Source organism: Sceloporus occidentalis, unplaced genomic scaffold (assembly GCF_023333645.1).
Source record: "Sceloporus occidentalis isolate IW3139 unplaced genomic scaffold, rSceOcc1.0.p SCAF_113, whole genome shotgun sequence".
NCBI lineage: Eukaryota > Metazoa > Chordata > Lepidosauria > Squamata > Phrynosomatidae > Sceloporus > Sceloporus occidentalis.
The window spans coordinates 1,039,485-1,111,573 of record NW_028317093.1 but is presented as its reverse complement, the minus strand read 5'-3'; the positions used below and the strand labels follow the sequence as shown (position 1 = coordinate 1,111,573).

The 72,089-nt window shown below is 38.2% G+C and overlaps 2 protein-coding genes across 2 annotated transcripts; one reads left to right on the top strand and one right to left on the bottom strand.

The window, feature by feature from the left end:
* The first annotated feature begins 3,645 nt into the window (after nucleotides 1–3,645).
* LOC149282524 (general transcription factor II-I repeat domain-containing protein 2-like) lies at nucleotides 3,646–4,560 on the top strand. The gene has a single exon (XM_089498100.1). It carries the CDS (start codon nucleotides 3,646–3,648, stop codon nucleotides 4,558–4,560), a length of 915 nt encoding a protein of 304 aa, XP_089354226.1.
* A 29,294-nt stretch (nucleotides 4,561–33,854) lies between these two features.
* Nucleotides 33,855–48,909, bottom strand: LOC149282523 (succinate dehydrogenase assembly factor 3, mitochondrial-like). Its single transcript, XM_089498136.1, has 2 exons — nucleotides 48,730–48,909; nucleotides 33,855–34,052 (listed from the first exon to the last, which is right to left on the bottom strand). Exons 1-2 carry the CDS (start codon nucleotides 48,907–48,909, stop codon nucleotides 33,855–33,857), a joined length of 378 nt encoding a protein of 125 aa, XP_089354262.1.
* Between the last annotated feature and the right edge of the window lie 23,180 nt (nucleotides 48,910–72,089).

Below are 72,089 nucleotides of genomic sequence, written 5' to 3'. Positions count from 1 at the left end.
CCTGACTAAAAGCAGATAAACGAGTGTCCTCAGCCTAAATGCATGTAAGCAGTAAATGACCGTTTCACATAATCACTCCACAATGCACACTGCAACAACAGCAAACCATTTAACCACCAATTAGGGGTTATGCATATTAGACTGGTGTAAATGGACCATAATTATTTTGTTGAATTTGTTGTCATTTACTCATTGACTCTTAAATTTCACACTCTTTCACACTCTTTCATGCTGTCAGAGAGAACGTAAGAGAGTGCATGAGAGTGTGAGAGAGTGAAAGTTTAACCTCTTTGCCACACAACACCACTTCTTGTCTTGCATCCTCTTGATCATCTGTCTTCTTTCTTCTTCCACTGCTCCTTGTATCTTCTTTCTTCATCTGCTGCTCCATGGACATGGCCTCCTGATGAATTTCCATAAAAAAGGCAGTCTCCAGGGAAACACTCTCTCCCTATTTGTGGAACGAGGGAGAGGCTGTCACGTAGAGACCAGAATAATGCAGATAGATAAGCTGAGAAAAAGAGGTACAGAAACGCTTCTCTTTCTCAGGGAATCTGTTTTCATTATTCTGGCCTGCCCGTGAACTTTTGCAAAATGGCAGAGCCTACGGGGACAACCTCTCCCCGTTCCTCCAATCGGATGGGCTAAATGGTTCTTAGCTGCCGTTTGATTCTATGTTTCTACATTTCTATGAGAAAATCCAGATTTTCTTCAGTTCGTATGGAATGGAAAGTCAGATTTGTTTGTCTTTCTTTCAGTCTCTCATCAGCCCCCTTCACAAAATTTATAATTTTTTGGATAAAATTCTCATAATGCCTTACATATGAAATGAGCAATAAACCTTTTGACAGATCGAGGTTTCCTGATAAATTGGAACAAATCAAAAGTGTATTCTCAACAATAAATGGAATTTCTAGGTTTTAAAATAAATTCCTTAGAAGTGTCACTGACTTTACCAAGTTCTAAACTGAAAAATATAAAGAAGGACAATTGGTGTGTCCTTATCCAAATACAAATTTTGCTGAAACAACTAGCACAGATAGTTGATATACTATTTGAATCTATCCAAGCCATGTTTCCATTATAGAGCTAAATAAGTGGAGTACCTACTGGGTCTTTATAACACAATAGCTCTAGAGGACGATCTGCCCCCCCACCCCAGATCCAGGCCTGAACTGACCATATGGCACACTTGAGCAGCAGACTGGGTGCCTTAGTGTGTAGCCACCGCCTGGATATGTCTGGCTGTGAGCTTCATGGGCATAAAAATGTAAAGTGCAGCCTGACATATCTAGCTATTGGCCATTGGCTTTAAAGTACCAGGGCTGTCTCATTATCCCCAGTCCAGCCCTGTCTGGACCTGCTGCCCTACGCAGACAGAATGAATTGCTGCATTTACAGTTATAGGATGTATACTAGTGAGTTTTAATATAAAATCCAAAATACGAAATGGTCCTACTCTGGTGGTGCTTGCTGATGAACACCTTGTTAAACGCTACACTTTTCAGCCTCTTAGAACAAAGTTATAAAATTTTACAACTCAACTATAATAGAGGGATTGGAATTATGGTATAGATTTACATAAACTACAACTGAAATAGTTATAGTTGATAAAAAAGTAATTCCATTTCAAGAAAACTTCTGGCATATTACCAACCTCTAAACCTGGGGTCCTCAAACTATGGCCCGTGGGCCACATGCGGCCCGCGGAGCGCATTTACCCGGCCCGCCGGGTGTTTTTGCCTCAGGACATCCATGTGTTCCGAAAGATGCTTTCGGAACACAAGGATGCCTCTGTGAAGTCCCTGCGGCACGCGTTTACTTTAAAAACGCAGGGACTGCCGGGAGCAGGCGCACGCAGCGACGTCACTGACGTCCCATGCGTGCACCCATGGCAACCGAGCGCGGAGGAGCGGAGAAGCGGAGAAGAAGAGGAGAAGAAGAGAAGAGAAGAAGAGAAGAAGAGAAGAAGCAAGGACGCGCGCTGGAGGTAAGTGTTTACCAGCGGCGTGTCCCTTCGGTGTTCTGACCACCGATCCTCCGGTCCTGCTATGGCCGGAGCGGTGGTCGGAATACTTAAATGGGGCAGTACACAGGCATACAGCCTCCAGCCATGCTGTATGGCTGGAGGCTGTATGCCTGTGGGGGAACATACTGCCAGCCTAATGTGGGGGGAACTATACTGCCAACGTAATGTGGGGGACTATACTGCCAGCCTAATGTGGGGGGAACTATACTGCCAACCTAATGTGGGGAACTATACTGCACCTAATGTGGGGAGTTATACTGCACCTAATGTGGGGGACTATACTGCCAGCCTAATGTGGGGGGAACTATACTGCCAACGTAATGTGGGGGACTATACTGCCAGCCTAATGTGGGGGAACTATACTTCCAACGTAATGTGGGGGACTATACTGCCAGCCTAATGTGGGGGGAACTATACTTCCAATGTAATGTGGGGGACTATACTGCCAGCCTAATGTGGGGGACTATATTGCACCTAATGTGGGGGAACTATACTGCCAGCCTAATGTGGGGGACTATATTGCTCCTAATGTGGGGGAACATACTGCCAGCCTAATGTGGGGGACTATACTGCACCTAATGTGGGGGGGAACTACAACCTAATGTAGGGGAACTACAAACTAATGTGGGGGAACTATACTGCACCTAATGTGAGGGAATGTTGCTGGTATATTGTTTTTGTAGCGCTGTATATATTTATTGGTATTTTACTAATAGCAATTTGGAATCCCTAGGAAACAATTGTGTCAAGAAAGAGAAAAATTGACTCGGAGTGTAGGATATTCAAAGAGCAGTGGACTTATGATTACTTTTTCATACAGTACAAGGAAAGAGCTGTGTGTCTGATATGCCAGAATATAGTGTCTGTGTTCAAAGAATACAATTTGCGTCGACACTATGAAACTCAACATAAAGATAAATATGATTGTTTGGTCGGAGAAGTGAGAAAAGATAAAATATTAAAACTGAAAAAATACTTTTGTGAAGCAGAAGCAGAAGCAGCTAAATATTTCATCACTGAGAGCAAGTTTTCAAGTTGCCAAGCTAATAGCGTGCACTGGCAGACCATTCGTGGAGGGAGAATTTGTTAAAGAATGCCTTATTTCTGTTGCCAAAGAGATGTGTCCAGAGAAGGCCGATTTATTTAGTACAGTGAGTCTTTCAGGACCTACAATTACACGGAGGATTGAAGAAATAGGAGACAATCTGTATCAGCATTTTCAAAACCTGACAAAAAAACTTTCCTATTTTTCCTTGGCACTTGACGAAAGCAATGATGTTCGTGATTCTGCACAACTTTTAATTTTTATTCGTGGGACGAATGACAATCTCGAAGTCACAGAAGAGCTTGCTGCACTGCAAAGCATCAAAGGAACAACTACAGGAGAGGATATCTATGAAAAGGTTTGCCAAACTGTGAATGGTTTGGAGCTGGACTGGGCTAAACTAGCCAGTGTGACAACTGATGGTTCTCCTAGCATGGTGGGGTCTAAGAAAGGAGTAATTGCTCGCATTAACCAAGAGATGGACAAACATAATTATTCTCATCCAATAGCCATACACTGCCTCATCCACCAACAAGCGCTGTGTAGTAAATCACTGAAGTAGGACTCTGTTATGACAATTGTGGTATCTTGTGTTAACTTCATTAGAGCTCATGCACTAAACCACAGACAATTTCAGGAATTTCTGTCTGAGCTAAATGCTGACTATGGAGATGTTCTGTACCACACAGAAGTCCGTCGGCTGAGTCGAGGGAGAGTTTTGAAACGTTTCTATGACTTACTTCCACAGAATACAGCTTTTCTGCTTTCAAAAAACAAAGAAGTACAAGAGCTCAATGATGCAGAATGGAAATGGCACCTTGCCTTTCTAACAGATGTAACAGAGCTACTCAACAGTTTCAATGTGCAACTTCAAGGAAAAGGGAAGCTCATCTGTGATATGCAATCACATGTCAAAGCATTTGAAGTAAAATTAGGCCTCCTCATCAAACAAGTGAAGGAGGAAAACTTCTGCCATCTACCCACAACTCAAAATCTGTTAGCGGAAAAACCATTGGGTGCATTCCCAAACAAAACATGTGTGGATTCACTGGAAAAATTGCAAAAGGAGTTCCAATTTAGATTTAAAGAGCTTCATCTCCATGAACAGGACATACAGCTTTTCCGTAACCCATTTTCTATTGACATTGAAAATGTGGATACAATTTACCAAATGGAACTGGCTGAACTGCAGAATTGTGACTCTCTGAAAGACGCATTCAAGTCAAGCAGCCTTCATAGTTTCTATGCATCTCTCCCCTCTGAGACATATCCTCGTCTCAGGAACCATGCACTCAAAATGGCAACCATCTTTGGCAGCACTTATATCTGTGAACAGACTTTTTCCAGAATGAAACATCTGAAATCTCCAACCAGATCTAGACTAACGGATGAACACTTGCATCACTTGTTACGACTAGCAGTGACAAATATGGAACAGGACATTGACCATCTCATTAGCCAAAAGCAGGCCCATAGTTCCCATTGAAATACTGGTAAGTTTGTTGATTTAACTTTACTTGTTCTTCATTTTAAATATTGTATTTATTCCCGTTTTGTTTCTTCACTTCAAAATAAGATATATGCAGTGTGCATAGGTATTTGTTCATAGTTTTTTTTTTTACTATAGTCCGGCCCTCCAACGTTCTGAGGGACCGTGAACTGGCCCCCTGTTTAAAAAGTTTGAGGACCCCTGCTCTAAACACTTGAAATGGCTAAAGTGATGTACAATTAGAAGTCTAGCTAGGGATAATGCGTCACAAAAGGACAGAAGAGGACAGGACAGAAAGAGGACATTTGGTTCCCAAAGAGATACTGAAGAGGGGCGTTTGAAAGATCTGTATTACATAACCAGGTTGCGTTGTATATATTGTATAAATATATTATATAAAAAAACAGGTTAACATAAGTCTTCTATGTCTTTGGTTAACATAAATCTTCTATTCTTCTTCATCTGAGCTACACAACAGCATTTCATATTTTTTTCAATATAGCAGGAATTAATATTTATATGGATTAAGGTTTGTGTCCTGTTAAATGTTAGCAGCTGGGTTTGCTTTTCTATAGTAAAACAAGTGAACAGATGCTCCCTTCTGAAACCCTTGATCTCTGTTCTTGAAAACTCATAAAGTATTTTATTCCTTTGTTTTTAATAAATGCCCATGCAGCTTGTTGTTAAGGTAAAACTAGTTCTTAGGACTTTGGGGGGGGAATAAACAAATCTGTTCTGCTGACAGCAGACATACAATATAATGATTGTGTGTTGAGCATTTTGTAGTTCTTATTATAACAAAAGAACAAACTATAACATGCTAAAATTAACATACATTACATTTACTTATAGAGTACCAGCAGATTCTGTACTGCTTTATAGAGTCAGCAGGATAAACTTCAAAATCACACACAATAAAAAACTGGTACAAAAGGAGAAGAGGGCCCTGTTCTTGTGAGTTTACAATCTGGCTGATTTTATTTTATTTGTTGTCAGTTTCGTATACCATGCTGAAATTCCCTTCACATATTTAATCCACATAAAATGGCCCAGAAAATAATAACTGACTTATTTAGTTTGCTTCTTTTGCAACCTCTGTTAAACGTATAACCATTCAACACGTCTATGTTTCTAATGTTGTATTTACTTTCAAAGTCTTACGTTTGGCAGATTAGGTATAGAAGCACCTTGAAGTTCTCGAGAATAGCTGAAACAGAACCTTTAATTAGAGCCTATAACACCTTAAGCCATTAGTTTATACACTGCTAAGTTCAAGCATTGTGCTGCTGTGCGAGTGTGGCCCACTTGTGTATTATTATGTAATGCATGGGCCATCGGACATCATTCTATAGAAACTTTTAATCATGGATATTTTGTCCATGGTTAGTGAATCTGACTTCATCCGTAGTCTTTATCGTAATGCATCATGCAAATTATTTGCAATTTGAATATACAGTAGACAGCGTGGTACTTGACAGCATTTTACAGAACTTATCCCAGTTAAGTGAAAAATTTTCTTGACAGACTGATTTTTTACAAAGTAAACTTTGATTGAAGGGTTGAAAAATGCTTAATGGAGGATTATTAGGGACAAGTGAGGTCTCTACAATCACAACTACAATTATGTCCTATTTTTGAAGTAAATGGCTGAACCCTACAAGATATGAGTTACTAAAACTAGTGTAATAGTTGAACTGCATCTAAATCATGCTATAACCTTCCTGTTAATTATTATAATATACAACATTGAAAGTTTTTCTTTGAAAGAATCTTTCCAAATATTTGGTGTATAAAGTCAGTTGAATATATGTTTTAAGAAAAATGAAATACTCATCTGACTATATAGGAAATATTAACACACAAAGTATACTTGGGACAGCCAGACGTGTGCTTGGAGCCCCTCTTGCAGGTTCTACTGAGATGCTCAACATTATAGTGTTTTTATTTTTGGTGGGTGGGCTTTGATTTTTGGCTACCTGTCCGTCTAAAGAATTCAATTCCCTCTTTCACAGAGAAACCTAGAAGATTCAGCCCTCCATTTAAAGTGAGGGAAAGGGCTGCATTCTACTGTGTTCCAAAGTCACCGGATTATTAGACAACAAGGAGAAGCACAAAACTTGGGCTTCTGGAAGAGAAAACAAAAATGATCTCACCATTGTCAACAAAAGACCTGCTTGCCACTTGGTGTGTTCTTATTTGAGGGAGTGCTACAAAATTTTGCCTTATCGTGTCACAGAGGAAAAGTCATAAAAGCCATAAAAGCTATCCAGACCCATAATGACATCTCCAGATGTATGTTTTAGCCTTTTCAGGATACGACAAGCATGGGGTCCATGTATAGATTAATTAGATATAAATACTCAAAACCAGTTGAAGTGAGTCAAAGATTAGCAACAATGACTATCTTTCCAATGGGAATATTCAACTGTAGAGTGTCCCATGTTTTCTGATTGGGTTATTATAAAGAAAATGTCTATGTGTATATAAGATCAATTGCACCCATTTAGGCATGATACAAATTCCCTCATTTTGGGGGGGAGGGGCTGGTGGTTCTGACTTATAGACTCTAGGGGCTTTCTTTATACAGGCACAGAATGTCTGCAATTTGTTACTGTTCCAAAAAAAGGGTGATAGATGTATGGTATGGTACCCTAAACTACAAATGCTATAGTAAAGTGTTGTCAACAAAGGCTCTTCTTGTAGGTTGAGGGAGTAGAATGGCTTTTGGCTGTCATCTTCACTAAAAGATACCAGGACTTCCCTTCTTATCACTATTACCCACGGGGCCACTATCAGAAAGTTTGGGGCCCCATAAAGAACAAAAATTCTGCCCCCACCCTTCCATTGATGACTTCCTGGCACCCCACCAGGATTTACTTTCCTATTCATTTTTTTTTTTTTGTTGAAAGATCTAAAATTATACTTGAGATGTCACTTAATCATTTTATCCAGGTCTGGTTTCAAATATGGTCTTTCTTGATAGAAATGAGTCTATTCATCTACAGTTTAGGTTAAATGTCAAAGTACACCGTCAAGGTGGACTTTTTGATCAGGACTTTACTCTAACCCAACCTAACAAATTAGCAGTTTTAGAACAATAGGTTAACTAGAGCATGTTTTCCAGTTCATCTATGTTGGCCTAGAGCAAATCTATTAAAAATTCTCTGTTTAGTGAATATATTTTTGAACTACAGGATAATGCTCATGGAATCTAGCTTTGCATCAGTGCACTAAGGCACTAAAACGTAGTAACCTATATAAGTAGGAAAATTAAATTATTGACCACAATATTTCAAACTATATGGTGTCACTAAATTATAGAGTAGGAAAGCTAAATTTCTCCTTTTAAATAGTATATTTTTGTGTATTTGGTGCAAATGGTGTAAATATTAATGTCTCTATAAACATGTACTGACCTGTATTTTTACTTAACTTGACCTAAAATTAAGCAAGAGGTCCAACTCAGTACTAGCAAGGTGTACTTAATAAAGTGGCCAGTGAGTGTATATACTATTTTATGTATTATAAATGATTTATTCAGATTTAAATAATTATCAGTAGACTTGTGCATTCGTCTTCGGGCGAACATGAAAACGAACACGAAGAGTGCGTTTTCGTGTTCGTTCCGAAGACATGAAGAAGAGAAGACAGTGCCGGTAAAACGTAAGCGAAGACGAAGACTCACACACGAAGAATCTTCGCCTTCGTCTACTATTCTCCCCGGTCCCTTCCCCATCTAACTTACCTTATCTTCACAGCATCGCGGGAGTTGACTGAAGTGGAAATCCGCAGGTCCGTCGTCAGGGGTTACAGGGCAGTGTGAGTGAGCCTATTGGTCACCTGCAGGGTCTTCCTCTGGCATCAACCAATTGGTTGATGCCAGAGGAAGACCCTGCAGGTGACCAATAGGGCTCACTCGCACGGCCTTTTTAACTCCTGATTTCCGCTCCCGTTAACCCCTGCGATGCTGCGTTGGATAACGGGAGCAGAAATCCGTAGGGTAAAGGGCTGTGCAAGCGACCAATAGGCTCACTCGCACGGCCCTTTACCACTAGTTGCTAGGCAGAAAAAAAAATCAACCTGGGACCCTGCTGCAACAGTTAAAAGTCCGTGCCAGCGACCAACAAAGTCGCCGGTACGGACATTTAACTGACACAGCAGGGACACCAGTGGTCTCCCCGCTGTGTCAGTTAAATGTCAGTGCCAGCGACCAACAAAGTCGCCGGTATGGACATTTAACTTAGCATAAATAACTTACTATAACTTCGGACACAATGCTGCCCTCTGTTGGTTTTACATTAAGTAGCATATGCTTGAAATCCAAAGTTATTATGCTACTCAGTGTAAAACCAACAGAGGGCAGCATTCTGTCCGAAGATATATTAGCCATATGTCGCAGTGTGTTCATTTTCATTTATTAATTATTTAAATAAAATATATCCCCATGATCCGCTGGTCTCCCCGCTGCAACAGTTAAATGTCCGCACTCGCGGACATTAATTCTGTCGAACTTGAAAACTCTTTTTTTCTATTTATTTTGGGGTTTTTTTGTATTAAACTGTTAGACGAAAGCATCATGGGAATGTATTTTATTTGAATAAATGCAAATGAGCTCACTGCCACAGATGGCTAATATATGTTCGGACAGAATGCTGCCCTCTGTTGGTTTTACATTAAGTTGCATAATAACTTTGGATTTCTTTCAAGCATATGGAACAATGCTACTTAATGTAAAACCAACAGAGGGCAGCATTCTGTCCCAACATATATTAGCCATATATGTTCGGACAGAATGCTGCCCTCTGTTGGTTTTACATTAAGTAGCATTGTTCCATATGCTTGAAATCCAGTTATTTATTATGCTACTTAATGTAAAACCAACAGAGGGCAGCATTCTGTCCGAAGACATATGGCTAATATATGTTCGGACAGAATGCTGCCCTCTGTTGGTTTTACATTAAGTAGCATTGTTCCATATGCTTGAAAGAAATCCAGTTATTATGCTACTTAATGTAAAACCAACAGAGGGCAGCATTCTGTCCGAACATATATTAGCCATATGTGGCAGTGTGCTCATTTGCATTTATTCAAATAAAATTTATTCCCATGATCCTTTCGTGTAATGGTTTAATACAAAAAAAACACCAAAATAAATAGAAAAAAAGAGTTTGCAAGTTCGACAGAATTAATGTCTGCGAGTGCGGACATTTAACTGTTGCAGCGGTGAGACCAGCGGATCATGGGGATATATTTTATTTAAATAATTAATAGATGAAAATGAACACAATGCCACATATGGCTAATATATCTTCGGACAGAATGCTGCCCTCTGTTGGTTTTACTCTGAGTAGAATAATATTCTGCCCGAGAATAGATTAGCTACATATGGTAGTGAGCTCATTGGTCCCCAGCAGGAGGCCCCCTGCTGGCGACAAAATAGAGTTGCAGCAGAGCTGCTGCGGTACGCGTTAACCCCGTATTAACCCCTTAACCGGAAAAAACGAAGAAAAAACGAATATTCGCCCGAAGAGAAGACAGGAACGGGCGAATATTCGCGGAATACGAAGATTTTTTTTTTTTACGAAGACGAGCACGAAGACGAACACGAAGAGCCCCCTGGTGCCCAAGTCTAATTATCAGCACATCAAGTTACATACTTCCATGCTCGTTGTATGTCAATAATTTGCACCATGGACCAGAATCATAAAACCTGCAATATAAGTCTCAGCCTGTTAGTTACAATGGAAACGTGTCTCACTTATGAGATCTGGAATGCACATGTTATTCCTACGTTATAGTAAAAGCGTGCAAACAATCACAGATACTGGTGAGCATAAACATCACATGGGGAAAACTATCAGAGCAGAATTACTGTATAGGCAAATTGGGTGGCTACCTAGGAGATCGTCATGAGTTTATTTTCTTCGTTAGCTAAAAAGTGCATGCAGGATGTGACAAAAGAAACATAGTTCACCTAGAAATCTGAGGACTGGCCATGCAAGCTATTAATGTTTTCCCATTCTCATAAGAGCAAGCTTCATGCTCATTTGCCTTTTTAGACTATATAGTCTGTGCGTAATGGTAAAGGGTACTCTATATATTGACCTACTTGCTTTCTGGCCCTGGCCGGATATAAATTACTGATCATCCTGATCATACTGATGTCTGTGAAGGAACGCTAACAACCTTATCAGAGCACAGAGCTAGCTAACAAAACTGTTTAGACTCATCTGGCATGAAGACTGACCGCAAAAGACAGAAGGACTTGGTATGGAAGGCCATTCAGGGTGGTCTCCCCCTAATGATATCCGTCTGTGCTAGGGGGCTGTGCTGATACAGACACCATCAGCAAGGAATCAGGGCACATATACAATGCAAAACCACCTAATTCATTTCAGGAGCGCCTGATCCTGAGTAGGTAATAGGCCACTGTTGCAGACAGATCCTGAGCTTGCTTAATGACTGCTCCATCATGGACACTACAATCTAGTTCTCTTCGTTAGGCATAATGTGATTAAAGAAGGTATCATCTTTAAGCTTTTTCTTTATATGACAAACATTCTACATGTTTGCCAACTATATATTGTTGGTTGTTTCTCTATTTTTATGTTTGTCTACATTTCAAATATTTCATGTAATAATTGTTGTGAATTACTGTGTTTTCAACACAACCTAAATGGCAAAAAAACACTAAAGGAGATGATCAGAATGTATTTCTGCATCACATTTGTAGTAGAAAGCCCACACTTTACTGAAGATGGAATAAACAGTTAAACGTTTGATTAGGAAGTCAAACAGCGCAGTTGCAGTAATCAATGTTTATGAGGACCGTATCCATAATAATGTGACTCTTCATAGAAAAGAACATTTAAAAGACCCTTTTAATTTCACAGCTGAATGAAATATAGTAGAAAATTGAGCTCCCATTAATAATTGATGCAACATATTAAAAATAAAATGGTTTTTGAAAACCAGGAAAAAAACAACAGTTGCATTTTGACAAAACGAAATAGAAAAAAGAAAAAAAAAAATCAAAGAAACATCCCATTAAATTGACCATGAATCCATTGTATTTATTACAGTTTACTATAGTATATTAAGATTTGAACAATTTGCTATTAGCAAACCTAATAAAGAGGGGGGTGTTGTGGTTACATCTCTCTGCGTTATGTGAAGTGCATTTTCTGGCAACATTTTGCCTGGAATTAAGACTAAACTGGCCTTGCAGAATGCATACCTCTTTTTATATTAGAATTTCCATAGGCTCCAAATATAACAAGTCCAACCCTATAGTCAACAAAATTTAAAATGTGAAATTTGTACTTATTTTGGACTAAATATTTCTCCCTTCACTATTTCATGTGGTTACTGATATTACTAATAATCTTGAATATGAAAACTGTTTCATTGATTGTGAAGCAGCTGTGTTCTGTAATTGGCGGGTTCTGTAATTGGGTTTGTATGTAATGTTATTGTTAACTGTTACGTGGTTTTAAATTCACTTTCTACCATTAGTTGTGTTAATAACTATTGGTCGGTGCCACTGCCGAGCCATGTATACATAAACAGATTATATTTAATTATATTAGATCTTGTAACTTCCGTTAAATTAGTTTAATTTGATGTTGATTACAACATTCTATAACTGTGTCTTTATATTATTATTTATTGTTTTATATAGTGCTGTACAATGGGTTTCACTTCATCTTGTTCTGTACCTAGTATGACAGCTGTAAACTCATTGTTGTCAATTTGTGCAGATGTCCGCTTCACACTTAACATGTAAATGGCCAGCTAGGTTTTATTTACCTTACATTTCTTGTTATACATTTGTTTTTATACTCTATTTAAACGTCACATTAACTTTTTATTGTATTAAATTCTCCTTTTATTTCTTTATTATGGTATAGACTAGAGGCGTTTGGCATTTTGCATATGTAAGACCTAAGAACATTGAATCTAGCAATCCAATTAATGACTTTGGAACACATGTGCAAGCTGTCCTTTAATTTAAACCCAAGTCTTTTTCAGTCATTGCTGCCTATGATTAAGAGTTGTTTAGCAGCTTGAAACACGTTAAGTATTTTTGGTATCTTTCTGCCTCTGCATCCCAATTCCTGTCCTGTTTTTGGACTCTGCACTTTATATGAAGATTGCTTATAAGGTCAACAAGTCCTGGCTCAGTTACACAGCCCTTTCCAGGAGTTCCCCTTAAACACAGCCGTTATGGAACTTTTTCTACCCCTGTATCAGTATGTCTTATGTGTGCTCATATTATTGCTAATTTTAAATGTTTAGCACTGCTGTGACTCGTGTATTCTCCTTTGTAAACATTGATGTGGTTTATTCAGCTGTAAAATAGGGTATCCAGATGTCCATGTTTTCAGAAAAAATCCCCTTATTAAGTACATAATTCAGTACCAACGACGATTGTCCCTAGGAACGTCCTCTGAACTAAATGTCAAGGCAAAAAATTACACTATATTTCAAAAGTAACTCTTTTTTTTTGTTTTTTTTTTGCTATAAATGCTTTCGAGTGTATTCATACAAGCTATACCAGAGATTTTAAGTAATATGTCAGTGATCCCAAATTTTTACAAATTACACAATTAAGCTTAGTTGCCAACTCTCCTAGTTGAGTTGTACAAAATGGCCAGAGGGTGAATTAAAATTTCACTGGATTGACCTATCCACATTCTGACCTAAGAGATCAGGACAAAACTGCTTAGAAATCAGTTCCGTTTATGATAGAAGTCATTTAAATATAAACGGTTTTTAATTTAACTTTAATAAGAGAAAGGTTTTCCTACCTCCAGACCCACAGAATTGATGAAGCACATAATGAGATCAAAGAGCAATTAAAGGCCCATTAAAGTGCCTTGGCTAGGAACCAAATGTCATATACATATGGCACAAAATAAATTAAAAATTATTTGAAAGGGCTCGACAGACCTCCTATGCAATGAAATGGTATTACTACATTAGTTTTCCCCTACCTATTCTGATTTGGTAGCATTAACATCAAACAAGTGAAAAATTTGACAGTGGGTCCATTGTTGAAGGTGCTCAAACATTATAATATAAATATGATTCGAAATTGTTGATTTGGGGCTCCATGGGTAGGTATCAAAAATGAAGGTCACCAGCAGAGTAAGTGCTGTGTAATTCCTGGGCTTGCTGTCACATGACAGCTAGGAGCTATAGGATGGACTGAATCTGCTAGGAGTCAGTAGGATCAAGCTACAGTAAGCTGAGAGGTGTGAGGCGTACACGTGAGAGGGACCTACACAGAGATCAGACCATGTGAAACCAACATCATCCATTTGATCTGTTGTCCCAGTGCTCGTTCTGGAGCCGGTTGAATCGAGTAATAGATCCACCATGTGTGTGGCAAGCAACAACCTGAGCCAATGAGAAAGCTATGAAGCTCTCCAGAGCTGGATCCAGATACAGCCATTAGCTTAAAGAGGTTGGAGCTCCCCTGGGGTGGATAAATACTCCATAGTGATGAGGAGTATCATCTCCCCTGTCATGCTGATGATGTCACGCTGCCATGTACATGAACCCCCAACTCCTCCATAGTGGAAGCTCGGGATCTTGCTGCAGGAGGCCAGAAGTTGGTCATTGCAGTGACCGGTAGGGGCAATGGCACCCCTGATCAGAACAGGGCTACGGTCAATCTCTGAGATTACTAGGGGTTGATAAAGATATCTTGTCGGGTGAAAGATTTTCTACATTTCTACCAAGTGCTTTATAGGCTACTAGTTTTAAAAAAGACGATTCCAATTATCCAGTGAGTAAATATAATATAAAAACTTGCAATTAACCAATCAATTGTCCTTAAAATACCATAGAGTTCAATTGTGACATATTGAGGCAATGGTAAGAACAAGATATTACATACACTACAAACTATATTTTACTTTGTTACTTTACTAAGAGGATGGTAGAAAAATAAAACAACCTCCTAATAGATGAGGTAGAGGCTATTACAGTGAGGAAATTTAACCTTTTCAGGGTAGACTAGATGGGCCAAATTGTTCTTACCTGCTGTTAAATTCTATGTTTCCATGATTGGGGAGAATATCTTTTTCTTTTACAAAAAACCTTGTATTGTATTTATTGTGATCAGTGCAAAGAGAATTTAATTTGTGCGGCTTTACCATGAACAATAGTACCACTGTTAGAGCTAACAGGAACACTTTTGGGGATTTTGTTTTTGCATCATAAAAGAAACACACTGTAAAAGAAAGTGTTATCTGCAAGCAAATATTTTTTTATCTTTACAGAGTAATTTAGCTACAAAGGGAATAGCTGTAATTAATAAAAATGCTACATTCACTGGCAGCTTTGAGTCACAAACATATGAAAATTGCTCTGTAAAACAAAAATGCTGAAAGACTAAGATTGCATTTGTTTTGGTTTGTAAGGGGGAGCCCCTGACAAATATGAAGATTTTCAGCAGAATAAAAAGGATAGACATGCATTGGCCTACTGGGCCACTTTGGATAAGGTAGGATGAATGATTTCATGTATGTGTATCTTAGACAAAAATGACCTGTACAAATTTGGTTCGAACGAAAATCACAAGGCATTTTTAATCTGGGACTGAATATTGTGGCCACATTCACTCTCTCATTCTTCATTCTTGTTCACTCTCTATCTTGCACTCTCTAAGTGTTTCCCTACCTGCTCTGCCAACCACTTCTGCATATTCTAACTTCTGTCTTTCATCTTCTCTCTATTTTATCTTCTATCTTAATCCACATCTCCGCTGACATAACCAACCTCTGCCCAAATGCCATGAGCATGAATGGTTTGTTGAAGGAGGGGGTAGTCAACTGTGTCAAAAGCTGCAGAGAGGTACATAAACACATGGTTGGATGAGTTTGGTGTTGAAGAACTTGACTTGCCTGCACCAAACCCTGACCTCAACCCCTTTGGTATGAACTAGAATAGAAATTGTGGGCCAGGCCTTCTCATCCAACAATAGTGCCTGACCACACAAATGCTCTACTGGATGAATGGGCAAACAGCCCCACATAAACAGTCCAAAGTCTTGTGGAAAGCCTTCTCAGAAGATTGGATAAGAGGCAAAGGGGGGGGGGGGCAACTACATATTAATGTCCCTGTTGGTGTAATGGCCAGGTGTCCCAATACTTTTATCCATATACAAATAAAAAGAGTAATAATAACAATAAATACTGCCCAATTTGCTATTTGGAAAGGAGGTGGACCTCAGTATATTGCCTATGGTCATACACTTAAGTAATTGAATACAATTTCCAACATTCTATAAGAGAACCCAAAGGCCAAGCTATGGAATGGAATATAGCTTCCCAAGATATACAGAATCTTGTAACATTTACCCTTAAGCAACTAATCAAAGAACCAGCTGAACCAGGGAAACACAATGTTATCATTCTTGAATATTGACTTAAACATTATCAGCTTCATCGCTGTGTTTTTTTTTCATTTATTGCCTTTGCATTTGCAATAAACAGTGAATATGGTAATCTGTATTTAGAGAAATAAACCTAGATAAGATCATTTGATTTGCCTCAATAAATTTAGTGTTATTTTTAATCAAGGAAGTTTTTTTTTTTGCATGTTCTCTGTTCAAATGAAAAGGCCTGGAATGTAACAGAGCTAAATATCTACTCATTCTACAATGACAAATTATGTGTCATGTAACGAGACATTAAAATCAAATGTCTATTATAAACTATATATATATATATTATATGACCATACACAATATACCATTTTCAACTGTGAATGTTGGAACACATACACTCCATACATGCAATTATATGCAAGCTATTTTGACACACACACAACATATGGTGCATTAAAAAAGCAAATAGGCACCGGCCTTTTTTACCTATGTTTACTGTAAAATTTAAATATTTTCCTATTTGGTTATTGAAGATTGAGTGCATATTATACATATGTCACAAAATATAAGAAATACTTTTTTCAGAGAGAAATGTTAATAGAATAGAACATTTTGGCTGCAGATAAGAACCACTCCGCCCGTGTAATCTGTCCATTTTTCTTGCCACTGTAAGTAAAGTACTTCCAATAAAATCAATGGGAAGACTTTATGCATGCACACTGGGGTTTAAATACACCCCTGCATGCAGCGTTCACCAGAGGGAGTGCTGGAGCTGACTGGAGGTGAGTAGATCACATGCAGGGAGTTGCATTTGGCTGAATGCATCTTCTGCGGTGCATTTAGCTGGGGGGTGGGAAAAGGTCCTGTGGGACTGTTAAAATAAGAGCCAGTGAAATAATTTGAAATCACACACATGAACACATACTGGTTCAAAAAGAAAAGAGGACCCTGCTCAGGTGAGCTTACAACCAAAGCGCTGGTTAAGGGGGAAGAGAAACGGTAGGAGAGGACTGCTTGGATAGGGATGAGTTGATTGAATCGTGGATGATCTGTAGGCGTTTTTGGTGGCTTAATTAGGATGCTGGCTAAGTGTTAGAAATAAAGGTTGTACACTTCTGGGAACAGGTGAGTTTTCAGAGACCTTTGGAAATTTGCGTAAGAAGGAGAAAGTCTTGTCGGAACCGGGTAGGGAATTCCAGAGGAGGAGTGCAGCACATGTGAAATCCTGACTATGGAAATGGGAAGAGGTAATGACGGTAGAAAAGAGAGACCAGTTAGTTATTATGGAGTTTCAATAATCCATACGGGCTATTACAAGGCAGTGGATATTTTTGGTTGTTTCTTGAGTGAGGAATGGGTGGATTTTGGAGATGTTTTTCAGGGGAAAGAGGGATGATTTAGTGAGGAACGAAGGAGAGAGCAGAGTCAAGTGGGACATCAAGGCAGCGAACTTGGTCTGTTTCTTGGATAGTGGAGTTGTCAACAATATGTCAGGAATTGTGGAATGGCGGAACAACCATGAAAGCTTAGTCTTAGATGTTGAGTTTAAGGTAATGCGACACCATCCATGATGTAATTCCTGAATGACAGCCGGTGAATAAGAAGAGAGGATGAAAGGTCAGGAGAAGAAATGTAGATTAGGGTATCGTTGGCATACAGATGGCATTGGATGCCATTAGACAGTATAGAAGGACTGTGTCAACGGCTGCAGAGAAGGTCAAGAGCAGTAACCTTTAGCAGCTTTTACCACTTCTGATAATAAGCTATTCCATTTATATACCTGCCTTCTTAGTACCACGGTGAACAGTCGTAAAACATATTATGATAATAGGGTTTTATCGTGCTGAAGGCACCACACATGATCGGAGATGTAGTGCATTTTGGAAATATAAACAATGTTACAGCAATTATTATCTTTTTGTGTCTGCTACAGTTTGGATGTGTTGAACAATGCCCCATAGGCTGTAGTATTTCACCCCTTTTCCTGGTACCCCGGTGCTTTTCCACTGGGTTTTTCCTGTTCCCATCCTCCTCTGCTTCCTAACATTTGACTCTACTCTAGCTAGAAAACAAACATATACCAACCTCACCCAGCTTTACATCCTATATACATAGAGGTTATTCACTAAAGCAGGAATTTCTATGGAGTTTCTATGAACGTTATGGTTTCAACTCCTTCACTTCATTGAACATTGTGAAAGTCCAAACCCAGTTTCTGCTGCAGGAAGAACTTGGCTGCCCTTTATAATGTATAATTTAATCAGTGAGATTTCTGCTGTAGGAAGTGCTTGCTTGGCCCTGTATAATGTACTGTACATACAAAAAGGGAGGACCACAACCCTCCTGTTAACTCTTGTATTAGTGAATAAAGCCCAGGGTATCATGATTATATCGGATGGCGCAACAATTTTAGCAACAATAAAATATTCTTTGATGCAGAATGAAAGGGCTATAGGTTATTTATTGCATGGAACATTACTTCTGTGTGGGATAGGGGTTTTGACGTGGTTGAAAATATTGTCAGTTGCAAGTAAGACATTTCATGGGATTTCTCTCCCTGGAGGGTCTTCAGAATTCTGGACTAAAAGCTTCACAAGAACAGAAAATTAATAAAAGGGCTGCTATGTGTAAAGTCAAACACTTGCTTGTATTATTAAAAAAAACACATACATTCAGGCTTATTGCTTTTGTGTACTAAACACATTATATCATGTATCATATTCGATATATTGATCTAAAATGTCATACCTATATCGTTCTAGGGTGGTATCAGTTGCCAAATTACTGTGAATCACATATACATTGTTTAAGGTTTTAGGATTTGTCTCCGAGGAGTAATAATCTGATATAAATTTTAAATCGTCTGTGAAACCTTAACTTAGAAGCACTTCATTAAATTCTAACTACATGCTCTGTTTCTGCTGCATAAATTATCTAAATGTTATTTAAATTATTTACATAATATATCATTATGTGTATGAGCACAAATTATATATATATATATATATATATAATGTCTCAGTGGGTTAAAAGGTAGTGTAGTCCTACTGATTCAGTTCCTTGGTAGGCATTATAGTAAATTAGACTCACCAAAATTGGGTAAACAATATATGGGCATATGGTGTGACAATATATTTGAATTTTTGCTTTCAAATGGTATTAGTTGGGTTATGCTGATTCTTTGTTTTGTTGTATGAACACGTTGGTTCATTTTAGCAGTTTTGAGGCCAGTGTGAGAAGACTCCAGGTTGGGACTGGATGCTGCCTGAGGGATTCCCAATAGAACACTTATGGAAGTGAGGAGTATTCCATCCAATAAATGAAGATAATTGTTTTCTTTTATTTGCTGTTAATTATAATAACAAAAACCAAAATACCACGTGTGAATGTGAATCACAAAAATATAAATACTTCCCACAATGAGAGCAGCTACCAACAAACACTCTTCCTCAAAGTGTGTACAACAGCAAACCAGAGATAATGGAGCGCATATACATGTGGGAAGGAAAACAACAAATCCAATAGTGTAATATTGTTAATAAAAATAATATTAATAGTGTGTAAGTTACACTCACAAAAGGACTGGATAAAGCAGGCTCATCGGAATGTCAGACTTCCAGAAATTGAATGTAGTATTCTATAAAACAAGCATAAACCAGGATGGTGCAGTATCTTCAATCAACTGATCTTAAAAGATCAAAATGCACTTACAATTGAGATGTGGCACAACTCAGCGAGTATTGTGCAAAAGCAAGTAAAAATCAAACATCCGGTATAAGATAAAAGTATTTCCAATTTATTCCCTCTTAAGAACATCAAATGCAGTCAACCACTGGAAAAACCACAACGCTGGTGGGAATCGAACCCACAACCTCTGAATCCCTTGCCAAGTGCTAGAAGTCCAATGCGCTAGCAATTGCGCCACAGAGCCTACATATAAGAACATCAAATGCAGTCAACCACTGGAAAAACCACGACGCTGGTGGGAATCGAATAAATTGGAAATACTTTTATCTTGATTTTTACTTGCTTTTGCACAATACTCGCTGAGTTGTGCATTTTGATCTTTTAAGATCAGTTGATTGAAGATACTGCACCATCCTGGTTTATGCTTGTTTTATAGAATACTACATTCAATTTCTGGAAGTCTGACATTTCGATGAGCCTGCTTTATCCAGTCCCTTTGTGAGTGTAACTTACACACTATTAATATTATTTTTATTAACAATATTACACTATTGGATTTGTTTTTTTCCTTCCCACATGTATATGCGCTCCATTATCTCTGGTTTGCATTTGCTGTTAATTAACAAGCTGTGGGTCTCTGCTGTTTATTAGGCTGCAGAGTGGAATAAAACATACTTTGAACCTTCTGCGTCCTGCTGCTGTGAAAGTACCCTGCCGATGCTCACACTACCATATTATATATATTTCTTAAATTAAACATTTAAACAGATAGGAAGAAGCAGAATATCATCCTACCATAATATGAGATATAGAGGATGTCAGAAGAAAGAATGGTGCTCTGTGCCAAAAAAAGGTAACAGTTGATGGAGACATGAGGGGTTCTTCACAAGGTTGATATCCTATAATGTAAACCATGGATGAAACCATGGATGAAATGTCTCCATTATCTCAGCCAAAGATAACAAAATAACCCATATGAAAATAATCTTACTTTTAATAGTAAGAGGGATTCTTATAGGATGGAGGGGAACATACCTACACAGATTCCTAATAATGGTATATCATCACTATGTGGTTTTCTTTAAGCAGATTAGTGCACATACATTTTGTGCTGCCTATTTTATGCAAAATCATTGTTTTCACCACTTGCGTTACAGATGGGTGACCATAAAACCAAGAGCTGCACCTGATTGGGGCTTAACTCATAGGTCACAAGACCTGAGATGCTTAACACTTTCAATTCAGTTCCATTCTTTTGTAGTAAACCCTTTGGAGTCCAACTGGTGGTACTGGGGATAATGAGGCGACCTTGGCTACTTTATGGTCAGTGGCCACCAAGCTGTATGCTTGTTAGGTTTGTATGCTGACATAGCTTGCGGCTGGGCACATTTAGGCGGAGGCTACACGCTACACCACCGATCTCCCACCAGAATACCAGATTGTATGCAATTCTAAAACACTCCTGATTAACCTTCTAAACCTCCAAAAACGTTGACACCTCTTTACAGTTAATAATGTTTTTATAACTTGCTTATCGTATACCGGAAAGATCCACAAGAGTTAATAATTTGTTAAGAAGGATAAAAAAATATATATATCAAAGCAAATGAGTTAAGTTTTTGTTTCTTAGAAATAGTTTTCAAGTAGTAATTCACTGACAGCTAACCCAAGAGCCAATTCACCATACAAACTCCCATCAACAGTTGGCTGACTCCAAGTACATTATTCCTATATACTGTATATTGATTAAGTCAGACATTATGCCTTGAGCACCAGAAGACTTAATGTTAGTGATTCAACCAAGCTTTGGTTACAGAAAAACATGGTGCGTGATGCTCCCTGACAAACATGTCTACAAAATGATCCATTTACCCCCACTGGCTTGATGCAAAAATGACAAAAGCTGTAATCAGATTGTATTAAGTGTAGCAAACTGAGCTATGGAGCAATTATTCTCAAACTAGAATTATTCTTGTCTAGGATGGCACAAAGAAAGAAAACAACAAAAAAATGATCTGCTTCACTTGCTAGACAAAAATACATTTGCATCCATTAAAAAAAGGAATGGGTTTGCCTTAAGAATACTGAAGAAGAGACCTCTGAGGTCCTGATCCTAATCATATTTTTCTACGTTAGTCAAACAAAAGGTATCACCTTCGACTAAGCTTTCCGTTAAGAATACTCTCATTGTAGAATCCATTGACGTGTAAATCAAATGCTTTTCAAAAGTTCGCTTTACGTCCCTTTGCTTTTTGGGAAAGACTTACAATAGCGTCTGTTTTCGGCAACCGAAAATCTTGTTCGGATTTCTTTTGCTTTTATGAAAAAAGTAGTAAAACTAAAATAGCGTTTATTGCTTACAAAACGTTTCATAGGGACACTCCGCTTTTGGATAGTGGGGTAAGCCTGTATATAAAAACATGCTTCACAATATTTTTTATACTTAAAAGCATAAGAGGGATTGTCCAGCAATAATGATTCCTATCCTGAACTTATCAGTGAAATCTCTATAGGAATTTAGGATCTAGGCTGTCCTTTTTTTCCTTCTTTAAAGACTGAAACCTGAATCAGTTCTTGAGCTCATCTTAGATTCCGAATAGCCATATTGTGTTAACCCCGACCACATCTGCTGAGGAGCGCTTTAACTTATCTACCACCCTCTCAGTAAAGTACTAATAGCTCCTTACATTAAATCTAATAACATTTATAATAAAATTTTAACTTTATGACCACATACAAATATCAGTGACATCACCAAGAACCCAATACATGATTTTTGATGTCTAATTATTTTGTGATATGGGACTGCCCATAGGTTTGGTTGCCTTTTTACAGTATTCTGCATTCATCATGTTGGGACACAATCAGTAATACCTTATCCAGAGAGTGGAGTGTTGGAGTTACAGAATTAGTTTGTTTTTCTCTTTCCTGGCTTTCAAATATTTTTATGAACTTATTAATGATGTTTGATTTTGCAATCTGAATGAAAATGAATATTCACATCCCTTGACTTTCCCAGCCCTTGGACTGGGTTTTTTTTTTGTATTTCAATGTATTCTTGTAGCATTTGTAGAGAAAAACAAAGCACATATCAAACATGCAATTCTGTAACAAGCTTTTATGATTAAAAGATATGTATTCTGTCTATTTTCCAAGCAGTGTTCAAAGTTCAAATCACTTTAATACAAGGCATTCAATAAATAATCCACCTTAGCTTTATAATACTCATGTAATAAAATATTTAAGAGCTCTAACCTTTAACTCCAAGGCTTGAAAGAATTGTTCTATTGCAATTGATGTTTTAATGGGAGACGCCAAGTACACACGGGAACATATTTCTGTGGCTATCTCCTTGGACTTCACCTCAATATTAGACCTGTCTTGAAGGTTTTAGTCAACTAATTAAACAAAAGGAAAATAATGTTTAAAGTTGTAACGTGTATACGATTTCACCGGCAGGTTATCTGTTCGCTGGGTTTTTAAAGTCCTCCCTAAAGCCACATCAAGAGTCTAAGCTCTACAAGACACCTGCTTGCATGATCAAAGGTCGCTTTTTATTAGAGGGTATGTATAAAAGACAAAATTGGCTAATAGTCCAACTAACGTGTGGGGCTTCTTTACTGTCCATTAGACAGTGAACATATAGGTCTTCAAATATTTGGACATAGTATAAAAATGGGTAAACAGCAGCTAGCATGCTAGAGGAATGCGCCTGATAAAGTAATTTTATATAACGAGAAAGGATGGCTATTCTGCAGTTCATAACACAAAATAAACCTATGTAACAAAAAACAACGAAGCAATGGGGATAATGGGCCAGTTGGGGAGATTATTTGATGACATATCCTGGAGCTCCACTTTACCAATGGGTAAGGTATGTGTCTCTAGCCCTGCCTGCCTATAACCACTATCCCCAATTAAGGTTAACCCTCCACTGGCTCCCCATCCATAGCAGAATTAAATTCAAAATACTAACTCTATTCTACAAAGCTCTCACTAACGCCGCTCCCCCCCTACCTATCCTCCCTCATCAGCAAATATACTCCAGCCTGCCCTCTAAGATCCAACAATGACCTCCTCCCACGCCCGCCTACAGGACTTCTCTTGCGCAGCACCAACCATCTGGAACTCTCTTCCCCGTGCTGTCCGACTCTGACCAACTCTACCCTCCTTCAAACGCTCCCTAAAAACTTCTCTCTTTAGGGAAGCCTACCACTGACATAAACATCAAAACTTCTCTCTCACCCACTTACAACCCTTTTTTTCGCCCCACATTAACGTAATTCACTACCATGCAGTCCTCACTGTTTCTCACCCCTTATCCACCTAGATTGTAAATTCCTGCAGGAACAGGGCCCTTCATTCCTCTTGTATCTGTATGTCAATTGCTGTATTGTACTTGTCATTATCTGTAACATTTTCTTCTTTGTACAGCGCTGTGGAATCTGTCGGCGCTTTATAAATAAAGTATAATAACAATAATAATAATAAGGTGTCCCACATCACATTAATTCAAACTTCATTGGTACTTGTCTTACCTCTCTGTGCAACCAGGGACGCCATCTGGGAAGTGCTCAGTGGGGTCATATAACACGCATTACGTGACCGCACGGTCGTGGATGGACTACCAGTGACCACCAGCTCACTTAACCCCCCACCCCGGGACATACCGCTAGGCTCGCACTGCGGCCAACGGTTCCTCAAGCCTAACATGCTAAGTCTGTGCGCCAGAATATCACATCATTTCTCGATATTCAGACATAGCGTGAGGACCTTGAGGAAGCAGAAGAACTTGCACCGGCCTACCCCCTCCTGGGCCAACAAAGGTAGGTTGTGAGTGTAAGTGTAAATATGGTAGTCGTGTAAGTATGTTCCTATTTGCTAGTATGTGTGTGTAAGTAGGTATGTAAATATGACACTATGTGTTTAGGTATGTTAGTCTGTGCATGTTAGAATGTGTAAGCATGTTAGTATGTTACTGTGTGTGTATGTATATTAATGCAGAGTGTGAGCTGCATTGGAGACAGGACTTAGTAAGATAAGAGGGGGAGTAGTGTGTGTGTATGTGTTTGTATGTGTACTGTACTGTTGTGTTAGAGTCAGTATGTATCTAAATGTCAAGCACTATAGATAGTCTGTGGGTGTGCGTGCATATGGTTTTGTATGTGTCAAACCATATTTGATGTACTAATTGTACTTTAATGTAAGATTGGAGTTTATTATTTGTGTTTCAGTACTTACAAATTTATGTAAATATTATGTAATAATGATATTATGATTTCTTATATATATTTTTTTTATTTAATAACCGTCTTTACCCCCTGGGCAATCTAAAAAATATCTGCCAGTCCGATTAAACAACTTAAAAATATTTTGTTAGTGTGAAAATATTTTTTTAATATTGGGTTACTTAAATACCTAGAGACATATGCAACTGGGAATAACCCTCTCATACAACATTAATATTACCTTATTAATAACACATATATATGTATCCCTTGGTTCTCGATAACAAGTGATGATTCATTATTAATTGTAACCTCTGAGTATAACTTCAGATTTTATTTATCATATACCTTAGCAAAAATGCTTCATGGTACAAAGTATGTAATAAAAAAAAAAAAAAAGTATACTCTAGAAAGAAAAAAAACTTCTTAGATGCTGTAAAACACTTTTTCCTTTGCAACAGTGAACCTATAATTTTTTGACAACTGTATGAAAACTGCTGCTCTGTTTTCAGCTGTTAAAAAATGTTGATTTCTACGACCATGATGCCGTTTTATCATCCCGGAGTTCGGTAACCTATAATTTACAGCAATACAGAATCAACGTGTTGTTGTCCAGTTCAGAGGTGCTCAAAGAATAAATTGATTTTTAAAAACCTATTGTGTTATCATACCTTGAACACGGGCAGGTAAATTAATCCTGCTGGGTAAGGAAAAATGATAGAGGAATTAAGAGGGGGTAAAGAAAAAAAAACAAGAACAACATACACCAGAAAAGTAAAAGGTAGATTTTCTTCAGAAAGAAATATAAATTATATATAGACATTAAAACGTGTAACAAAATCGCTATGTGTCACTTCAAAAGTGTCACTTGGCATTTGTGTTACTTATGACACTCAAAAATAGATTTAAAAATTAGCCTTCTTATAGTTACATGCTTTGTTGTGTCTTGAAGGGCATAGGACTTTAATACACAAAATGCTATGTTTATTAAAGGTTTTATATATACAGTATATATATATATATATATATATCCCATGAGTATTTCATTAAGTCCCAAATATACTATTTTCTTCATAATAGTCTATTCATGATTAAATGGCTCTGATGTACAAATATTAACGTGCAAAGATCAAAGATGATGAGGGTGGAAAGGTTATACATACACAGGTATATCACGGTTTTCTTTTTTTTTTAATTTTCAAACTAAACAACGCACGCTGGTTTGCAACTTGCCATATGGCACCTGTTTGTTTACTGTAGAGAAATAATGCTATTGTCTGCTATCAAAAGTTTAATCTCTAGGTACAAAGCAAGTTAGCACAGAACACACTGTTCCGTATGGTTCGGTGCGTGCCAGTACCGAAAAACAATCATATCCTTTATGATACAACATTTGATTAACAACATATGAGCAATCATTTTAAATAATTTATTGCACATAAATTCATTATTATTATAGTTCTTTTGTTAAAGACATCATGATGACAAAAAAGTATGAGAATGTGAAATGTAAATTTAAAAACTACATTTTGAGGGGGATAATTTTTATTATAGGCCAGAAGAAGTCTGAGAAGAACCAAGTTCTCATGGTGCATTATTATCTTAATGACTTATGAATATCTCCATTAAGTAATGGTTTCATACTTGAATCCTGGAGTATTTGTGTGCCTTGAGGACCATGTTGGGAACCACCAATCTAGAATCACATGGCTCAGATTTGGGCAGTTGTGGCATTAACACATGAGGAGATGTTGACCAGTTATGGGCCTGATTTGGTGACCTATGAAGACTACAGGGTGTAGAATGCAGAAAGATATTTTGTCACTAAGTTCCGACTTAGTATAGTACCCTTGTTTGGATCTAATGTATTAGTACAGGGGCGTCCAACATGCGGCCCGCGTGAGATCGGCAGCCAGGATCACATCATCAAAAGCCCTGCCGCTTACTTGTGGGAGGGTCTATTCTCTGCTCCAGTCCTGCCTCCTCTGTGGGGAGAACGAGGGAGGCCGCGCCCCCTGCTGAAGTCTGTGAGCGGCATCGAGAGCTGTAGTAGGTAAGGGGGTGGGGGAGGTTGTTTGAATGAGTATGCCTGTGAGGGAATGAATGTGTGAATGAATGAGTATGTGTGTGATAGCATGGATGTGTAAGTGCTGGAACCTAGGTATTATTATTTATTATTATTATTATCCTTTATTTATATAGCGCCAACAGTTTACGCAGCGCTTAATACAATACATAAATTCAAGGGATATGACAAGACAAGAATTGACAGACTAAGACAAACCGATACATTTGGTGGAGAGAGCCCTGCTCGCAAGCTTACAATCTAGAGGGAAATGGGGTGACAAACATAAGGCATAGAGAAAGGGTGAGAGGTATTGTGGGGGTTGTATCGATGACAAGGAAGTTCTAGCAGCTAAGATGGTGCGGCTTCTCTGAAGAAGTGGGTTTTTAGATGTTTCTTGAATGTTGGGAGGGAGGGAGAATGCTGAAGGTTCCTTGGGAGTAGATTCCAGAGATATGGGGCAGCTCGAGTGAAATCTTGTAGACGGGAAAAGGAAGAGGTGATGAGTGAGGAGGAGAGCCTTAGCCCATGGGAGGAACGTAGGGATCGAGTAGGAGAGTATTTGCTAATGAGGTCAGAAATGTACGGAGGAGCAGTATTATGGATGGCCTTATATGTCAGTACCAGGATCTTAAATTTAATTCTAAAGGTAATTGGGAGCCAGTGGAGGGTTTCACAGAGGGGGGAAGCAGAAGAGGAGCGACGTGCAAGGAAGATGAGCCTAGCAGCGGCATTTAGGATAGACTGTAAAGAAGAGAGTCGAGACAGTGGAGTGCCAACCAGAAGAGTGTTGCAGTAGTCAAGACGGGAAATGATAAGGGAATGAACGAGGGTTTTTGTGGATTCTTGGGTGAGGAATGGGCGGATACGAGAGATGTTTTTTAGGTGCAAGCGGCAGGATTTGGCGAGGGACTGAATGTGAGGGATGAAGGAGAGGTTTGAGTCAAGGATGACCCCAAGGCATCGGGCCTGGTTAGTAGGAGAGATAGTCGTGTTGTTGATGGTGATAGAGAATTCAGGTAGTGGAGTGGAGATGGAGGGAGGGAAGATAATGAGTTCAGTTTTAGAAAGATTAAGTTTCAGTTAGTGTTGTGACATCCATGAAGAAATAGCAGACAAGCAATTGGTAATACGGGACAGGAGAGATGGAGAGAGATCAGGAGAAGACAGGTAGATTTGGGTATCATCTGCATATAGGTGATACTGGAGGCCAAATGAGTTGATTAGTTTGCCAAGAGAGGAAGTATAAAGAGAGAACAGCAGAGGGCCAAGGACTGAACCTTGGGGGACACCAACCGAAAGTGGAAGGGGTGATGATGTCTTGCCAGAGAAGTTGACAGAGAAGGAACGGTTAGACAGATATGAGGAGATCCAGGAGAGAGCTGTATCTCGAATGCCTATAGAAGCAAGTGAGTGTAGAAGAAGGTGGTGATCAACAGTATCGAAAGCAGCAGAGAGATCCAGTAGAATTAGAATAGAGAAGTGACCTTTTGCTTTGGCAGAGAGCAAGTCATTGGAGACTTTTGTTAGAGCTGTTTCAGTAGAGTGAAGGGGTTTGAAACCAGACTGTAGAGGGTCAAGGAGGGAATTAGAGGAGAGGAAGTTAATGAGGCGGTTGTACACAATCCGTTCAAGCAGCTTAGAGATAAAAGGAAGCAGAGAGATAGGGCGGTAGTTAGTCAAACAGACGGGATCTGAGGAAGGATTCTTTAGAATTGGTGTGATTAGCGCATGCTTGAAGGCAGATGGTACAGTTCCAGATGATAGAGAAAGATTAAATAGGTGGGTAAGTGATGGACCAAGGGATGGATATAGAGACTTTGTGAGGTGTGAAGGGATGGGGTCGAGGGGACAGGTTGTTGGGTGAGAGGAAGAAAGAAGAGTGGTTGCTTTCAGCCAGTACATGCTGAAAGCTGGCTAGCTGCCCCCCTTGTGTATTGATGCTGCCAGCAGTATGGGGTCTGCACTTACAGCCACCCTGTACCAGCATGTACTGGCTGACTTGGCATGATAGGAGTGTGATTGCTAACAGCAATCACAGTCCTATTATGCCTAGGTTCCAGCATTTACTGGTTGCCTGGGTATGAAAAGAGTGTGTTTGCTGTTAGCAATCACACTCCTATCATGCCAAGTCATATTGTTGATTTTTTTTGTCCAATTGTGGTGTGTTACTTTTAATAAAAGTGTGGTTACACACTAAAATTGGACAAAAATTACTGGTACAATGTCCAGCCAACCAGTACATACTGGAATCTGGGTATGCCCGAGATTGTTGTTAATCATGATATATAATTTTTTTGTACAATTTTGGTGTGTAACTTACTTTTATTAAAAGTATGGGGGGGTCATTTTCAGTTTTGGCTAAGTGAACCCTGAATTTTCGGTTTTGGTCCAGAATTTTCATTTAGGTGGATCCCTAGGATAAATAGAACTATTTCATTTTAACTTATCCAGAATCCTGAATTTGTAGTCACAAAACTTTCTAGGCCCAGAAATCAGTGAGAGGAAAAGTAAAGGTTTTGTGTTATTTACTTTATTTTAATCTGCATATCTTATTAAAGAAAAAACAAAAACCTAAAATCACGTGAGACTAATGTGAAAAGTGAATGTGTTATTTCCCAAATAAAAATGCAGCTATCCACATAAATAACACTCTTCCTTAAAGTGTAAAGATACAAATAAACACAAAAATTATGGGGCGCAGATATATAAAAGGAAAAACACCTAAAATAAAATATAATAATATCTTTAATAATAAATATGGATATACAATAATGTAAAAGTATCTTTAATATAAATATATAAATCAATCTGACCAGCAAAAAAAGGAGAGAACTTACATTAAGTCCAAGCACCCAAAGTGCATCAGTGCGTAGATGTAAACAAACCACTGGTTCTGGAATAAATAAAGTTCAAATGAGTCCTTCCAAACGCGTTTCGCCAATTGGTAATTACCGAATTGAGAACACTTCTACTGAAGAAGCCAATTGGCGAAACGCGTTTGGAAGGACTCATTTGAACTTTATTTATTCCAGAACCAGTGGTTTGTTTACATCTACGCACTGATGCACTTTGGGTGCTTGGACTTAATGTAAGTTCTCTCCTTTTTTTGCTGGTCAGATTGATTTATATATTTATATTAAAGATACTTTTACATTATTGTATATCCATATTTATTATTAAAGATATTATTATATTTTATTTTAGGTGTTTTTCCTTTTATATATCTGCGCCCCATAATTTTTGTGTTTATTTGTATCTTATTAAAGGCCATATTTTCACACAGTGAAAAATGAGTGCAGCCCTCGCACGTATACAATTCTGATGAAGTGGCCCACTGCAGAAAAAACTTGGACATCCCTGTATTAGTACCTGGTTTTGTGCCACATGACACAATTTTCTGCCAAAAAATATGAACGAGACAGATTTTTTAAGTAAATAATTATTTGTGGTAAAGGTCTCGGTGTTCAACAGCCCTATAAATAATGCTTCTAATGTTGCGTTTAGTTAAAAAAAAAAATGTAAAATACACTAAAGTAGGCGGAACAATACATTAAAGGTCCATCTATGCAACGGTTGATCCTGAGCTTCTGTGCAATCATCTCCTTTTTATTCATATATTATATATATATATATACATATATATATATTCATGCAACAAAAAAAAGACTGCTAAATTAAATAAAAACACTATACATCCCCCTAAATTTTTTTTAAACATTAATCGCATAATAAACCAGGAAAGAATATAGCTGTTGTCTTTTTCAATAGGACGTGTAAGCTCATGCAATCCTTCAAGCAGATGCTCTGGAGCTGGACTGACATTATGTACTATAGATTGATTCTGCATAGAGTTTGAAAAGTTTAGAGTTTGAAGCAGAGATTATTCACTTTCAAAGGATTTTCAGTTCTGACTAGCAAAGGAACCAGGGGCAGTCTGGCATCAAAAGAAACGACAATCCATCGCCATAGACTGTAAGACTTTACACTCTATACACATAGCAGAAAATACTTGAGAACCAGCTATCCGTGTGAGTCCCATAACATTATATAAATTCACAAATGTAAATATACACCATTCACTTTGGAACTAAATAAAATAAAAAAAACATTTTGTCTAGTAGAATACAGGCATCTGTAGATTTTTACCTCTGTTTTGTGATACCTATTTTAATTTGGACAAAAACTATAATTTTTACAGAATACTGCCTAACCGTCTTTTTTTGTTTGTTTTTCAGTTGTCCTGCTGAAATGCAACGCTCTCCTTCCTTTGTAGGCAGTGGGGATCATGGGCTGATTGGGGAGAAAAGGAGCTTATACATTGCAGCTCCCAGGTGGCCACCTTGCAAAGCTCCAAAGCCGAACACAAGCATTCTCTGGTCCTGCTCATCATGCAACCCTTCTGACGCAAGGGGGGGGATTACTGATGGGATATGAGGGAGCCTGTGAATCAGTTTTTATGCCGATTGTTTTTAAAGCATTTTTTGAACATGACATACCATGTGGTCATAAAGCCCACTGTTTTCATGACATCATGGTAAATCATGAAGCTCAGAAGGGATTAACTGAATGATGTCATCTCAGCCTTACTCTGAATTGCATTGTGTGTGTAAGACTCTGCAGGTCTGCTAAGCCCCTCTCCTTTACATGAGCAACAGCATTTTGCCTAAACGGCACAGAAAGGTTGCCGCTGGATTCTTTGCCGACAATAGTTGCAAAGGAGAAAAACATTGGGTACATGTAAATGCACGGACACCCATCGGCTGTATATATGACGGACAGATATGGACCGGCAAAATGGCAAATACAGAGTTTTCTTTAACGCTTCTCTGCCAAAATAAATGTTTTGCATATGATCATTCCTTTAAGAGATATAGGGTAGAATGTTCACGCACACAAGGACGTTTCAGAACAAGACAACCAGCTGTTTGCAGCAACAAGAGCTATATCACCGATTTCACTAAGATCAACAGTGAGTTTTATACATACACATATGTGTACACATCTATGTTTATAGAGGAACCCTCAGCGAAAAAAATAAATAATGCCGAACATAACACTATGTATGATTAGTTTCTAACTAAGCTTAAACTTGGAATTGCCAAACTGCTGTAGGCTAAATATATAATAATCAAATATGTTTTTCATATTACACATACTTACAGCCTTAGAGTTACAGGAAATATAGTTTTATCTGTACTGGTCTGAAAAACATTGTGGTCAGCAGTGAGCTGAGCAAAATCTTAGAACCGTCATATAGCAGACAGCTTCTTTGTAATGGATATCAAGGTCAGCTTTTTTGTGAAATAGCATGACAAATGTCACATAATAGTTTGCTTTTTAATGTCAGTTCTGACATCTCAGTTGTACTAATAGCATAGTCTTGAAAATGTTAACCAGCTTTGTCATAAATTGAATTATTAGGGATAATGCAAACACAATACCTATAAACTAGACGAGAGCCAACAGCTTTTACATTGATGGCAATATTCCTAAACCTAGCAGGATCGAGTAGTAAAGAAGGGGCAGGGGCAGCTGAGCCAGGTACATAGGGCGCATCACACCCCGGCACAGGAAATAATTGCTCTGTCCCCACTCTGTACAGTTTCTTCATTGCTCAGTGCTCTTCTCCCTGCATGTCACTCTGTGAATAACCTTCCCGGCTCATACACTATATATAAACACACACTCACTCTAACATTATACCCTCAAAATACACTAACACAGACACTCTGAACTGTACATGGACACTCAACCCAAACATTGTATACTGATAACCCCCCCCAACATACACATATTCACTCTAACAACGTACACTGCCACCCAACGCAGTCTAACACTATACATGAACACCCATCAATCCCTGGCACAAAATGCAAGGGAGCACTAAAGCAGATCACTGAACAGACCTCTCGTTCCCTTTATTTTGGGCCAGTTGAAGGGAGATCCATGATCTCCCCCACTGGCCCTTCTCCTCCAGCAGCGGGCGCCTTCCGATTAAGGCATCCCGGACCGCCCTCTTGGGCTAGACCTCTGAAGGTATGCTGTGGTATCTGGCTACAAGATGTAACCAGCAGCCTCCATGCATGCATCCTGGTGCCATGTGTTCTCCAGGTAAGCGACGGACCCGGCCATCCACGTGATGTAAAAGAAAATGTGATTAATCAGACTAGGCCACCTTCTTCCATTGCTCCGTGGTCCAGTTCTTTAGCTCATTGTAGGCACTTTTGGCAGTGGACAGGGGTCAGCATAGGCACATACACAACAAACTGCGATGCACTGTGTATTCTGACTCCTTTCTATCAGAACCAGCATTAACTTTTTTCAGCAATTTGCGCTACAGTAGCTCGTCTGTTGGACTTCACCACATGGGACAGCCTTCACCCCCTCGTGTATCAATGAGCCTTGGCCGCCCGTGACCGTGGTGCTTTTCCTTCCTTGGACCACTTTCGATAGTACTGACCACTGCAGACTGGTAACACCCCACAAGAGTTGGGGTTTTAGAAATGCCCTGACCCAATCATCTAGCCATCACAAACTGCTCCTTGTCAAAGTCGCTCAGATCCTTACACTTTTCCTGCTTCTTCAACTTTGAGGACAAAATGTTCACTTGATGCCAAATATACCCCACCCACTGACAGGTGTCATAACAAGATTATCAGTGTTATTGTGTGTTACTTCACCTGTCAGGGGTCATAATGGTATGGCTGATCAGTGTGTGTGTGTGTGTGTGTGTGTGTATGTAATGGTTCTTGTTAAATATATTAAATGCGTTCTGGGGATGGTGGTTTATTTTAATATAACAATTCTATTGCCCTTCACACATATATATATATTATTCACACACATCCCAAAGGTTGTTGTAAAAGCAATACAATTTAAAAAATAAAAACTTAAAATATGTGGCAAGGTTTTACTTTGGATCAACATTTTCATCAACTTCAAACTGAGGTTTAGGTTTGGTGGCTTCTTGCATAAGTGCAAGTAATTGTCCCAACTGTTCTTCGTGGAAAGCATTAAGTTTTTGCTCTGAAAGAGGAGCTCCGTATCTACGCACACCTTCTGTCCCCCGTTGCTCTTTGGCTTGTTTCCACAACGTTGTTGCATAGGCCTAAAAAATAAATCAAAGACCGTCAGAGCAATGCTGCACGTTATAGTTTCAATTATTATAAACTACGCAGGTGAAGAATCCAACTAATTGTGTGGCTATTAATAACATTTAATTAAAGCCATTGTTCATCTCATGGCAGGTTGTGCAGAAAACTCTACTGAAGCAGGGAAACTTGCTTTTTTATCATTTTTCTATAAAACCAAGTGGAAACCGCACAAAAAAAAAAAAAAAGTATGGCTATAAAATATACGGTCTATATGTCTAATAACACAGTAAAATAAGTTGTGCCCTCTTGCCTTACAGTGCAGCGTTTGTCGTAACATGTTTTAATTTATTCCCTATATTGATTCACTCAGCAGTCCTAGTAATCAATGAAGGTGGAGGTCGGCTGTATGGACCACTGTCGGGTTTTTTTCCATTGCTATTATACTGTTGGGGAAGCTTTTGAATTAGAGTGTAGGGAGAGGGAGAATATAGCAGTAAATGGATAGGTAGAGTAGGTTCAGTTCAGGGCTTAGTTTTGGGAAGGTGGAAAAGGGATTGTGGGATAAGTATAGATGCAGAAAAGGCTAAACCCCATACATGTTGTGACATGTACTCTAGGTTGAAAAACAGTCGCATGGAAGTGATGGGAACAAATTCTCAGTTTGGGGAATAAGTTCCTTGCGCTCACTGCATTGGTAACAAGTGATAATATGGATTTAGTGATTCCTAGTACAATAAATACATTGGGATGTTGCATTACTAGGATTAAATATCTTAATGGTAAATCATCTCGGGGAACCTAGAGACAGTTTGGGTAACTTTAGAACTTGGTAACAAAGTGGTTGTTCGTATAGGTGCGATTGATAGACCCCCTGGAAACGCAGAGGAGCTTGACCATCTGGTAGTCGCAGAAATTACTAAAATGTCAATGTAGACTTCATGTAGATTTAAAAAATGAAACAGCTGGGTCAGTCAGAAGTAGAGACGTCCTAAATTCTTTACATGAACTGTGTCTTAGGCAGTTGGTAGAAGTGAAAACTCAAAATCAAGTCTCCATTAGTAGAGTGTTTGGGCTCCGGTGATCATCAATCGGTGTGGTTTAATAAAGGGAGAAATATTGTATTGAACCACACTAATATTAAAGTTTTAGATTACTACTTAAATAATTTTATACTGTTTTTTACAGAGGAAGATGAAGATGAGGGACCCTTGTTAGCATTGTTAGGTAAATAGGGTGAAATGTGTTTACAGAGGAAAAAAATTCTACTTGAACTCAAAGTAAAGACAGACAAATCGATGGGTTGGTACAACATAGGTTATTAAAAGAGCTCCAGAGTGTCCTGGCAAATCCGTTGGCAAATTTATTTAACCAATCACTAATGGCAGAAGTAGTTCCAGAAGACTGGAATTTAGCAACTGTAGAACAACTGCACTATGGGACTACAGTCAACGACTGGTTTGAATCCCTTACACCAATAAAAATGGGCAGACTAGATGGGCAGAATGGCTCTCATCTGCCACCAAAATCTGTGATTCTATGTTGATCTACACTGACATTTAGACATAGTAAGCTTGGTGGGTGTTCCTATCAAGGTTACACAGTTTCTGCATACACAGAATGGTTATTTTATATGTCAGAAATATTGTATATTAAACAACAAAGAGCTATCATGACACTCAGTCTGTAGGATAGTCGAGCTGCAGTAAAACATTTTTTTTGTTTCCTACAGACCCTGAACAAATATCCAAATTGAAACAAAAAGGAAACACAATTAGATAATCTGGAAACAGTAAAATAGAAATTGAAGTCCCATATACCAATAAACTTGATGAGTTTCTAAATAGCATTTTTATTTGGTCGTGCACTTTATTTTGATATTAAATTCTGAAAAAAAACTCTAGGGAGTGACGTTCTTGCTGTTAAGTTCTTGAAAACAAGCCTATTCTTTTCACTGCATTCCAAAATAAATACTTATTGCTGTACCCCAGGCGACAATGCCTCAAGACAGAAGCAAATTTAGGAAGTGAGGTTTATAAGATGTATTCCATGCAATGATGTCCGTGTCCATCTGTTCTAACGAGAGAGGTGCTGCCAAAAACTCGTACATATTTTATAAATAACTGCTGTTTGTGGAGAGGTGGGGTAAACATGTTTGTGCTCAAAACAAAATACTTAATAATAGGGGCAGTAAGGTTTTCGCTGCAGAATATGGTGGTTGTTTCTTCTAAATTGACAGCCATTCTCCTTATGCAATGCAATAAAGCACTTAATGAATCGTTACCATGGAAATTCCAAAACTATTGTTATAAATGTGAGATGTAAATTATACATACATTTAGTTTGTTTATTTTATTGGAAAAGTAACAATTTACTTTAAATTAGATGTAAACCGTATAGCAAGAGCTTTACAGCAATTCAGAAATTAGTTGGTTAATTAAGTTTCCTGATAGTTACAAAGGGTCTTGCTTAGGACATGACAGTCCTGAAAATTGTCTGGGATTTCCCCTAAGGGATATGCCACCCCTGACTTCACCAGTCAGCCGAAGCCTGCAGAGGAGCCAGATCTTCATGGTCCCCCCTCAAGAAGTGCCATGAGTGGGACCACTGAGGTCTCCAACAAGAAGTAGAAGCCTTACAAGCTTCTAGTAGTCAAGTGTGTGACACCATGACTTACCTTGATAAACCAGGACAAATGTTTGTTTTGTGTAGTTCAAGTAAGATCTGTAACCCTCAAATGTGTGGAGTGACAAAACCTGTCCATTTGGTATATTCAATTTCATTGACACATTACGCTACCACACATTGCACACAGCACACTCACTGGCACAGCTGTAGTTTAGCTCTGTTAAACAGCTAGCATACAGATGTAATGCAATAAAAGGAAAAGGGATAAAGAAATGATTGCATCTATTCGTCTGCAATCATCCTGGCTTGTTCATTGTATGGATAAAATGACCGGAAGCCCCTGAGGCATTCAAAGGTTTACAGCGTTTCAGTTTTTCAAGAAAGCTCATGCTAAGGAATCTTATAATTTGCTTAAATCAATCACACCCAACTTTTTCTGTCCTCTGTGAGGTGTTACCAAAGTTTCAACACCATGAGGCTTTAACATATTGACTTCACAGACAGTTTTACAAATACCACACATAAGTGAAACAATCTGTGTAATTGAGTCTCTTTTTTTTTTTCTTCGATTTTTAGTGAGACATTGACATTTTACACCGTGGCAGACAAATATGTCTCCTGTAGTTCAGACCCCTACTAGTCAAAACCAAATGGAAAACCAAGTGCTTTTAAAAGAGCGAGGTGCAACAGAGCTGCACACACATATAATCTCCCACTTGACAGTGAATGCGAGCATTATAATGTCGCACAAAGGGCAGCCGCTGGATGCAGAACCTGCCTCATTCAGACGTTATGGCCACATACAGCTACGATTATGAAATGTGTTATGGAGCTTACAAAAACATTCAAGGTTTTTTAAAATCAGTATAAGAAGTGTATGGGATACTACAGAATTGAGGTTATGACTCATTATCGTTGTTTACAAGAATAATGGGTTACATTCACAAATAGAACTTTGCAACGTGTAAAAGTTCATGCTTACTATAGTTCCTTAGGCCAATACAGAAAGTAACCAATATGAAACCAGTACACGTTTGCAAGCTTCCAATGTCAATATAAGCCGGCTCATCTAAAACATACCTACTATCAAAACCAGAGGTGACAATGAGGCTGCTCCGAAGACCTGAGGTTCTCCAGGTGAAGAGGCAGATTCTCAGGTCAGTTTGGAACTTGTTTCTTCATATTCTACCCAAATTTAATGACAGCTGAGCATCCCAATTGCTGCTTTTGTCACAGTTGAAATAACTTATTCAATACAGGTGTTTTAATTTAGAATATCATTACCCCCTCATATACAGCATGGCTTTCATATAGACTGCTGGAGAGCCATTTGGTTGCCACCATTACTTAGTCTTTGTGCTAGGCTATTAAATGGTTAATACTGAACAGCCTTAGAGTAAGCACAATTAGAATATTCCAGGTATGTACATAAAGTAAGGAAACCTATATTTCTTAGGAGATTTGCAGTCTGTACGGAAAATGAGGTCCTCACTAGCAAGCAATACATTAGCTCAAGAAAAATTCCAAGTAAACCAAGGCCGTACAGTAGGATCAAATAATAAAGTGTCCTGCTAGTCTGTACTGATATGTCTAGCAGCGTCCGGCTTTAGTTCCTTACAAGTTTTTTTGCAGCTTTGTTGATACACAGTAACACATAAGGTCATAAAAATTAAGAGAGTCCTTGAGTAAACTGGATAATTCATTAAAAAGAAAAGGCTTTGCATTATTTGTGGCTGTTATCTCTTCCTTCTACAGCTCACCAATTTGAGATGCAGGTACACAGTGGGTGGCCACCTTAGCCATTTCCCAGGACACTTATAAGATCCACATGTGCTGGTCAGCAACAAGTGAAATTTGTATTCATCCTGTAAAAACTGGCCAATATTGGGTTGCCATAATGATCTCTCCAGATGAGACACAGTACAGCCTTGGAAGGAGTCCAAACGAAGAAATTCAACATTTCTACACATTTCACTTGTTATGAAATAAACAAAAGAGTTCAGAAATAATAGGTAAATTACAGGTTTTGGATTTACCTCTATCTCCCAGAAAATGCTGAGTATGAGGGGCTTATATGTCTAAATTCCAAAAGGGGGCACTGGGCAGCTTTTGGGTAAGTGACCTTGGTTGTTTTCAGCCCTGGGATGCATATAAAACACACATGGAGGAAGAGACGATCTTCAGTGTGTGTGGGAAAAGCTACGGCCCAAGCACAACCTCTTATAGATTGTCTAGAAATAATTAACAGGTGGTAACCCTAGTTGGAATAGAAGGCATCCACCTATCACCATATGGATGCTGCGTAACCACAGAGGGCAGTGTAATTCTACAATGTATCAATAAGCATTCTAAAGATGCACGGACATGCGGTCCAAGCTTTCAGACAGCTTCAAATTAGGTTTTTGTTGAGTTTCTGAAGCTTTGTGCAAGACGCTAGTGTAAGCTAAACATATTTCCCTGAGGATTTAGAAATACAATTGTATGTTTTTATGAGAAGAAAATCCTTCACAAAGCTGATTTACTAGGTTGCCATTATTTTTAGTAGAATATTAGGGCTTCAGTACTTCCTAATTTCAGTACTTTTTTGTTGTATGCCTTAATAACTGACTGTGTTCAGAAGCAGGTTGCCGTAAAGATATTTCAGTAACTGATGTACGTAGAATACTTGCGTACTGTAAAGCCCCTTTGTTAAGTTGATCCTCGGACATAACCCATGAACTTCTGCCAAAATGGCGGCGCTTTCAGAGACAGAGACATTCTCCAATCGGGAACCGGAATCGCCACCATTTTTAACTTTAACCATGTAAGTTTGTTTTCTACTGGGTACAACTTACAGAAACCCAAACCCAAATGTACTGGGTCTAGTGTATAATCCTGAACCCAGCTACAAGTGGAAAATGCCACATGCAATCACATCATGCACAAGGTCATTCATGAGAGCTCAATATAGATTATGTATAAAAAGTGCATTGTTCAGTGATAATTAGTTACAATTTAACTGCACCACAAACACTTTTTATTTATATTTTATATATATCGTCCTCCCCATTATTCAAAGTACAAAGCATTGAAACAGCAATGGTATATAGTTGACCTTTTGGAACTACTAATAAATAGGCATGACTGACCCTTTAAGGGAGATAGCAAGTGTTCAGCACCTTTATAAATGAATCGTAGAATGAAACGTATCGTATTTTTTTATTCTGAAAGAAGATATATTTGATGATGATACCTAGCTTTTAAATAACCATCAATACATTCAAGCAACTCTGCATTATCTGGAGGTTTCAATTAGTGAAGTGAATATGGTAATAAGAAAAAGGTCACACAAAATTGCTGAGGTAAACCAGGCACATTTCAAAGGTGAAGGCCAAAACATACAGGGGGGGGGGAATCAATCTTGTGTTAAAGTGATCCTCCAGACTGCAATTAAAGTAATTAGGAGGAAGCACTATGATACCAGATTACTAAAGAGTACAATTAAATCACATTCCTTTTAAAAGTATAACCCCATCACTTGAATAAACCAACGGCGATCATGGCTGTTTTGAAGAACCTTTCCTGTAAGAGAATGGTTATCAGGCCTCATCAGACTCGGTACCACTCAGGACACCCTGGTGTGTATGTATATTATATATCTATAATAAGACAGACTTGGGTAACTAAGTGAGTAACACAGTATGCAATCAAACGGAAGAGCTCTGTAAGACTTCAAAAGCTAAATAAACAGAATGCCCACTTACCTTAAAAGTAAAATACACTGTTGAATATAATTGATTACATACATTTGATTTTAGGCACACACCATGCATTGCTGCAAACATCAGGAAATCTAAATGATACAGAACCTGTGGCCGGCGACACTGTCGTTTACAGTAGCTTAGATACATGTCGATTTGAGCCCTCGGATTTTTGATATGTAAGAATCTCATCCACTGTGTCTGAAGTTCAAAGGTATAATATATATATATATTATTATTACATAGGTAGACAAACATAATTCTAACGAGCCGGCCCTAATCCTTAACTTTGTGTAAAACAGGGGACTTAAGTTTAATTGATCCATAACATGTGAAAACATAACTAAACACCAATTTTGTAATTATGTGCATTATGTCTTGAGACTTGACCATTAAAAGGGATACTCCAGCCATTATATTCTACCATCTAAAACTAGTTCTGTTTTAAAATAAAACAATGTTTTTTGACTATTTTTATGTGATACATTGTAATAAAAATGGTAGGAGTTTCCCTTTCTACTGGGTATAAAACTTACAGAACACATATTATCCTTATTGCATTTTTATCCATGTGAAAGAACTTAAAAAAGGGATTTGTCTTCGCCGTGAGTTCTCTAATCACACAGAATCATAGCACGAAGGAACTACTTCAAGTACATATAATTATGTTCATCTTATAGTTAAAATTATTGAGCAGTGCAGAGGAAAGACCTCTACAAACTGGTTAAAAATACAAGGTGCTAAACAGAACTATTCCCATAGTGTAAAAAATCTTAATGAAACCTGTTACGGAGCACTACTGCGTATGTACTGTATCCCATTCCTGCATAGTAACGTAATATAATGAAATCAGTTAATCAGGTCGGCCAGACACAACTGTCTGTAAAGAAAACCCAATTAGTATAGATAGAATAAAGGTAGCATTTTTCTTTCCTTCTAAGTACTTTGATCCTAATGACTCTCGGTAAGGTCTGCAGACTAAAATATCACATCGGTATGGCCAATTCCTTTCATTGTTTAAGAAGTTACATATACCTTCAGAGAGGCCCATCCCTATGGAAAAAACAATTAAAAGCATTAATCAAAGTGGGAGTAAAGCCGTGCACCTTGAAAAGCATTGCTCTGCTTCCTGTACTGACCACAGACAGTTATACTACACGAAGCTTGCTTTTCTAGATATGATGATGACTACGTAACAGGATCTTTAATCCCGCTTTTCATATTCACAGAGGCCGTTACCAAGGCTTCCGGAGTGAAATGGGTGAGAAAGCTATGGAGGGCACTTACTCATATCTGGGAACATTGCTCGTGTCCTTTCCGTTCTTCTGCCTACAGAGCTCGGAGTCTGTCATAGGGGTCATAATAAAAACGTGCAGGGATTTGTCATCACTGGGGATGGTATGGTGTTACCATACACATAACAAGTGCAGTCCAGCAATGGAGTTTATCATCTGACAGGGACATGATCCTCACACGCTTCTGGAAGGACACCATCAATGACCAAGTAATATGACAGAAGGAAGGGTGTCAGCTACCAGTGCCTAGTGGCTTTTCTGCAGTTCACACTCCTCCTCTAATTACGAGCTGGGCCAAGATAGACATCTGGCTCAACCCCAAGTCAGTTTAAACATATCTAGTGAACTATTTGACATTGATTAGAAGCGTGACTAAATTCTAAATTCTTAGTTGGTTGGCGTTTAGCTGTTATTTATTTGACAGGTCCGCTTTAAGACTCGTGCCGGGAAACATAATTCAAAGTATGCTGATTTCCCAAAATATGTTGAAAAGTAAAACTTTGTATATTACTTTTTTCCTTGAAAAAGGAAGTCTGAAGATACTGATAACCATGTCAAATATAAATAACTTTTCTAAGGCTTACCATGGAGCAAAGAAAAAGGACTCAAAAAGACATTTAGCGTGACAGAGAAACTTCAAGGTTGTCAGCTTTTGTTTTCAGTTTCTCATAATGTTCTTGATTAAGGGGAAATTACTTTTTCTGAGGTGTGATACTAAAGGTCTGCGTCTACTCTCGAAATTCTAAAATCGATTTAGATATATTTCCTTTGAACGTTTACCTCACCGAAACTGAAACATATGTTTCACCGTGACACTAAGCATTGTCTGATCAGTTTCCTTTCCTGAGGAAGAGACAGATATATTAATAGGGAAGGAATAATCATGCAGATCCAAAGAACAGGAATTAAAGCGCCTCTGTCATTGAAAGATGAAAAGGTGTCAAATTGTAGGGGTTAATCTTTCACCAATATACGGTGCTAGCCAGCTGGCTAGGAAATACCATATTGGCTCGATTATAGGCAGCAGTCCCCCCCCCACACTTTAAGTCTTTAAAGTAGGGGTGCAGCCTATGATCGTGGGTTAAGCGCAGGGATGCGCAATTCGTATCACCCAGGCACGATGCACACATCCCCTGCTGCTGCCGGCACTTCCCCTGGGACTTCTATGGTGGAGCACTTGAAGGCTACGTCATGCTGGTGCTCCAATATGGAAGCCCCGGCGGAAGTGGCGAACAGCAGCAGAGGTTGTCTACGCGCACTGCGCAGACATCCACTGGCTGCCCCAACTAGACACCAGGGAGTCTGGGGATGCATTGGTAAGTCGGGGGGGGGGAGTGGCATATTAAGGGGGCATAAAGCATATCTAGGGGGCATATCTATAAGTAAGGTGCATGATGAATTAAGGGGGGGCGCCTTAAAATGGCTATTGGTTTTCCAAATTTCTGTTCGTACATAATAGATACCAAAAAATGGTAAAATACGTGTATTCTTGTTCATTGGATAAAATACTGTTTTACCATTCCACTAATGTGTATTTTTTCTTTAAAATAGCACCAAACTTTAAGGGTGCGGCTCATAATCGGGTGCGGCCCATTTAACATGGCTGCTCCAATGGCATACACATAAGGTGGGTTTCTCATGCATATTTATTGCTTATTTCAATATTCAAATGCCTTAAGGTAATATTTGGGAACAGCGGCAGATAAGCTTTAATACTCCCTCGTGTGTAACACCCAGTTACTAAAAGAAAGGCTAAAGTCTCTTAGCTCGTCACCTCATTCATACTGTGCATACTTACCGACTTTCTGTCCTGCTCTTTGGGGCCAGAAGTTTCCACTCACTTTCTGCATAAACATTTTCCCTTCACGGGGACTGTCCAGGACAAATCAGGACACTGGGCAACTATGACAGGTCTTAATTTTTCTTCCTGTGTCATGTACTCTTTTATATTATTCACATACAACAACATATACCTTGTACCGGATCATTTATAATTTCGTGGCAGTATGTGTAATCGAAATTCAAATAAGCATCAAGGCCCCTCTGATGGTGTAAGAAGCTTACACCACCCTTAAAGGACAAGGACATAATGAATGAGCAACTCTGTACCACAACACACATAACCAATAAAAGAAATACAAAAATTGCATATTTATCTCACTAAAAAAATGGAATAGCCTTTTTTTTACATTTATTTTTTTTTTAACTGTGTATGGTTTGGTGTAGGTAGATCCACAAAACAAAGCAAAATAAGTATTTGTTCGGGAGTAAGGGTATGCTACACCTGAATGGCGATGTACGTGTGCACCAGGTACGGTACCCACACATTATACTTGCATTTACTGGGAGTAGGCCAAAAGGGTTGCAGTTAATAATCATTTCCCTTAGCAAGCTAATCACTTTAATTTCAGCCAAACCTACAGATTCCAAAGACTTCAAATAGGCTACTATAAGGGAGTGCATTTTTCATAAAGATAATTATGTCAAAAAGTTATTTTTAGTGTATAATTTCCCTTGAAGTTTCAAACTCTATCTCCTTACATCCACAATTATTTTGCAAATGAAAATGCAATCTTTTTTTTGGAGTGGCGGTTTGAAATTTTGGCTGATTAGAGTCCAGATGCAATCCCTACCGATACACCATGTTCTCATCAATTCATAATAACGGTATATTGTGAACTTCTTTCTTGACTTAGTATCTGAGAAAACACTAAATTAGGATAAAACATGTCACAGATTTTTTTTCATTCATAGCTTTGAGTGATGGGTTTGATAATCTATCACATTATCTTTAGCACTAGAATCCTACCTGAAGCTCAAGTAGAAAGCAGTAACCTGCTTCCTGGTCTTCACTTGCATTCTTTAGCAGACTGAATACGTCCCTAGAGATCGTTTACAACTATGTGTAAGCTACTGCAAGACAACAGCTTCTGCATACAGCAAAATGGTCTGTTAAGTATATGTATACATCGGTAAAAAGAACTATATATGAAACCTGCCATATTGCAACTGCAGGGATTCAGATCAGGGACAATTGTTGATAATTCAATTTAATGCTCTCGAAATGATTCTCAGCTACAACTCTCATATAGCTCAGCTGGCCTCTGGACGGTCAGGGTTTAGCGGAAAGTGATAAACCTCGTAGCTCAAGAACAGCTGTTGATCCCAGGCTAATCTCGCTGAATGCCACACTGAAGCAGCTTACTAATTGCAGTTCCAACAGAAATTAAAGGTGTTTTTTTATTCAACAGTGCCTCAATACTTCTGTCACTCAAAGGGTTAATGCTTTTTGTATTAGCTTACAACGTGATAAACTTTTCTACCATTTATTTTTAAATAATAGTGGAAGGTAAACATGTATTTAAACCAACTACAAGAATCTTCAGCATAGTAACCTTCTTATAGTATTATCTAACAATGGCATTAAAATTAAAGGAATCATGACAGTGCCTTTCAGCCTTCTCTCTTAATCATTTATTAATATCCAATGACATTAAAAGAATATGGTGATAATCATCTATTACTGTAATACATGGGTTGCTACAAATGTTCAACAAAAAAAAAAAGATAAGTGGTAAAACCTCATTTGATCCTGTTGAGTCCTCTGTTTACTACATGCTGTCTTCTGTAAGTATGTGTGATTGGCAGCCATAGGCGTTTCCACCACTGACTACCTTTGGAGCTGGATCCTAAACCTGATGTGACCCATCTGAACCTCTGAAACCACTGGCAAGAACTGTTACTAGTGATGCCATCCACCATGCCACATCATTACACTATAAAAACATACCAGAAATGTATTGAGCCACGGTGGTGCCAAGCCCCTCTGGAATTTGATGATGATCAGTTGATAGTTATCCTTTAGCATCTTGGGTCCTGTTGTGTTCAGGGGTAAATCCTTAATTTCCACTAAATACATGGCTTGAGCGCCGACTTGTTGGAAGGGAAATCTGCCAATGACTCCATAGCAGAGTACAACAAAAGTGTTAGCTTCCTGGCTAAGTGACTACAGATAATGAACATACCTGGAAGCCTAGGAAGATAGGCCCCATACAGCTCTCACTCACCTGGAGGAGTGGTTTTGCATGGCGGCAGGACTAACCACTAACAGAGGTAAGGCTAGCCAGGTAAAAGGCATGGCTATCCCCAGATTGGCTTTAATAGGGTGGGAGTGGAAGGAAAGAGGGCAGGGGATTTGTTTGATTCTAAACATAGCTGCCCAGAGAAATAGGAAAGTGACCAAGAGACCCAGAGAAGCAGAGAAGCAGAGAAGCAGCGCTCCACCCAAAGACTCCAGGTCAAACTTGGAACGTTTCCAGGTATGCTGAGAAATACATGTTTGCGTACCACACTGGTATAAAATAGAACTCTTTTTTCTACGTCCATATGCTCAATCCTGTATATATGTAACATTTACTATGCAGCGAATCCCTAGGTAGCACTAGAATGCAGTCCCGATAACATTACACTGCTGTACTTTCACAACAATCTGGGAACCCTACTTTAATTTACCATTTGGGAGTCAGAAGGATACTCCACGTTTATTTTATTTTGCAATAGAAAAGTAAAAACAACACTTTTTGGAATATTATACATCAATTAGTATTCTCTTTAGTGACAGGTTAATCTTCCCAGTCCTCCTCAATACGTATTTCTACATGAAAATTATCTTTCAACAAAAGAAGACTGACACACGCAATTATCCTGACAGTGCCGAAGATACCTTAAAGGTTTACACACAAAGGAGTGAATAAATTGCATGGTGAATTTACCTAGATTATCCAGCTAACATTGTTTGTACTCAGATACTTAATTCCACATAAGAACAGAATCTTTTACAATACGTTATTTTAACAGAATTAGATTTACAGACACTAATATCACAGACCAAAGCGAAGAAGGGAAAGTGGGATTACTTGGTTATTGTACTTGCCATGTATATTCCCTGAACCCATGAGACTTTACAAATTAGGAACTCTTTAGTAAACCAACAAAGGTTTGATTCAAGTGAAACCATATGCAACTATGTAGAAATCACTCACATGCAGAATTATTGGGAAAAAAACTGCAGCTAAGAATTGGTGAGTTTTTCCCAAATGTACAATACCATTCAAAGGTTTGGGGTCACTTACCTGGTTTTGTGGGGGAAAAAAAGGACATTTCTAGCTGTGCTAACAGAATTACAGTTTTCTAATGATCAATTCGCTAACCCAAGATTCATTTTTAAAGGCATTGGAACACAGAAGAGATGCTTGTTGATAAAACATATCCGTTTCCACCTACAACAGTCCTTTACAATATTAACAACATCTACACTGTATTTGTGATCCATTTGACGCTAATTCTTACAAACACAGGGACATTTCTAAGTGACTCCAAACTTTTAAAAGGTAGTGTAGCTAGAAGAATTTGCTATTCACACCATATTAATAGCACGCACAGATGTACAAGTGCTGTGCCATTGATGTAATGGCCCAACATTTTGTCCATATAGCTGTGTTTAAGTCTGTTTTTTAATTTGGCCTTTTCGTTAGACTAAATAGGAGAATTTGTATTGATGAATAACCGTATGCGCCATCTGCTGGCCTTAAAGAAAAGTAGCAAGGGAAAAAAGTAAAAAATTAACATTAGATACAGAACAAGATTTTGTACTGTTCTGGTCTCAGCCTGTATATTTTATATATATATATATATATATATATATATATATATATATATATATATATATATATATATATATAGCCATGTATAAAGCAACAGGTATGATGTAGGATGTAGAGCTTTTATAACCAGAGATCAGAAATGTATCCCTTTCACAATTCAAGCCTATTGTACTCAAAGCTCCTGTTCAACTAATAGCATGCTTGAATTATATTAATAATTGCACTCTTTAGTATGCTAAGCAATTAAATATTAGATTTCTATGGCAACAGCCTAACAGAGCCTGCTTTTACATAGCGATTTAAGTGTTCCTGGCAGACAATTTATTTAATTCAACAGAGCTATTAATTATATTTCCAAACAAAAAGTTCAGCAGAGAAGGTGGAACGGCACCTTTAAGGTGCAGTTAGAAATTAAAGTCACTTTTAGAAAACTTGCGGTTGAAGGAATGGAATAAATCGACTATAAATCCGTAGTAGTCAAATCAAGAAGATACATTTCACACTTCCAAATTACCAGCCACGTTTTATTTATTTGAAGTGTTTTCATTACATTCCTTAACTCGGATTGCAGTAAATCTATATACAATTTTGCATGTGACTAATTGAGATCACAAAGGGTCCCTTTTCTAATAAGGTTTACTTGGCAAATCCATTATTTACGGTTGCCCTCCTTAGAAAATATAATCCAAATGTGTTAGTCATGGTGACCATGAGAGACGTGGTATATTTTTTTAATACAATGCCTAAAGAAGTAATTATTTAACAAGAAAATAAGTCATTTAGATTGAACGCGTACATGTGTATCCTGTATAACATCTTTAATGGGTCAATAGCACCACCTTGTGGAAATTCAACACAATTACAGCCCATTGTGATTTTCATTTTGAAAGTTTTTAAGTATGGTACTGTATATGGATTTACTCACCCAGCTGACACCGACACTCATGTTAACCAACATGCAACAAAATATTATCTTTTTTTTTTTTTCAAACATTAAATCGTAACACCCAAAAAAATCAACGGACCCAGATCATTCTCCCATCTATGCAGCTCGCACTGTATATGTGGCAAATTTGTAGCATTTAGTTGAGAATGCTGTGTGCCTTAGTCTGGCTGAGAGTGGTATGTGTGGCTGCGTATATGTCAGTGCTGCGGAGGGTGGTTAGTGTCTTAATAATCAGTAATTAGTTAAGACGTTTTTACCACTGACCATTATCGGGGTAAAATAAATTCCCTACGTTTAAACCAAATATCTCAAAAATAAGTGCAATGACTGAAGAACAAAGGGCACAAACTACAGTTAGCTATGATAAACTAAATGAACATTGCTAAAAGTTGCGTAGACGACAGCTCCTGTTTTGAACGTACCTCCCACTCTTCCATAAAAAGTTTGGCTTCGTGAGAGTTTACACTTTTGTGTCTTCTAAATTCGTCTTTAACATACTGGTCACCCAAGGCTTTCAGGTGCAGGGGCAATAGGCGGTGAAGGATCAGAATCTTCTTGTAAAGGGCCCTTACTTTATACAGATGACTGGCGGCTCCAGACATTTTAATCATAAGCTGCGGAAGCATCAAATTATTAGAACATAACAAACACAATAATAATCTTCATTAATGCACTCGTGTGTATTGACGCCGCTCGTGTGTACTGTTCAGTTTGTAGCACATGCACGCAAAAGGCACAAAAGGTGAAAAATGCCTATTTTCAGAACATTTAAATGGAATGTAGGAATATTATTTTAAAACTGGGTATCCATAAATACCTACACAATGTGGGCTAATCTTCTCTTTTTATCTTTGATAAACTGAAGCCCTGCAACATGTAGAATACATACACTGTAACTATGAAATTATAGATAACAATATAGATTTTACACATCGGTGGGCTGCAGGCCCACAGCACTTAATCATAGCGGTCATCATACATATTATTACAAATATTCTTTTGAATTAAACATACACGCACACACATCCCCTCTAGACACTTATTATGACTGTAATGATGATGAGCGTCATGGGAGTCTGGGAGTCCACAAAAGCTGGGGGTGCGACAAGGTCTTTTAAGGAAAATATTAAATTTTTAGTTAAAAATGTTTAATTTTTTTAGTTTGGAAAACACAGGGAAATAATGCTTTCCCTTCCTTTTTTGCCTTCTAGATTGTAAGCTGAGGGCCCTCCTTGCTTCTGTAAGTGGAGTTGTTATGTAATGCACTACTTGTTATGTCACGTTTACCCATTGTACAGCGCTGTAGAATATGATGGCGCCACAAAAAAACTGTAACTAAAATGCCTATACAATATGATGTGATGTGATGTATGCTTCATTTCATTTGTTTGAAGAGACAGGTAAAGGGATTTAAAAAGTTCTCACCTAACTTCTACCTTTTACACCCATCAGCGCTCAAAGGGTTAAAGGGACCTTGCATTTTACATAACTTGCAAAGGTTGCCGTGACAACAGCAGGCAAATATTAATAAGATTATTAGACAATATCATCTGTACTTAAGTGAGGAAAACACTGCAGCCAGTCCCAGTATGGCTGATAAGAGAAAACGAATTAAACACATTGGTAAATAATTATAAAGGTCACACAGAGCATTTCCCTTACCAGAAATCCAGGCGTCTGAAGTTTTGTACTTAGCCGGACACTGTACAACGGCTCTAGGAAATAGAACTTATCACCGGAAGTCGCATTGACTCCATCTTTGTTGTGGGTATATAGAAATTTCCCTTCACTTCAGAACAATAGAGACGGGTACACTGTATTTATTGTTTGTCGATAACTGTCTCTGCTGCTTTGTGCTGAGTTGAAAGCAAAGCTCCTTTGTTTGGAAATTAATTTAGTAGTACTAGCTGCAATAATGTTTTCTTCATAGCGACATAATTGTAGGGGTGCGTTTTGTCTCTAGTGATTAGTGCTCTGATCATGATGCAAAATACGCGTTTGTGTTCCAACGCTTGTTGGTGCTGTGTGTTGATTTACGTAAATGTTTGAAAAAATACCTGGCAAATGAGCTGAACCATATGCTATTGAAATTATTAACTATTACATTGATTATATAGACAAATCTTTGTGGTATTGTAGTAGGGTTGTACCTGAGATTTGCCAGAAACTCCCCAATTTAAATGGGTGGGAAACGGGCCGTTTCAAGATACCGCTCCCGTGACTCGGAGGATTCGGGTCTTGAACCGCAGAAGCGGTGCTTCACCCGGCAATCTCCTGGCAAACCCGCAGAGTTCCCAGGCAGGGGCGGGCTGGGCCGGGAGGAAATTGCCCCCCAGGCCTCCCTGAATCTACATTAAACGGCCGCCCATTTAAGTGGCCGATTCGGCCACGCCAGGGCCGTCTTTAATGCCAGCAGCATCTACGGTGGGCCGGCTGAAGTGGCCGGCACACCGAGATGCCATTGCAGCCGATGTGGTCCTTAAGCGGCGGTAAGACACGCTGGCCGCTTTAAAATCATTAAGCGGCTAGCGTGCCTGTACAGTGCCGCCCGGTGTCCTGTTCCGTGCTTTGCTTTATTAATGGTTGTTTCGCTGGGGGTCCCTCACCTAATTATAAGTTTGGTTGAGGTACAATTTTGGCAACATGCTTATAAAGCTTGATAAGCATCTAAGACAATTACTTGTGAGTCCAAAGCAATTACACGTCCTGTGCTCTCTTATGAAATGCAAGATGATCTGTAGATTGTTGACTACAAATGGTCCTAGTTCTCATACAACAAATGCAGCCCAGCCTCGGGGAGCAATGTATCCTCAAAGACCTGTTTTTGCAGGTGTCCCATAGATTTAGGATGTGAAAGAGCAACCTAGTATGGTGTGATTTTGATCCAAAATTGACAGTGTTTTTGTTTTCTTTAAGCATGCAAGGTTGATCGCCAGGTATCAGAGTAAAAAAAATGAGTTTCCAAAAATATTGTACTACAGTGCCCTCCACTAATGAACAAAGAACGCTTTGAAAATGTCTTCTGAAAAAAACTCCACCATTTCAGTTTGCTAGACACTACTGGAACTTCAAATGAGATGGGGTTCTATTGTCACATGGAACCAAAATGAAGCTTTTTGACAACACCAGAGGTGGGTTTGGCACACACACAGAGGCAATGCTGTACAGTGACATTTCTGATTGACTCTCACCACAGTGTCACATAAGTTTTAATTGCTATGCTTTGTGCGCAAGCTGACAATATGAAGGACAATGTACAAGGCACAATACCGTAACACAACTATTAGGGAAGCACATTATGCTTATAATTAACCTTTATTTATTAAATGCTAGCATATTCAGCAGCACTGAACATGTACAAAACCGAAAAGGCACACAAACAAATCCAGCAGGGGTTGGTGGCCACCACTTTCAGAATCAAAATAACAGGCAAATGGGACTACTAAGCTAGGAACAAAAGAGTGCGATCCAAGAGGAACTGCATCTTGGTAGAGTTACAAGAGCATCTCAATATGTGCATAGAATTATCTTGGAGTTTGAATAGAAGCTTAGTTATTATTACAATTCTATTTGCGGCTCTCTAAAAAATCTAGATGGTTCACATCGGCACTCTCAACGACATCAAGGACGGGTCTGCCCAAAATTTGGGCACTGTGCATGTAAAATTGCCAGTGGACCGAATAAACAGGATATGTGCTGGGGCAAAGTTTAAAAGTATTGATATATTTTAAGGAATAAGCATTTCCACTGACCAGACAATGAGCTAAGTAATGAAAGTAATAGAGATATGATATGTATTTTCCATTATGGGTTCCCATTGATGCAGTAACGTGGGCATTTCTAATCCGAAGTATAAAATAAAAAAGCTAGAACAGCTTGAATTTTTTCCTTTTTGAAGTCTGTACTGATATTTTAGCAAGTAAGAGTAAAGTATTTTGTGCTGTGATCAGATCACCGTATTATATGTAAGTCAAAGAATGCCCTTGTTATGTTAATTATAGAGTTTATAAACCTGTCTGCTCAGGACTTAGTGTATAATTATGGTTTAAGTGCTTTGGATGTGATGGGTTTCACAATAACAAAACAAACAAATCTTTCTTCAAATGATATTGCAACTTGATCTAAATCTTTCATTGACTAAAAAGGAACCAAGTAATTGATTTTTATTAAATTACACTGTTGTATTACTTCAAACCTTCCCTGTGACTTTTTCAGAACCTATCACTTAATGCAAATAGAACACTGTATATTTTCACAATTATAATTTAGCCCTTTGCCAACAATACTTACATTCCTATATCTTTTTACTTTCTACTTCAAAGATTAGGTAAAGCTTGAATCTAGGCAGCGACGGTTAGGAAACTGCAGGAAAGAATTTGACTTTTGTGTCTCAAACCTTTAATTTCTTAAATTCAGTGGAGTTGAATTTTACTAAATGTGGATGTGATTAACTATCAGGCTTTGGGCACACAAGAAACATATATTGTTAAATGACAGCAGAACTGTGTAGCCAGGCTAGGGACAACAGCTGCGGGACCAAATGCCATGATGGTGCCTTGGTCTACGTCTGAAGCTGTTTACCCAATAAAATAACTCTGGGGGTTTATTAACTATACAGTAATTTGCAGGTAAACTCCAAAGAGATTAAAACTATAAGTTATGCAAGAGGAACCAGGTTGGACCAGTAAAATAATAGTTAATGCACCAGGATAAAAAATTTTTCATTTAAGAACAATTCACCTAATACCAGCAGTTTAGGGAATTAACCCCAAATTAAACTACAACAGCATGCGGATTTTACATACATACATCATAGAGTAGTTTATACGTGTAGCCGTGTTTTGTACACAAAATATTGTATTTGGCTATTAGATTCCAATAGAATGTACATAGCAGATTTCTCACAAGAATATACACATGTAATGCTAATGGAAGTAATGGTCTGACCACATTTTATCAACCCTGGGACAAATGGGCATTCCAAGGTAAGTAACTTTTCTTTTTATATTCAATATATTTAGGTAATCATTGTACAAGCCTTACTGTTGATAAACATAAGGTTTAAATAATCATTTTCTAAAAAGTAAAAAAAAACTTTACAGACTCTATAACTCTTTAAAACTCTTGGAAAATCTGTAGTTATAATGAATTTATGTTTCTGAAAAAATGTTTTCCCGTATAATTCAATATAAAAGGTGCAACCAAAATAACTTTAATGATTGTAACGTACTCTGCATTAAATGATTTTAGAAGGACATGCAGTAACTTGAGAGATATAGTCAAACAATAGTAACAGATGACACAGCTCTGCATTTAATGATATAAAACACAAACATTTTAGCAATGATTTTCTGTTACTATTTTTCAAATAGTTTTATTACCATAACGTCAAAAGCCATACATCGTGTTGTATTCAAATTTTAATGCACTGTAACACACCACCATAATTATTTAAATTAAATATACTAATATTCAAGACCATTCATCCATAAGTCTTAATTATTCATGGACAGTGTTGAAACTCATTCCTGATATTGGCAATTGTGACTGATCTTGTAATTTTCTAGTTTGCCACTAGATGGAGACATTGATCATTGTATATGCTGGAAGCCCTCTTGAAATATATCTCTCCCAATGGGAAATTGTAAATATTTGCTTATAAATGTGTGTCTTGCATGCTTGCTTTTTTTATTACTCATTTGTTTTGATAAAGGAAGAATTGTCTGAATTTTAGCCCTTTAATCTTCTCAGGGCTGGACCCAGAATGACTGAGCAGACTAAAATTTGTGCGGCTGCCGGTTACATACATGTGGTGGTACACAATCTGCTGGTAGGCTGGCAGTCTGTAGCTATGCACACTATTAACCAGTGGCCCGTTGGGCATCTGTCCAATGCCCCAGATGTCCAGTCTGTGCCCGCTCTCACAATAAGAATAAGGGTAGGAGTGGGAGCCATAGCCAAGATGTTCTCAAAGCACCCTCTCCATTGGTAGTTCATCCCTTTGGCATATAGCAGGTCCATTTCAACAAACCAAAGGCCAGCTCATCTACCTCTATTCAGAAGGATATGTCTACAATAGCACTTAAATACAAAAGTAATTAAGTTCATTATCAACATTAAAAGAAAAAAAATCCTGTGTGTATATTTATGCTTTGCATTTGTGCTTTTTAACTGTTTATTATTTTAATCAATGCAATCATAGCAGACATACATCAATGCAACTTAGGCAAGGGCCTTCATTGTATATATTTTTAACTATTATTATAATCATTTTACTCTTGCTGTACTCACCTATATTCTAATACATGGAGTAAACTGAAACGGCAATGAAATAAATGTAGCAAGATTACATGTGCAATTTTAATTTACACTGTGCATACTTAGAAAACCTACAATGCTAAAATTTAAGCACTCACCTTTAGTGGATCAAGCAATGCTTAAGTTCATTGTTATAAAGTATTGACTTTTCTGCCACATATCAAAACCTACTTTATGTATACAGCAAGGGAGAAGCTGCCTTGACTTCATGGTCTTTGGATCTGCTTCATTCTTTCTCCCCATTAAGATCTCCTTTCAGTTTAGTTGCTGATTGTTGTTCATTGGTTCAAGTAGCCTTTTGTAAGTATGAGATGATGAAAAGGGAAATAAAAGTTTAGGACAGGAAACTGATTAGTCATATTAGCAGTGCCACTTTTTGATACATTTTATCTTCTTTGAGATAAAACAGATCGCTACTGTTAAGCAAAATATCTTGAAAACAGCTTAGCTGGCAGTAAAACAAAATATCCGTGCTATGGGTACTTTTAATAACAGTTAAGTTTAATTCACTGAGTAATGCTAAACACTAACATTTTTGTTTTACTGAGGTGGAGAAATTTTTTTAGATCAGTCTAGATGTCCTCAGACTGGTGTCGGCTATGATTTACGGTTATATATACTATATAGATATAGATATATACAAAATGTATGTATGTATGCATGTATATATATATATAGAGAGAGAGCACACAAAATTTAAGGCCTTCCTGTTTACAAAGTAGAGCTGATTTCAGGCAGCACAACCTTATATTTAGAAATAAAAGTTGTTGTCGTGTCTCTCCCTTTTAATCAGATACATTGTATATGAGTATATAAATACTAGCTATGTGGTTTCTCTGGCAGTGCTTCACCTCTCTGTAAACACTCCACAGGGTTATTTAATTTCCGTCATTCCACTACTTATGATTTAAAGTTTCTGAGCCACCCTGTGTGGCTTATCTCTTTTTTGGCAGCAAAGTGGAACTCCCAAAAAACCTGTCCAATATTTTTTTAATAAAACATTAAGTATGTAAGCAATAATAATAATGGTATAATATTAATATTTATCATGATGCTTTATCTTCAAACCTCTTTAAACATTTAATTGCAAATACCTCTATGTTTCATATGGGTACCCACCTACCTTTGTCATCCTCCATTCTCAGGCCTCACAAATTGTCTGATTTTAGGTGTTCTCCTTGCATGGTCTCACTCAGGGCCGGACTCAGGATGACTAAGCAGACTAACATATGTGCAGCAAACGGTTAGATACATGTGGTGGGACACAATCTGCAGGTAGGCTGGCAGTATGGGTGGCTATGTACCAGTGACCCATCGGGCATTTATCCAGTGTGCCAGATAACCAGTATGGGCCCAGTCTCTCTATAAAAAGGCCTATTTACTTGCCTAGAGTGTTTTTGGCACCCATTCTTGAGCATGGCAAACTAGTTTATATCAGCTAAACTAAAGGGTAGGAGTTGCAGCCATAGCCAAGATGTCGTCACAGCACCTTTTCCATTGATAGTTCACCCCTTTGGCATATAGTGAGCAAGTCCATTTCAACAACCTAAAGGCCAGTTCATTCACACACTCCCAGAAGACCACAGAGATCAAATACACACACACACACAACGTAGTGCAATTAATGTCTGACATCCCATATGAAAGTAAGTGAGAGAAAGAGAGGGTATGAGGGAGTGTGTGAATGAGAGTGTAAGTTAGTGAAAGAAAGGGATTTCAAAAGCAAGATTGGACACCCGCTACATAGCCTGTCCTATGGTGCATCCCTACTTGGGAGCATCTCAACTTTTAGCTCTCTTGTGTCATTACAGAGGAAAAATCTCCATCATCTGCAAGGGCAGTCCAAGACCAAAATGTGAGGCAAATTTCTCCTGCACGAAGGAGCCAACAAACCCCAGACAAACGTTTCTGCGTTCATTGGCCTCATCAGTGGGGTGCAGTTGGTATCCCTCTAGGCACAAGGGAGCCTATGCGTTATGTGTCACAGAATGAGATAGGAGTGATGTGTAATAGGTGTGAGGGAGGCAAGGTGTTGCATGTGATAGGTGTGAGTGATTGTGATATGTGACAGATGTGACTGAGTGAGAATGTTTTAGTGAGTGGGTGTGTTCTAGCACATTTATTAATTACCAAGTGGGAGGGCTCACGGTCTTACTTCCCCCAGCCCTCCCTTTTTAGTATGTTACTGTGTGTGTGTCACACTCCGTCACATATATTAGTATGTGTGTGTAAGTATGTTAGTGTACATATTTTACTGGGTGTGTGTATGTGTTAATGTGTGTGTAAGTATATTAGTGTGTAATTTTGCTATTGTGTCTTTATGTTAGTGTAAGTATTTTACTGTGTGTGTGTGTGTGTATGTTAGTGTGTCAAAGTATATTACTGTGTGTAGGAGTAGCTTGGGGGAAATAACCTTATGTCTCTCAGGGGGGCTGGCATTCTTTGGTACACCACTTGATCCTGATGATTGGATTCAATCGCTTGCTATGGTGATACCACTTTTCAAACTTTGCACCAGACTAATTTCTTATACATACCCCTCTCAATGTTCTTGCTAAATTAAAGTAAAAGTTATTTTCAAAGTTTAGCAGCATATTAATATCCAATAATTTAAAAATGACCCTATTAACCTAAAGAAATGTGTTTGCCATATGAACATTCTATGTGTTCTAGAACACACTGAAAAACATTACATGGTAACAATTGTTGAAGTAATTTATTTATTTGCAAATTATTATTAAGAGGGAAAAATTACATTGCTAATACATTGTGCAAACACATTTTATTAGTGTTTTAATTATAGTTTTATAAAATCTACTCCTTAAACCAAGAAAGCTATTAAAGAAATAAACCTCTACCTTCCTAATTCTGGCACGGAGGGTGTACCACCCACATTCAATGCTAAGTACGGACTCTAACCATGGTGAGAAGTGAGCGCTGTATTTTTATAATTCTGTACGTTTCCACCCAGGAAACCTCAGTAGAATCAACACAAAGTCACATTTGGTATAAAAAAAAGTGAAAGTGTTTGCGGTGCTTAGATGTCAGCAAATACCAGGGTGATATGTTTCATTAACCCCATGTCTTATTATTTTTCATATTTAGTTTGGTACCACATTAAATGACCCTTATGGTACAAACGTCATGAGGGTAAATTATTTTATAGAAATAAAATACAAAATGCATAGCATATTATTTTTTGGGGGTTAAACATCATGGTATGTGGGGATTGCAAAACATTGAAAATCAGTCCAAACTTCATATTGTCTATATATATATATATATATATATATAAATAGATAGATATAGGTAACATAAAATGATGTGTGTTTTTAAAGCATTTACAGCATGAAAACGTCTTATTTTACACTTTGCCTTTACAGATACTATGCATATATATATTGTGTTAATGTTTTAGGCAGTTGTGGAGAAATGAGTAAGAATACTTTGTTAATAGTTTATCTGTATAATTTAACAAAACTCAAAGTAATTCTTCTAGGTGCACTTGCACACAGTTTTTTAAGGAACTCGGCATGTAGGTTGTTCCAAACATAATGGAAAACTAACCACAGTTCTTCTGTGGATTTAGGCAGCCTCAGTTGCTTCTCTCTCTCTCTCTCTCTCTCTCTCTCTCTCTCTCCCAGACAGACTCAATGATGTTGAGATCAGGGCTCTGTGGGCTTTACTATGAAGGTTGTTCTTAATGGCTTTGACTGTATGTTTGGGGCCATTTTCATGCTGGATAATAGATTTGGGTCCAGTCAGAAGCTTCCTGATTGTATTGCATGATGGACAAGTATCTGCTTGTACGTCTCAGCCGTAAAGGAGACCATTAATTCTGTCCAAATCCACCCCCAAACCTTTAAGGAACTTTCACTGTGCTTCGTTCATTCTTGTACATACCTTTTGGTGAACAAACTACATTCTGCTACAGCCAAATATCCAGATCACCTGCTGCCATTTTCCTGCACCCCAGTTCTTGTGTTTTGGAGAAAATTAGAGTCTATTGGCCTTGTTCCCACATCAGAGGTATGGCCTTTTGGTCGCAAGTCTTCCATGAAGACCACTTCTGACTAGACTTCATCCCGACAGTAGATGGATTCTGCCAATGATGAGCTGATGGCACTGCAGGACATCTTCTGATTGCAAAGTGAAGTAAGGATAATGTGCCTTTCATCCGCTGCTCTAATAAAGTGATGTAAATATATATATTTTCCACTTTAGTACATACAGATTTTTCTTACAGATCATAATGAGCTAACAACTGATAGATATTAACTTCAGTCAGGGCCAGCTCCATTTTTGTTGTTTGTTTTTTAAATACAGATGAACATTTCTGGTAAATAAGTTTCACTACGGTCACTTAAACCTATCCATATTGTTATGTCCAGTATACATTATACATTCAGCACAGAGAACAGTGTGCTGAATATCTGCTGCAGAAGAAAGCTATTCAAGGAAAAATGCACGCTACTGCCAAACGAGTACGTAAAATGTAGTTATAGGATATAAGTGTCATGAACACATTCTTTCTCCATTTGAAGTGTCGTCTTTTTTTGTTCTTTGTTCCCCACAGCACTAGGCTACATTTCTTTGGTGAATAGGAGTGTAATTGCTGCATTGACTCCTTCTTAGTTCCTCTGCTTGAGTAATAGGTTAAAATTGTTATTCATCTTCAATGCCTTTACTAATGCATCATAATTCAGACTTTGTTCTTCTAAGGGTTCTAAGATAAGAGATTTCTCAGACTGATAACAGTGAGCTGTATTGAATGCCTGTTTCAGAGCATGCATAGGCGAAACATGTTTGTTACCGCAATCTTACGTGTCAAACGGTGAACACAGTGGTGGTTTTGATTTTTACTCTCGTTTGTCCATTTAGATCCCGATTCACTAAAGTGTGAAATCGTAGCTAGTTCCAAAATATTTTAAATATCCAATTAACAAAATAAAATTGACAGAACTGTTAGCCTTTTAAAAAATGCACAATCTTTACAGTAAACATCATGAACATAACCTGTTTGTGAAATGTGTGCATATTCCAGGTTTTCTATAAGTGGCAACAAAAGAAACGCATTTATCTTCAATGCCAATAGTTTCAGTATTCCACACCCTTTTTCTCTATAATGCAACATTTTCCTGAACTCTGTTTTTATGGGCAGATACCGTTTTTTTCTACTTTTATTGATTTTCACATTTTCATTCTGTTTCTTTAATTTTCCTTCTCACACTGGTAGTTTCAGATAATCCAGCTGAGTACTGGCAACTGATGGCAGTATCTTACACAGCAGGGAAACCTCTTATATAAACTCAGCCTGTGTTTGACTGGTTGATAAAATACATTGATGGTAGTAAATGGAAATAGAAGGGGGTCTGATCTCCCCGCTGTCTTGGCTAATATTTTAAAAAAAGATTAAAGGGAAAAAATATTATGTTAAAAATAACAGTAAGCGAGTTTGAAACGAAACACTATACAGCAGACATTTCAACTAAGACTGTGACTTTCTTTGCAAATCTGATTGCATCAGGAAACTGTTTTTTTTAACGTAATGGGTTGTGAGACTTTAGCAAATGTACACAAGTACAAAAACTTGAAAAAAGGAGTGTGTTGCTCAGTCCTTGGAGGCAATAATCCTAACTACTTCATTCCATTGCACGGTGCTGTGAAAAAAAGTACTTTCTTTCCGATTTCATTTATTTTTGCATATTTCTCACCCTAACATTTTTCAGATCGTGAACTTAATTTAATATTAGACAAAGATATCCCAAGCAAACTCAAAATGCAGGTTTTAAATGATAATTTCATGTATACAAGGAAAAAAGCTATGCAACCCTACCTGCCCCTATGTGAAAAAGTTATTGCCCCCTTAGTTACTAAATCAACCAATAAGCCAAATGTAAGTGATAATTGGGTTCCATTTCACTAGACACACCCAGCCCTGTTGAATCTAAGCATCAATTAAATAGAACCTGTCTTGCAAAGTAAAGTAATTTAAAAGGTCTCAAAAAGCAGCACATGATTTCTAACGAAATTCAAGAACAGATGAGAAAGAAAGTCATTGACTGGAAAGGGTTAGAAAGCGATCTCTAAGGTTCTGGGATTCCAGTGAACCAAATGGAGAAAACTTGGAACAGTGGGGAACCTTCACCAGGAATGGCCGCCCTAACAAAAATTCCTCTAAGAGCGAACCAATGACTAATCCAGAAGGTCACAAAAGACCAAACTAACATGTAAAGTACTGCAGGACTCCCTTGCTTCAGTTAAAGTCAGTGTTCACAAATACACAGTAAGAAACAGACTGTGCAAATATGGCATCCATAAGAAAGTTGCGAACACTACTGCTGACCAAAAATAACACAAAAGTTTGTCTCATATTTGCTAAAAAAAAAACATCTTGATGACCCCCAGAACTTTTGGGATAATATTATGTTGGCTGATGGGGCAAAAGGATTTTTTTTGGTAGACATGGGTCCCGTTACATCTGGCGTGAAGTTAACACAAGAAGAGCATAATACCAACAGTCAACCACTGTGGTGGTAGTGTGATGATCTAGGGTTGTTTTGCTGCTTCAGGACCTGGGACAATTGATGGAACAATGAATTCTGTCCTCTACCAGGAAATACATAAGGAGGATGTCTGGCCATCAGTTCATGACCTAGTTGGGTTATGCAGCAGAACAATGATCTGTCCACCTCCGAATGGCTCAAAACAGAAAAAAATTAAGATTTTGTAGTGGCCTAGTCACTTGAATTTGATTGAGATGCTGTAGCGTGATCGTTCCTGCTCATGAACCCTCCAATGTCACTGAATTAAAATAGCTCTGCCAAGAACAGTGGACAACATTTCTCTACAGGGATGTAAAATACTCAATGTCGGTTATTACAGTCGTTTGATTGCAGTTGTTGCCACCAATGGTGGTACAACCAGTTTTTGGGTTTAGGAGCCAATTACTTTTTCACTTTTTCAATAAAGAAAATGATTATTTAAAAGCTGCATTTTGTGTTTCCTCATGTTGTCTTTGTTTTGTATTAAAAACAGTTAAATTTGACAAATACGCAAAAATAGAAGAAATCGGGAAGAGGCAAATACTTTTTACAGCACTGTATCCCATTCTTTGTTAATAACCTTACTGTTACAGGCAGGCTTTGAAAAGGAGAGAAGACTTTATCACCAAGCTTCATTCTTAGATTTGCAAATTTTGCCACAGGTCTCTGTTTCTATTAAGTAAAATAGTCCTTTACTATTAAAATAAATATTTTGAAAGCAACAACAATGGCTATGAAACAAAAAAGTACACACTACAGATAACTTTAATAGATATAGCTGGAGTAACAGCTTTTGTTTAATGAGCCCCAACAAACTCTCCCATAACTGAATGTGGTTGAAAACTGAACAGCTGTTCTTGGACGTCATTGCACAATGTGTATTATAAAGTGCCAGCTCAATCTGGGCTGGACTGGGAATGAAAAGGGGCCCTGGAAATATTTGGACACCTGACTCATATATTTAATTGTGTGGTCGAGCTTTTGTGCCCACACGCCTTATACATACCTATGTATATAAAAATATATTAAATAGTTCATTAGTGATAACAGAATACCACATTAGTAGCAAAATCCCAGGAACCAAAAGTTTTAAAAGGCCAAAGGCCCAAATATGTACCTCGGGAACAATCCCATAACTTCACAAGCAACATGTCCCACAGTGCCACCTGTGCCCCCAAACAGCTTGTCTGTGCCATCTTTGCCCCCAAACAGCTTGTCTGTGCCATCTTTGCCTCCAAACAGCTTGTCAGTACCCCTAAACAGCTTGTATGTTCCATCTTTTCCCCTAAACAGCTTGTCTGTACCACCTAAGCCTGAGCCATTTCTGCCCACCAAACAGCCTGCCTGTGCCATTTCTGTCCGCAAACAGTCTGCCTGTGCCAATCCTGCCCCTAAGCATAATATTACAACCATAGCCCTAAAGCTAAACCGTTCCCTGTTTGACCATTTGAAATGTCGGGAAGCATGAAAGTAGATGTTTTGCACAAATCAGTCAAATCAACTAAATCTCTCCATTTTAGAAATGCATAATGCAGGGCAACTTCTTGCAGGAAATGTTCTCCTAGACTGGGCTTTCTTAATGCATGAAAAAGTTAAAATAAAATGTTTAATTTTACACCAACCTATCTATTCGTTCAACTCATTAAGTAAATAGATCACAGAGACTACTGCATCCAGTTGCAATGTAACAGAGTTTAATGGATGTATATGTTGATTGCTGTCAGATTACCGTATTATCTCTACCGCAACTCCTGGATTTACTGAATAGCCCCTATATTGTCAGTTCCATGGAACTGTGGCTCCGGCACTGCCAAATCACATTTACAACTCAATGTGTTTGCATACACATACAAACGCCATCTCAGTGCATCTCAATTTACTGTGATGATAAACAGGTTCTGTCTTTTCAATGTATGTAAATGAAGTCACCCTGTAACAATTCCTTTAGTTATTTAAAATATGATATATTTAATGAAGATAACATCCGCAGTAAAAAAAAGAACTTCAAAAATTGACAAACAAATCCTATTCTTTGTTACGGTGTAATTAGTATTAAAATATTAATGCATAACTGAAAATGCACAAATTGTTCGGTGTTTAACTTCCTATGGGTCTGTTATTTGTTATGTTTCAAGCACCCATTCAGTGGCGAGGATCGTCAGACCTCAGAGGAGAAAGGGAGCGGCCACTTCTCCCTAAGGTTACTATTTTGTTTGTTTGTTGAAGAAGGAATATTAAAGTATTTATGCATTCTTCTTTAGTGGCGCTGTCAGGGACAGAAAACTGCCCTTGTCCATTAAACATTACTAGATGCTACATAGTTACAATAACACTGGTAACGCTTTTTGCTACAATGCATATCATATTCTGTCAGTCCAAATATATTACTTGTCCTACTTGTAAAACGTAGCACGGTATATCTGTAAGCGTAGTTAACATCTGCGTATTATCTAAACACATACCATGTGTTTAGATGTTTTTTAAAGCGATCACATAATCCAAACTGCTTCCAGAAACCGTGAGATTTCTGACAAATTGTGTATTATAGTCTCTTTTTTATTTCATGGGATAATTATTCTTGTGCCACCAAGGGAGTCGAGCCTGCATTGTTATACTTGTCATCCGATCTCAGCAGTGATCTCTGTACAGTTAAATAACTTGTTCTACACCTGTTCTCTCCTCCTACATGGATGGGCTGAAAGAAAGCCAATCTTAGGGACTAAAGATTTAAAAGGCTGGTGTCCTGGTGCTATTTTTTTATTGTATATTCAGTTCAGTAATTATCACATCTAATAATATTAGATGCCATGTTTAAGTCTTCATGTTTAGTTGTTATAGTTATAAGGTCAACAAACTGAAGTATATGGGCATTTGGAAAATGTACTATATCATGCATCTGGTTGTGTCCTCAATAACACACGTGGATCATAAACACTACATCTTAATCAGGGGGTCCTTATGAGACCAAGATCGTGCCGAGTCTCTTTCAAGTTCAGGAGTTTGCTGCAACATATTTTTCTATTGAATGCCATAGGTATTCCAGTACAGATGGTCAATTACTAAGCTATTGTCTGTAATGAATCCCTTCATATATATATTTTTTTAAATATAATGGTTAGCAATTTAGCACAAATATTGACGCAACTCTATGTTTTGTGAAATAAATAATAATTTTATACTTACATCTCCTGGATTATTTTTTATCATATTGGTGAAAAAGTCTTTAGTTTGGCAGTCAATGGCAAATGTGATTTAAGGCTGACCATAAGGTCTATCCCAAATGTCCACTTTAATCTGGATATCGTTGATTTATACAGCATCACTTTACAATTTAGACTTACAGAAACAAAAGGTGAAGAGGACCCTGCTCAAGCAAGCTAACAATCTGGAAGGGATATTTTTACAATTTACAGGATGATACTTTCCATTAATAAATGAAAAGTTGGTCTGCCCTGTCATTTTCAAAAGGAGAATTGAGAAGAAGAAAGGAGATTGATTAAATTATTATAAAAACATAAGCAGCAAAAGACACTTCTCTTGTGATCCCTCCACACGTTTTTGCAATTTAAGATAAAAACGTAAATCAGATTCAGTTTATAAACATCTTTAACCCACATTCCATTGGAATCTACAAAAAAGAAAGGTAGTTCTTCAAGGTAATTACAAGGGGATATTAGACAAAAGATACTGTTTACATTCGTTATGGGTGAAATGCATCCTAGTTCAAAAGCTCCTGCTCATTGGAACTGAGTACCTGATCTTCTGATGCAGCAATGTATGAGATATGGTGCCATTACTCAATGGCACTGGTAATCAAGACCAGTATCAATGTATGAGTGAGTCTCTGCTGGTATATAAAATTGACGTGATGTGTTTTGAAGAGCCACTTGAGGTACAATTTGATATCTTGATTGTTGACTTGGCTTGACTATTAACTTAGTTGGTTGTGATGGTGACAAGGTTTGGTCTCATATTGTGAATTCTGATGGTCTTGAATAGTTCAATTCCATTCATTTTCCAGTTTTAGGGACTGTAGCTTCCTGAGAGTAACACAAGGAGTTTGCGAATTGGTAAGAGGGATTTGGATCGTGGTGGGAATTGTTTTTATTATACTGAGGAGGATTCACATGGTACTCGTGGACTCGAGGTGTGGATATGGGGAATTCTAATAGAGCAGATGTATTTCCTATGGGTTTCTTTAGATATTTATTTAGAAATTTGTCCACGTCTATACATTGGTAATTTGGTTATTTTTATGTAGACCCTCTGGAGTATATCTGTTGCTGGTAGGGTTCTTAACACCATTTGTTTATATTGTTATGACTTGCTTGTAACCTCAGGTGCAAAACAGGTAGACAGTAAGAAGACATTTAAGAGTGATTGGTTGGTTGGCCATGTAATTTTACACAAAAACAGGCATTTTGGCACTGAAGGAGAGAATGGTGCTGTGTACAATTGTACTACAGAAATGTGCACAGTATATAGGCATAGGAATTATATAGGATACCATAAAAGTTGTAAAGAGGCATGATGAAACTATGTTTGTTATAAATCATCATATAAGAAGATACCAAACCAAGTTCTAAGATATATAGCTATATTAAGCAACTTCTGGGTGCACCATTAAGGAAATCAATAAAGGAAGAGCGATAGGTGGGTAGAAAATGTAACATCCTAATTAAGTTAAATTTAATTGCTCTTGAAGTTGGCCAACAACCTTAGAGTTTCTGAGTGACCCTGAAAATAATACTAGTAAATAATTATTACTATAATTTCACACTTGTAGAATAAAGAGAGGTAATGTATTTTTTTTTAGTGCAGACCTTGATTATTAGTTGCCATAGTTTGCAAAGTCATTAAGCCATCATGTCCACATGTTTGTCACTGGTGGTTCTCTTATTTAAAGTCTGTACATATAGCAGTACTGTCTCTTCCTACCAGACAGTATTACGTAACCATGCCAGTTTAAATGATTTTGCAGACTACCCTGTGTCTTTGGGGAGTACCAGAGGAACAGTTTTCTCACCGTCTCTTCCCTTTATCTCGTCTAACTCCCAAAGGTGTCCCGATGAGATTCCCATGTGCAGGTAAATTGCCATCATTAATAATTTCACCATTATTATTTCTGTTTCATAGGCAGTCACTTGAGATTAGATTATTCATAATTGGTGCAGGGATATCATCCTAATCTATGTATTTCATTTTGACACACAATAATTGAGAGAATACATGTTAGGATCAAATTTGACCGTGAAGTAGGGGCATCATCCATGCGAAAGATATATGACATTGTCAATTTGTAATTAGAATGCAAAGGTGCAAAAGTTTTTTTTTTTATCCATTAGCCCTTTAAACTTAAAATTGGATAAGCGAACACAACATGCCATTGGAACACAGGAGTGATGGTTGCTGATAAAATACTCTGTACTCTGTATCCGTTTCCAGCTACAATAGTCATTTATAACATTTACAACGTATACATTGTATTTATGATCCATTTCATGTTACTTTAATGGACAAAATTTGCTTCTCTTTCAAAAACAAGGACATTTCGAACTGGCCCCAGACTTTTGAATGGTAATGTATGTGCCTGGTCCAAAATTTGGAAGCCCACATGTTAAAGATTATATTGTTTGGCCCAAAACAATATGATGGCTATTATTTGAGGGATCACTACAAAAAAATCTGCTTTGTTTTTTTTTGGGATGGATGTATGACACTCTAGTACCTTTTCTTGAGTCATTTGTGCAGCACAGGATTATCCATGCCTAGTGCCCCAAGTCCTTAATAAAGAATCCATATATAGTCCGTTGTATCCCCTGCCATGTGCAGGAGTGGAGCCAGGCACCTGTCAAGTAAGCATCAAGGCCTTAAAAGTATTATTCTGGCACTGTATAAAAGTCACAGTCACGTTCAGAAGCAAGTAACGTCAATATGTAATAAAATATGTCTTCGAAACCAACCAGCCAGGCAGGTTTTCAGGAACTCCTCCTGTGAAAACAAGGGAGAGCTGGCAAGGCGGGCACAGCTGAAGTTGCTTCTCTGATTTCGGACCAAGTTTTGTTGAATGTTACTTGCAATTCCAGGTATAGCCACCATGGCATTTAGAAATGGACATAGGAGATATAAACTCATTGACTGACTCCGTTCTGTGCTCTATTGTCATTGTATGCTTTCCCTTTCTGTTTTGGGCGAAATTGCATGGTACACATTGGGCATGTTGTCATCTAAATGTGCTTTGTGCTGCATTATTACTGGCTCAACTTGAATTGCCCCAAGAATAAGTATTGCCCTGTGATGTAATATAGAATGAGTTTTTGTAAGAAGGAAAAACTCATACCGGGACATCTGGAAAACCTTTTCAGGGTGTTGCACAAGGTTACAAATAAACATGAATACTCCTTGTTAACTTTGTGGTGATCTATATTTCGTCTTTTAAATGTATTTTCTTTTAAAGAGACATAGGAACATGAAATGGATGCTTTAATGTAAATTAAAGGTTATACATTAAATTGTGTTCTGAGATAATGAATGTTCTTCTATAGAGCTACAGACCCATATGTAACGGGGCCCTGAATATTTGCCTTTTTTAAAAAAATTATAATAATATTGCTATACTTTTTTTACAGTTTTGAAACATAGTTTTGCCACCAAATGGGCTAAAGTGACATACATTTTCTCGATATTAGCGGCCAATACCTAAAGGACCATATTTGAAAAAGCACATGGAGTCATACCAATAAAAAATAGGTGGGTTCAGAAACTAAATAGTTGGTCATGATAAAGGAACTGTCGGGCTACTAAAAGGATTTTCTTTGAGTTATTTTAAAGGCTAAAAAAAAAAAGAAAAAGAATGAAGAATCCAAATGCCAAGCCTTTCAGACCATAATGTAACCTGAACTTCCAATGCAGAATGTACCTTTTATTTTCAGCTTGCAAAAAATCAGACTCATATAATATAATCCTCTTTATCTGTTGTGATAGGTCCCATTTCACAAAGGATGTGTAGAGCAGACTCAAAAGAAGAGGAAAACCCTTCATTGTTTTGGACTGCAGTTTAAACTGCTTTCACTTGTTCTGTATTAAGTTTGTCATTGGGGTGTTAAAGACAGCTGTGCAGATGTAGGTATTCAGGTAGGAAGAGGATTAGGCTTTAAAAGGCTAGGAGGACATAAGGAACATAAAGATTGTTGGAAAATGCTGAAAACAAATCTTATTCCACTGCGTGGTATATTGATTTCATTCATATAACTCAATTTTAGAAAGTATTTTTTTTCAAAAGAATGGATACAATTTAATATATGTTGCTTTATAAATTTTTTATATCATTTGTATACCCCAGGAAATAACAATTCAGCACTTCCTTCTGGTTCTTATCTGCCGTCACTTTCTATGTTTTGTGACTAGGACCCCTACATCTGCTATCTTCTGTGTCCCATTTACTTTACTGCAGCTGTATTCAGACATTGTTTGTTTGTGGGTCTCTCTGCCTTAAGTTATGTTTTCAGCAAGTAAAACGCATGCTCGAAAACCCCCACTTCTTTGCCTTAAAAAATTCCTGGTTTGCTTTTGCAGTATGTTTTGGGTCATTGTCCATCTGTAAAGTGAAGCGCCATCCAATCAACCTCGTTGAATAAGGCTGAATCTAAGCAGGCAATTCATCCCTATACACTGCAGAATTCCTCCAGCTGCTTCTGTCTTCATCATCAATAAACACTAGTGACTCAGTGCCATTGGAAGCCACGCATGCCCATGCCATCACATCGCCTACACCGGGATTTACAGATGATGTGGTATGCTTCCGATCATGAGCCGTTCCAAGCCTTCTCCATACTTTCTTCTCATTATTCTGGTACAGGTTGATCTTAGTTTCATATGCTGAAAGAATGCTGTTCCAGAATGGTTTTTTTTTTTGGTAAAGTCTAATATGTCCTTTCTGTCCTTATGAATAGTTTGCACTTTGTATTGAACCCTCTGTACTTGTTTTGTGAACTCTTCTCTTTATGGTATACTAACTCCTGGAGAGTGTTCTTCACTTGGCTGGATGTTGTGATGGAGTTTTTCTTTACCATGGAAAGGTTTATACGATCATCCACCACTGTTGTCTTCTCTGGACGTCCAGGCTTTTTTGCGTTGCAAAGAGTTGTCAGAAGATACTTAACTGTTGATTTGACAATTCCTAATGTTCCTGTAATCTCTCTTTTTTTGCAGCCTAAGGATGGCAGCCTGTTTCACTTGCACTGAGAGCTCATTTGACCACATATTGTGAGTTCGCAGCAACAGCTTCCAAATGCGAAAGCCACACCCCGAATCAACTCCAGACCCTTAACCTGCTTAATTGATGAAGAAATAACGAAGGAATAGTCTGTCCAAGAAACAACTTTTGCTGCCAGTTGCCCAATTACTTATGGTCCCGTAGAAAAAAGTGTGCTACATATTAAAGAGCTGCAATTCCTAAACCATTCCTCCAATATGGATGTGATTACCCTCAAATTAAAGCTGAGAGAGACTGCACTTTAAGCCCATATTCATTATTTAACTTAAAATTATTTTGGGTAGTCATAATAACAAAATCTATGTCAGTGTCCAAATATTTCTGGACCAAACTGTATATACATATATAAACATTGCACTTCATTAGTGGTTAACTAAGAACATAAGGAAGTTTTGCACTCCAGCATTGAATATGTTAACGGTTAGTTACACAGACACAATTAACCCGCATATACACTTAGCAATATCACCCTACACCCATTTTACGAGAGGCAACCCGTAATACAAGCTTTGGAGATTCAACTCATGTCTTCACACTCCGGTCCTCCTACTAGGGTCTTCATAACGTTTCTGTGAAATAAAAAAGGAACAGTTTCACACATTGAAACATGGATCCCAACATGGATTATTTGATTTCCTAACAGTTATGACCTTATACAATGTGAGACAGACACACATTCTAGTAAATTCTCTAACTGTATTTGAAGGCTCACTCGGCACCTGTAATCCTGATGAGTTAATTGTAAAGTCTATAGAAAGATGCAGGGGGCAGCCAAGGCTCCGTGGGGATTCATCTGAGGACAGCTCTCAGTACCTGACCAGATTCTTGTGCCAAGTTCAGTTCAAGTGTCCCTAAAAACGCTCAAGTTCCCCCATTAATAGATTGTAAACTCACAAGAGCAGGGTCCTCTTCTTCTCCTGTGCCAGTATGGCTTAACATGTCTTCATCTTATTGTCAATTTGTATTTTTTAATTCTACTGTTAATCTATACTGCCCCCCTATTGCAATAGTGCTACAGAATCTGCTGGCACGCTATAAATAAATTTAATGTAATGCCCTATGTTTAAATTATTTACCCTAGTAGAGCAGGCCTTCTAGATTCATTCTGCAGACCTAGGACTACCTTTGGAATACAAACCTTGCAGCTGTCTCAGATGCATTATTGTGGAGGGAATGTGAAGAAAGATGCAGGGGCAATGCTAAAGCATTTCACTGGCACATTGCATGCCCATCTGCCGCACACAGCCGAATTCAGAGTGAGAAAGTCCATCACTCTGATGAGATGAGCCTGCCCTGAAGCACTGCTGTAAGACACGGCAGGAGGCCGGCTGCAGGTAGAACCTCATGGAATGTCCGGGTGGGGTAGGGGTGTGTACCTCTTCTGGCTATCACAGAACAGTGTGAGACAAAATGATTGGACACACCTGCCCCTTTACGTGTATGTAGGAGGATGAGGTGTGTTCAAAAATAAAGTGCCTAAAGACACTGGTGATCTCCTGTTCTTTTGTGGTCTCTGCATAGCTTTTTGTCTGATGGCTCCTTTATTCTGGAATACACTCCCACTGTATCCACATTGTTGTTCTATCAGCATTATTCTGACATAACCCCCAAATTCAGGGTGATCTCAATGGATGCGGTAACTTCTTGAATCATGCAAAGCAGGTCATTAAAAAAACAGGCTGAGCTTACATTTGACTCACTTGACTCACAACACTTACGGATACTACCACTCCTGTGGCATATCAGGCTCTGCAGTGTGTGGCTGCTGGCTGGATATATGTGGCCACACTCTGCATGAGCACCTCCTGCCCACTTTGCTGTCCTTACTTCTGAGAATCAGGACATGACCTCATATCCCAGCTCTCCACTTTTAAATAAAGCACGGTATGGAAGGAAACAATGGAAGACTGTGCACAGCCCTCCGGAGTGTTAATGGACTGGTTGGGAGGTCAGTGATCTTTCTTTTAACCGACGTATTGAGTAGTGGCATTGCAGGAAGCCTGAAGCTCCCTGTTATGTGGCAGAGGGGCTACTGTGTCCTGGACCTGCTGCCCTAGGCCTAGGCCCGAATACATCACTGTGTGTCCATCTACCTTTCATATTGCCTAGTACATAACACTATGGGACAATGAAGTGGTTTTCCTCACTGCTTCATCTTGTGAGTTACTGGTGCACATTTTGAATCAGTTTGGCCCTGTCTGCTAACCTGAATTTTTTGACTCCCCTCTGCCACTGCACTAGGGGTGTTCACAATGGCCATATATTACTAATAATAATTACCAAGAAAAACATTGACTACAAGACCATCAGAACTTTTGGGGGCCCTGTATCGGCTTAGCAGGACTGTATATTATCTCAGCCTATTATGTCCAACCCCCAACTATCTACTTCAGGGGTCCCTTGTGCTTGAAAAAACTCTAACCTCAGGGCCGCCATGCTAACAAGCATACAGCTCTCCTGTCCCCCATGCTACAAGTTCTTAACTTGAAAAATAATGCATCTCTATTCATGGTAGGAATGTGAAAGGGAGAACGCCAGTCAGGTATATAGGGCGCTGTACCCTTCCCCACAACTCTCATTTTTAATAGCGGAATTACTTTGAACAAATTGCTTCAAGTTTAAAGCACTAATAATTTAAGTCTAG

What these genes read in the sequence shown, in the direction of transcription:
- LOC149282523 (XM_089498136.1), bottom strand. Translation starts at nt 48,909, where the DNA reads ATGTCTGGAGCCGCCAGTCATCTGTATAAAGTAAGGGCCCTTTACAAG. An exon ending in TTTTTATGGAAGAGTGGGAG is followed by an intron (nt 34,053 to 48,729) that starts GTACGTTCAAAA and finishes TTTATTTTTTAG; the next exon opens with GCCTATGCAACAACGTTGTG.
- LOC149282524 (XM_089498100.1), top strand. Translation starts at nt 3,646, where the DNA reads ATGACAATTGTGGTATCTTGTGTTAACTTCATTAGAGCTCATGCACTA.